We start from the raw sequence: 68,689 nt of genomic DNA on the forward strand, positions 1-68,689 counted from the left end.
GAGCTTTATTCATTCCAGGTCAGCTCAGTGGGATTTACATCCACAGAAGAAGAAACTACACACAAGCAGAGTGTTGTCTCCAGCAGCAGAGGGCAGCAGTGTGAAGGTTTCACTGCTGACAGCCGAGAAGGCTCACAGGCTGAACTGAAGGCCGCCTCTGTGAGCCCCAGGGGCTGATGGGAGGTTGGAGGAGGCGTTAGAAACCACGTGACCCCGGTCTGATCTCACAGCTCGTCCTTGTTTGGCCTCAGCTGCATCAGAGCTCCACTTGTCCTCAGGTTCCCCAGAGGAAACACCGCTGCACAAAATGCTTCTCCTCCCAGCTGCTGCTCTGTGCTGTCTGTGTTCAGGTGAGTGATTCCAGCCAATCAGGAGCCTCCACCTGTGACCCACACGCTCACACTGACCTTCATCTACCTGTCCGTCTCTCTGCAGCCATGGTTGCCACGGCAGCAGAGGAGCTGATTCAGGACCAGTTATCATTGACCAGGAGAGTTGGTCAGTCAGCCTCTTTCACCTGTGAACAAACTCAGAGGTGTGACACTGATTATGTTCGCTGGTACCAGAAGAAAGAAACATTCACTCTGATTCTGCGTATTAGAAGGAGTAGTGGTGCTGTAGAAAAAGGTTATGGTCATCCTCAGAAAGATGATTTCTCAGCTGTTAATATCCAGAACGGCTGTGAGTTGAAGATCGACAAAGTTAAACTCTCTCATTCAGCCTCCTACTACTGCATCTGTGAGAAGTATGATCCCCACAGTGAGAAAAGATCCCTGCAGCCTGAACAAAAACCTTCAGATGAACTGATGTCAAACAGTGTTAGTGACAGGAAGACAGCAGGAAACCACAGCCCAGGGTCACAGATTTCACCTCCAGCTCAGACTCTTGTTCTGGACTCTTCTCTGATATTGATTCATATTTGGATGAGATATTTCAGCAGCTTTCCTGTTGGTCCACACAGTGAGGACGAAGAAGACACACAGGAGCACAATAAGAAAACAAGAGGAGGAACTGAATGAATCAAATCCTGATGAAGAGACCTGACAGACCTGCTCCACCAGAGTCACAATGTGGTCCAGGAGGAAGGACCAAAGAAGAAGAGACAGTGATGTTGATGTGGACATCAGCTGAAATATGATCCTGGTTCATAATGTGGACTCGTTCAGCTCAGCTGACACATTCAACAGCAGACAGGTTTTTGTATCAGTCTCTGTCACTGTGGGAGGATACTGGCGCTTCATCTTTGGCTCTGGAACTAAACTGTATGTAACAGGTAAGACAAACATTTCTTTTCCTTCAGCTGTTTTATTGAAGAAGTAGAAAATGTGTTTGAAGTCAGTTTGTGCTGCTTCAGACTTCACACGTTAGTTTGTTCATAGTTGGTACAAAGTTCCTGCTGCAGCCGTTCTTCTCTGACAAAGTTCAGTCATTTGTGAAAAGATGAATTCTTTATTTGTGCTGCTGCAGATCAAAAGTTTGTGAAGAGTCCAAAAAGTCTGATCTAGATAGAAAAAGTCTGAATTGTGGATTCTCATCAGCTGCTGCTTCATGAATCATCAGACTGCTTTTCAAATCAATTCACCTGGACATGAAGGATTGAGGAGGATTTTCCTGCTCAGCTGACTTTTTCTACAAAATCTTCACTTCACCAAAGTGAATTTCTCTCATTCGGTCTCAAACCATATTTGCGTGTAAATAAAATGCAGGATGATACATATAGATCCGGACTTCAACCATTTATGAGATTCACATTTGTGTCATTTTAAATGTGTCTGTGAATCCGGAAGAAATATATTCTGTAAAATATACTAAATGGTCTAATTGTATAATAATAAAAACAATAAATAGAATTCATTTTTATATTCCAATGAAATTTTAAATTTAGCTGAATGTCTGAAATCTGATTTAATAAATATTGTATTTCCCAAAAAAACTCATTGAATTTAAAATCAGATAAAAATGACATTTTAGTTCTGATACAAATATTGTAGTTCCACTAACACACACATATATTCTGATATATTCTGAGCTAAATACGGATTTAAAGGATTTAAATTGTGTTTCCGTCTTTGACTTTCTTGGTGTTTAAACGGCGATAATAAATATTTGAAACGATGAAATAATTCAGTCTGAAGTAGAATATATGTGATCGCTGTCATCAAATCCAAAATGAATAAATGATATTTGAATATATGGAGAATCCAAAATGTCACGGTAAACCTGGGTAAGTGTGAGAAAATGTAAAAATACTGGGAATATATGATGGAAAACATCTGTGGATAAAAGCAGCTGATGTTTCTATCATGAAATGTGTTGGATAGTAAATAGTGAACAGCATCTGATCTGAAGTGTGTTTGATTTTGTGGGACTGATCCATTATTCTAATCAGATGTATATTCAGTGTTGTCTGATGTGTGTGAAGCTGAATCCAGTATCTGTATTGATGAGTCCATGTAGTTTCCAGGATCAGACTGAATGCAGTGCAGTGCTGGAAGCTGCTGTTGACTGTGTCAATGTGTGTCTGTGTCAAACTTCAGATGAGCCGGTAGTGAAGCCCGTGGTGAGCGTGTACCCGGCAGCATCCAGAGCCCACCTGGAGGGGAAGAGCTCCCTGCTGTGTCTGGCCTCAGCCATGTCTCCTCCTCTGGTCCAGTTCTCCTGGAAAAGACAGAAGGAGGACGGTCCTCTGGAGGAGCTGCCCCCTGCCGAGGGAGAGCAGCTGCAGCTCACACAGTTGGGACGGGGACGCTCCGCCGCCATCTTGACCGTCCGTCAGCCAGAGAGCGCCACGTATAAATACATCTGCTCCGTCAGGCACGAGGGCGGCACAGCGGAGGGCCCGACACAACAAGGTGACCGATTCAGGCTGACTGATTCAGCTCCACGTGGAGACGCTGACTGATCTCTGATTCCTTTTCAGTTGCAGTGCTTCCCCTGGATCCTCTCCAGCCTCAGAGCAGGGTGAAGCTGCTCTGTCTGCTCTACACAGTGCTGATAGTGAAGAGTCTGGTGTACTGCTGTGGACTCTCTCTGCTGATGAGCCTCAGAGACGACGGACCGTCCACCAACTACACTGACTGACTTCATCTCAGTCATCACAATTTTCCCTCCCATGTATGTTGTTCTTCACAGCTTAGATAGAATCAGCTGCTTCTCACACGTTTCCTTCTTCTTTGTGTTTTTCTCCTCCTGTGTGTCGTGTTAGTGCAGATTCAGCTGAGAGACACTTTCAATAAAACCAGATCAGATCTCGCTCTGTCACTTTCTGCAGGTTTTTTATTGAAAACTTTCTGCAGTTTCATGAAAACACGACGGTGTGATTCATATATATGTTAGACAGTTTCAACTCTGAACTTTACTTTTGTTTTCATGCTGAAAATCCAACTTGAATAAAAAGACGTGAATCAATCTTCATTTCTGGTCTTTTTGTCTCCATCACAGAATGATCACATCAGATTATTTCATTGTCAGCAGGAAAACAATCAACACATTTTGTGATGTACAGTTGTGAACAGCCGTGTTAGCAAACGGAGCCCCGACGTGGTCGTGTATGAAACTGTGACCTACGAAGACGGCTTCTCTTCTCCCGTCGGTCCAAATCATTCAGCTTTTTCTCATTTTGTCGGTCAGTCTCAGGCCACTCTGAAAACACAGCAGCTGATTCAGAGAGAGGAAGGAGCCCACAAAGTGTTCACAGCATCAATCAGACAGAAGCTGATGGTGTTTTCTTTGTCAGGAAAGTTTGATGACGATGGACATGTTGACAGTCTGAACTGGAACAACAGTGATGGTGTCCATGTGGGTCTGCCAAATGGATCAGTGTTGTGTTTTTTTATCATCAGTCTTTGACAACAGTGTGTGTGAGCTGATTCACCATCCAAACCTCTTTTAAACACTGAAATTGACTTCACAATCTAATCAAGTGGACAAATGGGGCCTCATCTTTGTGTAGATGTTTTCTCTTTTGTCTAAACGTAACACAACAGCGTGACACGTTGAGTTTTCATCAGTGTCACTCTGACCTCCATCAGAAATCTTCTGTATGTTGCTCCTGGAGCTTGTTGTCAGGAATCATGTGTGTCTGGGCTCCGTTGACTCAGGCTCAGTGGAAAAAGTGCAGAGAGCGGGGGGCTGATGAGTGTGTAGAGCTGCAGATATGAATCTGCTCTCAGTGGTTATTAGGACTCAGAAAAAAGTGTTGACAGCGAATCAACACTTCCTTCCTGTGTGGGTTTCTGCTCTGCAGCCTCCACACCGTTACCTGTGGCTTTACCATCCACCCTGGGCAAAGAGCCAGCCCAGGAAGGATCTGTGAGACAAACAGCTCAGAGCTGGAGGAAATAAAAAGACGTTAAACCTCCTTCAATCTGATGGGCTGACACTCATTCTAACAGTGTTCACAGCAGACAAACCACAAAGAAAACTGACGTGCTGCTGGATGTCATTATTATTACAATAAATAATAAGTCAGCTAAATGTTGGAAAGAGAAATAATCCTTCATATCTTACTGTGTGTTTGAGGAAGAGATACAAATCTCCTTCTGATTATGTTCTATGTATCTCATTCATTATTAACTGCAGACTAAAAATGGACTTTTCTGATCGATCTGTTTGGATCCATTTGTTGTTGTTGATAAAAGCTGATTAACAGCTCAGTGTACATGAAGTTGTATATTGTGTGTGTCTATGTTGTCATCGTCCTGTATGTTTATTGTAACCCAGGTTAGATACACAGTGTGGTGCCGCTCCACGGTGGTATGAACAGAGCTATCTAATGGTTCTGCTAATATGTGTGGGACACAAGGACTGAGTTCATATCAGAAATCTGAGACAAACAGTTTGACTTGTTTATTTCTTCACCCCGGTAATATTTATGTTTTATGTACATTTTATTTTCCTGCTTTGCTGCACAACCTTTCATGAAAAGGAAGATTTCTTGACTTCCAAAAGGAGAAATTGTGTCAGTGTCGATTGTGGTGCATTGTTTGGTTCATCCAGGCTCCGCAGTCCATCCTAGTAATTTCTGTTTTTCCTTCTCCATTTTAAACATCATAACCGGTATATTTTCAGCAGTCATCAATATATTTTGTGCTCCGAAGAAATAAAGGTTACGTTATTCTGAATAAACAGTCAACTGACTGCAGCTGTTAATGAACAAAGTCAATATAATCTATTCTGTTTCTGATAATTTCATCTGAAGTCAAATACAAATGAATAAAATAAAAACCTGCAGAAAGTGACAGAGTGAGATCTGATCTGGTTTTATTGAAAGTGTCTGTCAGCTGAATCTGCACTAACACGACACACAGGAGGAGAAAAACACAAAGAAGAAGGAAACGTGTGAGAAGCAGCTGATTCTATCTAAGCTGTGAAGAACAACATACATGGGAGGGAAAATTGTGATGACTGAGATGAAGTCAGTCAGTGTAGTTGGTGGACGGTCCGTCGTCTCTGAGGCTCATCAGCAGAGAGAGTCCACAGCAGTACACCAGACTCTTCACTATCAGCACTGTGTAGAGCAGACAGAGCAGCTTCACCCTGCTCTGAGGCTGGAGAGGATCCAGGGGAAGCACTGCAACAGAAAAGGAATCACAGAGTCTGTCCACTGTCTCTGACCTTTGACCTCAGACTCTAAGATCCAGTGAGGAGCAGGTGATCTTACAGTCAGCTTGCTGCTGAGCTGCCAGGACTGCTGGCTCTGTCTCTGGAGGACAGGAGGCTGCTGGAGCTGGAACCTCTGAAACACAAAAGGAGTCCAATGTTTGGAGCTGCAGTGAGAAATGTCAGCGTCTCCACGTGGAGCTGAATCAGTCAGCCTGAATCGGTCACCTTGTTGTGTCGGGCCCTCCGCTGTGCCGCCCTCGTGCCTGACGGAGCAGATGTATTTATACGTGGCGTTCTCTGGCTGACGGACGGTCAAGATGGCGGCGGAGCGTCCCCGTCCCAACTGTGTGAGCTGCAGCTGCTCTCCCTCGGCAGGGGGCAGCTCCTCCAGAGGACCGTCCTCCTTCTGTCTTTTCCAGGAGAACTGGACCAGAGGAGGAGACATGGCTGAGGCCAGACACAGCAGGGAGCTCTTCCCCTCCAGGTGGGCTCTGGATGCTGCCGGGTACACGCTCACCACGGGCTTCACTACCGGCTCATCTGAAGTTTGACACAGACACACATTGACACAGTCAACAGCAGCTTCCAGCACTGCACTGCATTCAGTCTGATCCTGGAAACTACATGGACTCATCAATACAGATACTGGATTCAGCTTCACACACATCAGACAACACTGAATATACATCTGATTAGAATAATGGATCAGTCCCACAAAATCAAACACACTTCAGATCAGATGCTGTTCACTATTTACTATCCAACACATTTCATGATAGAAACATCAGCAGCTTTTATCCACAGATGTTTTCCATCATATATTCCCAGTATTTTTACATTTTCTCACACTTACCCAGGTTTACCGTGACATTTTGGATTCTCCATATATTCAAATATCATTTATTCATTTTGGATTTGATGACAGCGATCACATATATTCTACTTCAGACTGAATTATTTAGTCGTTTCAAATATTTATTATCTCCGTATAAACACCAAGAAAGTCAAAGACGGAAACACAATTTAAATCCTTTAAATCCGTATTTAGCTCAGAATATATCAGAATATATGTGTGTGTTAGTGGAACTACAATATTTGTATCAGAACTAAAATGTCATTTTTATCTGATTTTAAATTCAATGAGTTGTTTTGGGAAATACAATATTTATTAAATCAGATTTCAGACATTCAGCTAAATTTAAAATTTTGTTAGAATGAAAAAATTCTATTTATTGTTTTTATTTATTGTTTTTATTATTATACAATTAGACCATTTAGTATATTTTACAGAATATATTTCTTCCGGATTCACAGACACATTTAAAATGACACAAATGTGAATCTCATAAATGGTTGAAGTCCGGATCTATATGTATCATCCTGCATTTTATTTACACGCAAATATGGTTTGAGACCGAATGAGAGAAATTCACTTTGGTGAAGTGAAGATTTTGTAGAAAAAGTCAGCTGAGCAGGAAAATCCTCCTCAATCCTTCATGTCCAGGTGAATTGATTTGAAAAGCAGTCTGATGATTCATGAAGCAGCAGCTGATGAGAATCCACAATTCAGACTTTTTCTATCTAGATCAGACTTTTTGGACTCTTCACAAACTTTTGATCTGCAGCAGCACAAATAAAGAATTCATCTTTTCACAAATGACTGAACTTTGTCAGAGAAGAACGGCTGCAGCAGGAACTTTGTACCAACTATGAACAAACTAACATGTGAAGTCTGAAGCAGCACAAACTGACTTCAAACACATTTTCTACTTCTTCAATAAAACAGCTGAAGGAAAAGAAATGTTTGTCTTACCTGTTACATACAGTTTGGTTCCAGAGCCAAAGATCCTCCCACAGTGACAGAGACTGATACAAAAACCTGTCTGCTGTTGAATGTGTCAGCTGAGCTGAACGAGTCCACATTATGAACCAGGATCATATTTCAGCTGATGTCCACATCAACATCACTGTCTCTTCTTCTTTGGTCCTTCCTCCTGGACCACATTGTGACTCTGGTGGAGCAGGTCTGTCAGGTCTCTTCATCAGGATTTGATTCATTCAGTTCCTCCTCTTGTTTTCTTATTGTGCTCCTGTGTGTCTTCTTCGTCCTCACTGTGTGGACCAACAGGAAAGCTGCTGAAATATCTCATCCAAATATGAATCAATATCAGAGAAGAGTCCAGAACAAGAGTCTGAGCTGGAGGTGAAATCTGTGACCCTGGGCTGTGGTTTCCTGCTGTCTTCCTGTCACTAACACTGTTTGACATCAGTTCATCTGAAGGTTTTTGTTCAGGCTGCAGGGATCTTTTCTCACTGTGGGGACCAGACTTCAGACAGCTGCAGTAGTAGGAGGCTGAATGAGAGAGTTTAACTTTGTCGATCTTCAACTCACAGCCGTTCTGGATATTAACAGCTGAGAAATCATCTTTCTGAGGATGACCATAACCTTTATCTACAGCACCATTACTCCTTCTAATATACATAATCAGAGTGAATGTTTCTTTCTTCTGGTACCAGAAAACAAAGTCATAGTCACACCTCTGAGTTTGTTCACAGGTGAAAGAGGCTGACTGACCAACTCTCCTGGTCAATGATAACTGGTCCTGAATCAGCTCCTCTGCTGCCGTGGCAACCATGGCTGCAGAGAGACGGACAGGTAGATGAAGGTCAGTGTGAGCGTGTGGGTCACAGGTGGAGGCTCCTGATTGGCTGGAATCACTCACCTGAACACAGACAGCACAGAGCAGCAGCTGGGAGGAGAAGCATTTTGTGCAGCGGTGTTTCCTCTGGGGAACCTGAGGACAAGTGGAGCTCTGATGCAGCTGAGGCCAAACAAGGACGAGCTGTGAGATCAGACCGGGGTCACATGGTTTCTAACGCCTCCTCCAACCTCCCATCAGCCCCTGGGGCTCACAGAGGCGGCCTTCAGTTCAGCCTGTGAGCCTTCTCGGCTGTCAGCAGTGAAACCTTCACACTGCTGCCCTCTGCTGCTGGAGACAACACTCTGCTTGTGTGTAGTTTCTTCTTCTGTGGATGTAAATCCCACTGAGCTGACCTGGAATGAAATGTGCTGCTGAATAAAGCTCAGACTCTGCTGCAGAGACACACACTGCTCCACAACAGGCCAACTGTCACACTGGGCCAGTTGTTCAAAGGTCATCTGATTGGATTTGGATCAAATCTTGAAAATGGCTTGTTCAAAAGGGGAAGAATGATTCTGAAATCCGATTAGATCGTGTCATCCAATCCTTGTTTTAATCTGGATAACTTTGATCCAAAAAAACAGGATTATCCTGATCCCAACAGGAGGTAGGACTTCAACGTGGATTTCAGGAAGAAAATGTAGCAAAATCCTAAAGTTGGTCAAATAATCCATTTGTAGAATTTTTATTTATATTTTGCACTTGATTTGTTCAACTGTTACAGTGTTGAAGTAGATAAAGTAGACAGAGGCTACCAATGAAGCCTTTCAGTATAGTAAAGTAAAAATAAAATACAAATAAAAATGATCTTGTACCCATGAAATAAACCCCCAAACAGAGTTGAATGAGAAACAAAAATGATATATTCAATATTTCTGTCCTTCATCACTGTGTTTAAATGAAAAAACAAAAAACAATCATCAGAGATGAACCTGTCAAAAATCATTTCTAACAGTTCCATCCCTTACTAACGTCCAGTCAGTCCCTCATCCTGACAGAACACCAGAGGTTGGTCTGGTTCTTCAGCAGGCTCAGGTTCATCATCATCAGAGGGACATTCTGCCAGGTAGCAGTGCTGTGCAGGACGATACATTCAAGGATGATGCTGCATGCTCTCTGTGATACCTTTACTCTGTCTCCAGATGACTGTGTTATTCATTGTGGAGACAGAGTTAGGAATCTTGGTGTGGTCTTTGATAACGTGCTTTCTTTTAATCTCCATATTAAAGAGATTCCAAGAGTTGCTTTCTTCCACTTAAGAAACATTGCTAGGATCAGACCTGCTTTATCATTTAAGGACACTGAGGTTCTGATCCATGCATTTGTGACATCACGGTTGGACTATAGTAACGCCCCTTTTGTCTGGCTTACCCAAAAAAAAGCACTCATGGTCTTCAAATGGTGCAAAATGCTGCAGCTCGTATCCTGACTGGAGTCGGCAGATTGGATCACATTACCTCAGTGCTGGCCTCCTTACACTGGCTTCCAGTTCAGGTGCGAGCAGACTTCAAAGTGTTACTTCTCACCTATAAAATTGTAAACGGTACCTCACCTTTGTATCTTTCCAATCTGGTGAAACAATATGTGCACACTTATTGTGCTTCCAGGAGTCTGACCTTCTGTGTTCATCCTAATGAACCAACAATGTATTTCTGTATCCAAAACAAACATCTGTCCTTCCTATCTTCTGTATCTTCAGTTATTACCATCATTTCAATCACACAAAAGCACACAGACAGCAACATCAGCAGCTGTCAGACTTCACAACCAGCAGACCACACACAAAACTCTCTGAACTGACCGTACTGTCCACACTTTTAGATCTGACTTATTTTTATTATCTAAACTGTACATTGTTATTTATTGTATAATTCTATTTATTTATTTTTTTTACTGGTGCCCTCTTTTGCTGCTGTAATACTGTAAATGTCCCCACTGTGGGACAAATAAAGGAACATCTTATCTTATTGTTCCTGCAGCGCCCCCTGTTCTCAATAAGGGCTCACATACGACACACTTCTGTATTGTGAGTCTTTGTACAACATATTGCATTTTCCACTCTGACAGTCAGCTGACAGCACATTCAGCCCACTGAATGAAATAAATGAGGATAACAGGCTGCTGGAGTAGCAGTGATGTGAACAGGTAGACACTAGGTGGTGCTGTAGCAGCTGACAGCTCTGTGCTGATCTGCAGCAGGCCATCTACCTGTTTTATCCACCTGTTTTTTATCTCACTGTTATCAGAAGGCAGCCGGCAGTTCAACATGCAGCACAAAGTGTCCTTATTTTTCACTGAGCAGAGACACAGTTAACCCGTTTGGTTTTCAGACCAGGTTCTGTCCACAGGTTCAGATCTGCATGTTGGTGACTGTGTGCTGGAACAACAGCTCTGACAGCCGACAGAGTCCAGACTGGATGTGTGGCGCTCCGGTTCTTTGCCTCAGGTGAGTTAGTCCAGTCTTTTTTTATTTATTCATTTATTTGTCACCTTCTTGTGATGTCTTCTAATCCCATATGGAATGATTCACAGGAAATGAAATGAAATGAATGAAAAGGTGAAGTGAAGGAAAGGAGAGTAAGAAGAGAATAAGGAAGGGTGAAGAAAAGCATTTAAGGAGAAGAGAAAAGAGACAAGGAGAGGGAAGAAGAGCAGAGGAGAAGATGGCTCTTTCAAAGAAGAGCAAATGCCGTTTTACTGAAGAAATCCAGCATGAATTTCCGTTTATACGCCTTGTCGCTCAGGCCAAGATGACACAATACTCCACTGCACCCTTTGCCAGTCTTCGTTTTCCATTACAAGTGGGGGGAGATGTGCTGTGGTGGAGCATCAGCTGACAAAAAACCATGAAAAAGGTCTGACTGCCAATGCTGTTACGCCCTCCATCACCACATCCTATAAGAAGACAGAGCCTTCCCAAAAGGAGTATGAGTTAGCTGTGCAGGAGGGCATCCTGGCATACCACACTGTGAAACACAATCATAGGACTGCAACGCACAACTGACAAAGAAGCTTCATGAGCCAACGTTTTCATGTGCTCGGACCAAAGGTGAAGCCATAGTGAAGAATGTGTTTGCACCATGGGCAGCCAATCTGGTAACACAGGACCGAGACCAGGTTGAATTTGTGTCCCTGTCCGTTGATTCATCCAACCATGGACATGTGAAGCTGCTGCCAATAATGGTCAGGTATTGCAAAGCAAATGATGGCAGCATGTCCATAGAAACAATACTGCTTGATTTTGTTGAGCTCAAAGGAGAAAAGGCGGAGGAACTTGCAGCTGAGATCGTGATGGTGAAAAATTCTCACTTGAAAATAAAGTAGTGCCATTCTGTAGACAACACAAACCAACTTTGGTGGGCTGAAAAGGGTGGGGAGAGTCAATGTCCACACCAAAGTGAAGAATGCCCTGCAGCGGAGGTGATTGGTGGGAGTTTTCCTGCCCACATCATCCACAATGCAACCAGAGCAGCCATGGATACCCTTCCTATCGATGTAGAGTACCTGCTCACAAAGATATTCAGGTATTTTCATGTTTATACTGTTAGAGTGGAACAATTGAAGAGCTTTTGTGAATTTGTCGGCCAAGAGTATCACAACATCTTGGGACACAGCAATGTTCACTGGCTGTCCATGCTCCCTGCTCTAGTGCTTAAAATGTTTGCACCACTGAAAGCCTTTTTTGAAAGGGGTGAGGTTTGGACCCAAAAACAGCACCAACAAGGCCAGGGAGATTTGTAATGAGCTTTATTGTCAGCAGAAGCAGGTAAATAAGCACAGTTCAGTTCCAAGGGGAAAAGGCAGTCCTTTAAGGGGCTTGAGGGGGGAAATCCCAGGGCCCAGAATAAACTGTGGATGAGGCAGCAGTACCAGGCAGAGGGCAGGTCGGAATCAGACGAGTATGAGGGACAACAGTGATGTCAAGTCAAAGTCAAAGTCATCTTTGACACCCTGTCAGCAAGCCTTCCATGACGGGGTGGACATGAGCTTAGTTTAGGCCACATGCTGCTAATGTGAAACGATTACACACATTTTATATCAGTACATGCTATACATAGTAAGAATGGACAATATGGACAATTTCTTTAGCGATATCGGTATCAGCAAGCCTAGTTCACCGGGACTGCCAATTAAAATGTGTCAGGGAACATTTTGAATAGTCTTCTTCAAGGAATGAGATCAAAAGGAGCCGAGATAGCAAGGAGATATCGGGAACGTCGTGATGCTGATGACAGAAGAAGAAAGTACCTTGAGAAAGAAAGGGACTGTCACACCGTGGTGAGGTTGTCTCGTCTGGGCTTTATTGTGTCTTGTCATTTCCTGTTTTATTTTGAAATGCCTAACTCTCCTCTCGTTTCAGAACACTTGCCCTTCCTCATGTATCCTGTGTGTCTTCATGATTACCGATTGTCTCCACCTGTTCCCCCCACAGCTCAAATAGTCTGTCTTCTCCTTGTCTTGTCTTTTTATAGCCTTTTTATAGCCTTAGTATTTCCTCTGTATGAGTGATTTTTTTTTTTTTTGTGTGTGTGTGTGTTTGTAGATTAATGTTTATAGCTTTTGTGTTTTTCCTCCATTCGAGTGATTTTGAGTTTCCATAATGTTATATCGATTTACCTTTGATCCTCCGCTTAGAAGCGTGAGACTAGTCAGGGTTTTTCTCCTTACGGAGTATTTTCTGTCTTCCCCTTGTCTTGTGCCAGTGTATCGTCGTTTCTTGTCCCACACCAGCGTTACGTCCTTGCCATAACCCTCGATTCCTTTGTGTAAGTCTTTGGTCCTCGAAAGAGTGAATTTAAGTTGTAACTTTAATATCCTAGTTTAGCCTTTTTATAGCCTTTTATAGAGTCCAGCCACCTCGTCGCCGCGTGCCCCGCCAAAGGGACCAAACAGGTGAGTTTACCCGCAGTTCAGGGCCGTGCTTCACGTGTCCTCACAGCAGCGAGGGTCTCACCACGACACAACCACGAGCCTTAAAGGGGGCCAATGAGAGTCTGATGGACTGGGGGGTTGGCAGCGAGATTGGGGCTCAATCCCGGGGCCATTGGCCAGGCCCATTAGTGCTCGTGCTCTCAATGGCAATGAACTGTTTACGATAACCCGCATCACTGAAACCCTTAAACTACACATTCACGGACATCAAGAGCACATACAGTTTTTGTTTGGGTTTTTTTTTTTCTTCTTCTCCTCTGTCACTCTCCATCACAGACACTGCTCCTTGGCCATCCCTGGTTGTGCACCCATAATCCCCGCATTAACTGGAAGAACACACTGAGTACATCCGGAACCCTGAAGATGATATGTCAAACATTATCCATGTTTCTCTCCATGCCACCACAGACTCAGAATTAGACCTAACATCCGTCCCTTCCTGTTACCACCACTTCCGGGAGGTGTTCAGCAAATCCAAGGCCTTGTCGATGCCTCCTCATAGACCCTACAACTGAGCCATCGACCTGATCCCCGGTTCCAGTATCCCCAAGGGCCGTCTATACTCGGTCTCCAGACCAGAGAAGGCGGCCATGAAGGAGTACATCGAGACTTCACTGAAGGCGGGGCTGATCCGCCCCTCTTCGTCAGCTGCTGGAGCTGGGTTCTTCTTCGTGGCTAAAAAGGATGGGTCCCTAAGACCATGCATTGATTACAGCCCCTTCAATGACATCACAATAAAAAAACCGTTATCCTTTGCCCCTCATGTCCTCCGTTTTCGACCAACTCAAACAGGCCAAAATATCCACGAAATTAGATCTCTGTAATGCTTATCATCTTGTAAGACTCAGGGAGGGGGACGAATGGAAAACTGGGCTCAACACCCCGGGAGCTGTTAGCAGTCAAGGTGGCTCTGGAGGAGTAGAGACACTGGTTGGAGGGAGCTGAACATCCATTCATTGTCTGGACGGATCACAAAAACCTGGAATATATACGCAAGGCCAAGAGACTCAATTCCCGTCAGGCCAGGTGGGCGCTCTTCTTTCACCGTTTCTCCTTCTCCATCTCTTACATTAAACCTGACGCCCTGTCACGTCTCTACGACCCTGAGCCTGCTGCCAAGGAACCAGAACCTATCCTTCAACTGACCTGTGTGGTTGGTGCGGTGACTTGGCAGATAGAAAATGAGGTTAAGCAAGCTAATGTTGAGGCTCCGGCACCTAGTGGGTGCCCCGAGAATCAATTGTTCGTCCCTGTCAATCTGCGCCCACAAGTGATTCATTGGGCCCACTCCTCGCTGCTTTCCTGTCATCCAGGAGTCTCTGGTGGCCATCCATGGAATCGGAGGTCCGGGAGTATGTCGAGGCGTGTCCGGTCTGTGCCAGGAATAAGATGTCCTCCAGGTCATGAATGGGACTGCTGCAGCCTCTGCCCATTCCTTCCAGACCATGGTCGGATATATCTGTGGATTTCATCACAGGGCTCCCGGTCTCACAAGGTTACACCACCATCCTCACGGTGGTTCATAGATTTTCTAAAATGACCAGATTCATTGCTTTGCCGAAGCTGCCTTCAGCCAAGGAGACGGCTGAAATAATGATTAACCAAGTGTTCAAGATTCATGGCTTTCCCAAGGACATTGTTTCAGACTGGGGTCCCCAGTTCGTGTCACATTTCTGGAAGGAATTTTGCCGGCTCATCGGAGCCAAAGCCAGACTGACCTCAGGCTATCACCCGGAGGCCAATGGCCAGACCGAACGCCTCAACCAACAGCTGGAAACCGGCCTCCGTTGCCGAGTGTCCCAGAACCCCTCTACATGGAGCAACCACCTGGTCTGGGTCGAGTACGCCCACAACTCCTTATCCACCTCTGCCACAGGGTTCTCCCCTTTCAAGTGTGTTTATGGGTGGTTTTCTGTTTTCCCCGTTAGGTCCCTTTAGTGTAGCCTTATTATCCTCCTTCGGGGGCGTTTTTTTTTTTTTTTTTTACTTAGAATCTAGTGACTTCCCTGTAAATGTTAGATTGATAGCACAGTTTGTTTCTTCACTCGGTTCTAAGATCATTGCTCACACAAATAAAGATCTGTGCCTCACTACCTCTGCATCCGATTCCTTTCTGGGTCCCGCCTGACAGGGACAAATGGAAAAAAGGCAGAGAGACTGGAAAGAAGAAGGGTGTCAATGAGCTCAGTGAGAGAGAGAAGAGGGCAAAAAGAAAGAAACGGAGAGAGGAAAAAAGTCAAGCCAGAAAGAGGCCAGCAGACCGGATTGTAGCCCATGAAGGGGACATTCCTGATGCCCAGAGCTATAACAAGCTGAAAAGCCTGGACACATCTGTCGAGCTGTTCTTCATCCCACAGAGGGATATTGAATCAAAGCCTGAGGTTCCTGCAATAGCTGCCATAAACGGCACGATGAGAATCCACCAAGCTGTCAGTCTGACACCCGGCCAAATGAAATACAGACACATCTCATGTCTGTGTAAAAGGGAGGAAGGTGTTTTGGACCGCCCCTGCTTTCACCTTCAACAGCTCACTCTAGCTAATGTTCCTGTTTCAGCATGTGGAAAGACACCAGATAATCCTTGGAGAGCAGAAATGATTGAGGTAAAGCACATTGCAGAGTGGTGCGTCGTTAAGTATGACCATGAAGCAGACCCAGGTGTCATCATGGATGCAGAAGGGCACAGTGTGAAAGTTAAGTGTATGCACCGCCATGGCATAAACACGTTCCATCGGCCAAGTCTTCGGGACGACATCTGTTGGTACCGTGACTGGCAGGTACTTTGCCTAATACCAGAAGCACAGGCTCTGAACAAGCGCTCTGCATGGAAGTATGTGGAACAGCAACTGCAGAACTGAGCCATGTCTCTGCAGAAAGGGAGAGACTGTTTGGAGATGAGTCCAAGTGATCTTTCTGTAATATTCTGTTTTTTCAAATCAACTGTTCTCCACTTAACCCTCCTATTACCCTCCAATATGAACACATTTCACCCTCGGGGTCAGTCTGACCTCAGGGATATGTGCCCCCACAAAATGATTTACAGAAAGTTGTTGACCAAGTTTTTGTGTCAGGCACTTTGTTTATTTGTTCAATACATAAATAACCTCTTGATAATGAAACCTTGACCTCTCCTCTAGCGCCACCATCAGGCTAAACTTTGAAATTAGAAATAATTTATCTTTCATCCAAATCTTTTCTAATTTGGGGTGCACATTCATGATTCTCACAGAATGAACCGTAGTGATTCATCCCCCACCCCCACCCCTCTCACTCACCCCTCCTCTTTTGTTATCCAGGTTTGGGACTGGCAGCGGCAGAGTTAAAGTTGTTTTGTGTTTTCTTGTGTTTGTGAGGAGGTTTACATGTTTGAAACAGAAAAATGAGAACATGGAACAGCTCTTTAGGCCCACAGTCAGGCTTCCAGTCTGCACTGCTTTACACAGGATGTGCAGAGAGTGTGTGTAACAAACAGGTCATGCTGGTCTCACAATCATTTCAGGTGGGACAAACCTGCCACCTGCCACGTTTCTCGCCTGCGGTTTGTACCATTGGAGGAGTTGGGGTGTTTGTCTCTTTCTGTCTGTCCTTCACAATAGCTGCAGCAGCTGTTGATGCTCTTGGAAGGCACCGTCTTCTCTCAGTCTGAGGTTTCACCAGCACATTACCAAGCTGCTCCAGGAAAATCCTCCTTCCACTCAGTTCTCCCGTTCCAGTCCTTGTTTATTTCACTGCATGCACTCACATCAGTGATGTGGAAGAAGATGACAAGGGGCCAACGGGCAGTCATGCGTGGACAGCTGTATGTAGCTGTGACCTGTCCAGGTGGTCCACCCCTCCCTTTGTCCCATTGTAGTCCAGCACCATTTGTGTTTTGTTGTGTTCTCTGCTGCTCAGGGCAGCATCTTTGTGCATGGCGCTGAGCAGCAGGACATTTTTCCCTTTCTTGGGGCAATAGGAGACCACAGTTGCTTTATCAGTGAAGATGTTACCTTCCTGTTCTTGACAGCAAGAAGTTCAGAGTGAAGCTCTGGTTTATTCTTTCTCACTGTCCCCAACGTCGTAACCTTCCTTCTGAGCAGTTCCTCACCCACAGCGTGAGATGTGAAATAATGATCACATGTAATATTTTGCCCATGCAGGTTTACAGCGCCCACGAAACGCAACCAAGCACTCATCAACAGTCACGTGGAGGCCTGGATTGTAAAGCAGGAGTAAATGTTGCACCCACCGGCCCACACGTGCCTTATTGCCACGTTCTCACCGGCCCCGCCTTGTTTGTTTGTCATCAAAGCGTATGACACGGGACAAAACTTGGAATGTCTTCAAAGACATGCTGGCTCTTCCCAAGTGTCCCCATACATACGCTTCCCCTCTAAATGTGTCATCCCAAGAACAATATTTTTGACTGATGGTGTTAAGAGCTCAAATGATGACTTGATGTCTTCAACACGGCTGACTGCATATCTGGTTGGGCCTGGAACCATCTTGATAATATTAGCAGCACTAAGTCTACCTACTGTTGAAGTGAAGAAAGGGACCATATTATCTTTCCATTTTTGGAAGGGGTCATGTCTGCTGGTGGTTGAGTGACAACAGGAGGGTCAGCACTCTGATTCTCATCAGATGAGAATGCCTCCAAATCAGGGTCCTCCTCAACACAATCCTCTGCCTCAGACACTTTAACTGTCAAAGAGCTGTTCCAGAACATCACTGACAAAACCTAACCTTTTCCCACAGCCCATTTTCAAGGGCGAGAGAGAGAGAGAGAGAGAGGGAGAGGGGGAGGGAGGGAGGGAGGGAGGGAGAGAGAGAGAGAGGGAGAGGGGGAGGGGGGAGAGGGAGAGAGAGAGAGAGAGAGGGAGACTGATAGAGATTTAGATTTTTAAACCAACTTTAATTGCCGCTCTTAAATCAAGCTGGTATTAAAAAATAAATATATACATATACGTACACATAGTTGAAATAAGCACATGGCCTACACACACAGACCAGAAATCATGTACATACATACATACATATATACACAAACTCATCTATACAAAGTACACACTATACGTTCAGCGCATTCCCAAACAACAGGTCATCATCTTCCACATGACAAAGGACGCTTTGGTGACTCCACACATTTAAATCTCCTGTCATCTTATAAAAACTAAAATCTAACCTGATCCTGGACCTGATGAGCTCCACACACATCAGAACAGAGATGGTCTCCCCCCCCTCCACCTTCCTCTTCCTGCTTACATACACTGCCATCTTAGCCTGGCCGAGTACAAAGTTCAAAAGCTGGCTCTTCTCCTTCTTTTGCCGAGTGTAATTAAAACCACAAATAAAAACCCCTTTTGTAAAAACCTCTGTAAAAGCAGTAAAGACACGTTGGAGGAACAGGAACAGTGCAGACTATCGGTGCCATCCAGTGAAACAGTGAAACACAGTCTCTCTCTGTGAGCAGAATGGACATCTTCATTCAGCACAGAGATAAAAGAGTTCAGTGCCACCACTCCGTGGAGGATCCTGCACTGTAGGTCTCCATGTCTTTTTGTCAGTGGAGGTTTATATAGTGACCTCCAGGCTGGTCTCCACCCCCCCAGGTCAAGATGACTCCTCCAGGGGGGTATCGATGCGTCCTCTCAACTTGTTCCTGTTCAGTGTCTTTACCATCAAACGGTAGAAGGTTTTTCCTGAGGCCTCCTGCAAAGAGGCCTGAGGGCAGGGGTCCAGGTAAGGACCTGCACAGTCCTTCAGGTCCAAAGTCAGCAGGATAAGGGAGAAGGGGTCCTGTGTGTTTTCAGTGATTTCACCAGAGGAGAAACTTTCCAACATCCGGAGCTCGTGTCCACTCAGTTTTCCTTTCCAGTGGTCCAGGAATTTTTTGGTGACTCTGACGGACCTCAGACCCAATTTGGAACCAAGCGAATCCTGCAGCTGGGGCCCAGCCAACTCCACCACCTGGCCCAGAGTAGTGAGCCCTGCAGTCTGTAATAGAGAAGACAGAGAAGGGCCCACCCAGGCCGGACAGTCCAGGATTGTCCCGTGGAGGACTGGATCTTTCAGCAACCAGTGCAGAGAATCCGCCTGTTTCTGTCTTATCTTTTCCAGCAAAGTCCAAACGATAAAAACACTTTTATAAAAACTAGAAAGAGATGATGACCTGTTAATCTGAGTGCTGTCCATTAAAAACAAATTAAAATCCAAACCCAGGCTATTAAAATGAAAATAAATAAATAAAAATTCTACAAATGGATTATTTGACCAACTTTAGGATTTTGCTACATTTTCTTCCTGAAATCCACGTTGAAGTCCTACCTCCTGTTGGGATCAGGATAATCCTGTTTTTTTGGATCAAAGTTATCCAGATTAAAACAAGGATTGGATGACACGATCTAATCGGATTTCAGAATCATTCTTCCCCTTTTGAACAAGCCATTTTCAAGATTTGATCCAAATCCAATCAGATGACCTTTGAACAACTGGCCCAGTGTGACAGTTGGCCTGTTGTGGAGCAGTGTGTGTCTCTGCAGCAGTCTGAGCTTTATTCAGCAGCACATTTCATTCCAGGTCAGCTCAGTGGGATTTACATCCACAGAAGAAGAAACTACACACAAGCAGAGTGTTGTCTCCAGCAGCAGAGGGCAGCAGTGTGAAGGTTTCACTGCTGACAGCCGAGAAGGCTCACAGGCTGAACTGAAGGCCGCCTCTGTGAGCCCCAGGGGCTGATGGGAGGTTGGAGGAGGCGTTAGAAACCACGTGACCCCGGTCTGATCTCACAGCTCGTCCTTGTTTGGCCTCAGCTGCATCAGAGCTCCACTTCTCCTCAGGTTCCCCAGAGGAAACACCGCTGCACAAAATGCTTCTCCTCCCAGCTGCTGCTCTGTGCTGTCTGTGTTCAGGTGAGTGATTCCAGCCAATCAGGAGCCTCCACCTGTGACCCACACGCTCACACTGACCTTCATCTACCTGTCCGTCTCTCTGCAGCCATGGTTGCCACGGCAGCAGAGGAGCTGATTCAGGACCAGTTATCATTGACCAGGAGAGTTGTTCAGTCAGCCTCTTTCACCTGTGAACAAACTCAGCGGTGTGACTATGATGAAGTTTTCTGGTACCAGAAGAAAGAAACATTCACTCTGATTATGTATATTGATCGGAGTGATGGTGCTGTAGAAAAAGGTTATGGTCATCCTCAGAAAGATGATTTCTCAGCTGTTAATATCCAGAACGGCTGTGAGTTGAAGATCGACAAAGTTAAACTCTCTCATTCAGCCTCCTACTACTGCAGCTGTCTGAAGCTTGATCCCCACAGTGAGAAAAGATCCCTGCAGCCTGAACAAAAACCTTCAGATGAACTGATGTCAAACAGTGTTAGTGACAGGAAGACAGCAGGAAACCACAGCCCAGGGTCACAGATTTCACCTCCAGCTCAGACTCTTGTTCTGGACTCTTCTCTGATATTGATTCATATTTGGATGAGATATTTCAGCAGCTTTCCTGTTGGTCCACACAGTGAGGACGAAGAAGACACACAGGAGCACAATAAGAAAACAAGAGGAGGAACTGAATGAATCAAATCCTGATGAAGAGACCTGACAGACCTGCTCCACCAGAGTCACAATGTGGTCCAGGAGGAAGGACCAAAGAAGAAGAGACAGTGATGTTGATGTGGACATCAGCTGAAATATGATCCTGGTTCATAATGTGGACTCGTTCAGCTCAGCTGACACATTCAACAGCAGACAGGTTTTTGTATCAGTCTCTGTCACTGTGGGAGGATGGTACCACCTCATCTTTGGCTCTGGAACTAAACTGTATGTAACAGGTAAGACAAACATTTCTTTTCCTTCAGCTGTTTTATTGAAGAAGTAGAAAATGTGTTTGAAGTCAGTTTGTGCTGCTTCAGACTTCACACGTTAGTTAGTTTTTGGAAATATATTCTGTAAAATATACTAAATGGTCTAATCGTATAATAATAAAAACAATAAATAAAAACAATAAATAGAATTTTTTCATTCTAACAAAATTTTAAATTTAGCTGAATGTCTGAAATCTGATTTAATAAATATTGTATTTCCCAAAAAAACTCATTGAATTTAAAATCAGATAAAAATGACATTTTAGTTCTGATACAAATATTGTAGTTCCACTAACACACACATATATTCTGATATATTCTGAGCTAAATACGGATTTAAAGGATTTAAATTGTCTTTCCGTCTTTGACTTTCTTGGTGTTTAAACGGCGATAATAAATATTTGAAACGACGAAATAATTCAGTCTGAAGTAGAATATATGTGATCGCTGTCATCAAATCCAAAATGAATAAATGATATTTGAATATATGGAGAATCCAAAATGTCACGGTGAACCTGGGTAAGTGTGAGAAAATGTAAAAATACTGGGAATATATGATGGAAAACATCTGTGGATAAAAGCTGCTGATGTTTCTATCATGAAATGTGTTGGATAGTAAATAGTGAACAGCATCTGATCTGAAGTGTGTTTGATTTTGTGGGACTGATCCATTATTCTAATCAGATGTATATTCAGTGTTGTCTGATGTGTGTGAAGCTGAATCCAGTATCTGTATTGATGAGTCCATGTAGTTTCCAGGATCAGACTGAATGCAGTGCAGTGCTGGAAGCTGCTGTTGACTGTGTCAATGTGTGTCTGTGTCAAACTTCAGATGAGCCGGTAGTGAAGCCCGTGGTGAGCGTGTACCCGGCAGCATCCAGAGCCCACCTGGAGGGGAAGAGCTCCCTGCTGTGTCTGGCCTCAGCCATGTCTCCTCCTCTGGTCCAGTTCTCCTGGAAAAGACAGAAGGAGGACGGTCCTCTGGAGGAGCTGCCCCCTGCCGAGGGAGAGCAGCTGCAGCTCACACAGTTGGGACGGGGACGCTCCGCCGCCATCTTGACCATCCGTCAGCCAGAGAACGCCACGTATAAATACATCTGCTCCGTCAGGCACGAGGGCGGCACAGCGGAGGGCCCGACACAACAAGGTGACCGATTCAGGCTGACTGATTCAGCTCCACGTGGAGACGCTGACATTTCTCACTGCAGCTCCAAACATTGGACTCCTTTTGTGTTTCAGAGGTTCCAGCTCCAGCAGCCTCCTGTCCTCCAGAGACAGAGCCAGCAGTCCTGGCAGCTCAGCAGCAAGCTGACTGTAAGATCACCTGCTCCTCACTGGATCTTAGAGTCTGAGGTCAAAGGTCAGAGACAGTGGACAGACTCTGTGATTCCTTTTCTGTTGCAGTGCTTCCCCTGGATCCTCTCCAGCCTCAGAGCAGGGTGAAGCTGCTCTGTCTGCTCTACACAGTGCTGATAGTGAAGAGTCTGGTGTACTGCTGTGGACTCTCTCTGCTGATGAGCCTCAGAGACGACGGACCGTCCACCAACTACACTGACTGACTTCATCTCAGTCATCACAATTTTCCCTCCCATGTATGTTGTTCTTCCCAGCTTAGATAGAATCAGCTGCTTCTCACAGGTTTCCTTCTTCTTTGTGTTTTTCTCCTCCTGTGTGTCGTGTTAGTGCAGATTCAGCTGACAGACACTTTCAATAAAACCAGATCAGATCTCACTCTGTCACTTTCTGCAGGTTTTTATTTTATTCATTTGTATTTGACTTCAGATGAAATCATCAGAAACAGAATAGATTATATTGACTTTGTTCATTAACAGCTGCAGTCAGTTGACTGTTTATTCAGAATAACGTAACCTTTATTTCTTCGGAGCACAAAATATATTGATGACTGCTGAAAATATACCGGTTATGATGTTTAAAATGGAGAAGGAAAAACAGAAATTACTAGGATGGACTGCGGAGCCTGGATGAACCAAACAATGCACCACAATCGACACTGACACAATTTCTCCTTTTGGAAGTCAAGAAATCTTCCTTTTCATGAAAGGTTGTGCAGCAAAGCAGGAAAATAAAATGTACATAAAACATAAATATTACCGGGGTGAAGAAATAAACAAGTGAAACTGTTTGTCTCAGATTTCTGATATGAACTCAGTCCTTGTGTCCCACACATATTAGCAGAACCATTAGATAGCTCTGTTCATACCACCGTGGAGCGGCACCACACCGTGTATCTAACCTGGGTTACAATAAACATACAGGACGATGACAACATAGACACACACAATATACAACTTCATGTACACTCAGCTGTTAATCAGCTTTTATCAACAACAACAAATGGATCCAAACAGATCGATCAGAAAAGTCCATTTTTAGTCTGCAGTTAATAATGAATGAGATACATAGAACATAATCAGAAGGAGATTTGTATCTCTTCCTCAAACACACAGTAAGATATGAAGGATTATTTCTCTTTCCAACATTTAGCTGACTTATTATTTATTGTAATAATAATGACATCCAGCAGCACGTCAGTTTTCTTTGTGGTTTGTCTGCTGTGAACACTGTTAGAATGAGTGTCAGCCCATCAGATTGAAGGAGGTTTAACGTCTTTTTATTTCCTCCAGCTCTGAGCTGTTTGTCTCACAGATCCTTCCTGGGCTGGCTCTTTGCCCAGGGTGGATGGTAAAGCCACAGGTAACGGTGTGGAGGCTGCAGAGCAGAAACCCACACAGGAAGGAAGTGTTGATTCGCTGTCAACACTTTTTTCTGAGTCCTAATAACCACTGAGAGCAGATTCATATCTGCAGCTCTACACACTCATCAGCCCCCCGCTCTCTGCACTTTTTCCACTGAGCCGGAGTCAACGGAGCCCAGACACACATGATTCCTGACAACAAGCTCCAGGAGCAACATACAGAAGATTTCTGATGGAGGTCAGAGTGACACTGATGAAAACTCAACGTGTCACGCTGTTGTGTTACGTTTAGACAAAAGAGAAAACATCTACACAAAGATGAGGCCCCATTTGTCCACTTGATTAGATTGCGAAGTCAATTTCAGTGTTTAAAAGAGGTTTGGATGGTGAATCAGCTCACACACACTGTTGTCAAAGACTGATGATAAAAACACACAACACTGATCCATTTGGCAGACCCACATGGACACCATCACTGTTGTTCCAGTTCAGACTGTCAACATGTCCATCGTCATCAAACTTTCCTGACAAAGAAAACACCATCAGCTTCTGTCTGATTGATGCTGTGAACACTTTGTGGGCTCCTTCCTCTCTCTGAATCAGCTGCTGTGTTTTCAGAGTGGCCTGAGACTGACCGACAAAATGAGAAAAAGCTGAATGATTTGGACCGACGGGAGAAGAGAAGCCGTCTTCGTAGGTCACAGTTTCATACACGACCACGTCGGGGCTCCGTTTGCTAACACGGCTGTTCACAACTGTACATCACAAAATGTGTTGATTGTTTTCCTGCTGACAATGAAATAATCTGATGTGATCATTCTGTGATGGAGACAAAAAGACCAGAAATGAAGATTGATTCACGTCTTTTTATTCAAGTTGGATTTTCAGCATGAAAACAAAAGTAAAGTTCAGAGTTGAAACTGTCTAACATATATATGAATCACACCGTCATGTTTTCATGAAACTGCAGAAAGTTTTCAATAAAAAACCAGCAGAAAGTGACAGAGAGAGATCTGATCTGGTTTTATTGAGTGTCTGTCAGCTGAATCTGCACTAACACGACACACAGGAGGAGAAAAACACAAAGAAGAAGGAAACGTGAGAAGCAGCTGATTCTATCTAAGCTGGGAAGAACAACATACATGGGAGGGAAAATTGTGATGACTGAGATGAAGTCAGTCAGTGTAGTTGGTGGACGGTCCGTCGTCTCTGAGGCTCATCAGCAGAGAGAGTCCACAGCAGTACACCAGACTCTTCACTATCAGCACTGTGTAGAGCAGACAGAGCAGCTTCACCCTGCTCTGAGGCTGGAGAGGATCCAGGGGAAGCACTGCAACTGAAAAGGAATCAGAGATCAGTCAGCGTCTCCACGTGGAGCTGAATCAGTCAGCCTGAATCGGTCACCTTGTTGTGTCGGGCCCTCCGCTGTGCCGCCCTCGTGCCTGACGGAGCAGATGTATTTATACGTGGCGTTCTCTGGCTGACGGACGGTCAAGATGGCGGCGGAGCGTCCCCGTCCCAACTGTGTGAGCTGCAGCTGCTCTCCCTCGGCAGGGGGCAGCTCCTCCAGAGGACCGTCCTCCTTCTGTCTTTTCCAGGAGAACTGGACCAGAGGAGGAGACATGGCTGAGGCCAGACACAGCAGGGAGCTCTTCCCCTCCAGGTGGGCTCTGGATGCTGCCGGGTACACGCTCACCACGGGCTTCACTACCGGCTCATCTGAAGTTTGACACAGACACACATTGACACAGTCAACAGCAGCTTCCAGCACTGCACTGCATTCAGTCTGATCCTGGAAACTACATGGACTCATCAATACAGATACTGGATTCAGCTTCACACACATCAGACAACACTGAATATACATCTGATTAGAATAATGGATCAGTCCCACAAAATCAAACACACTTCAGATCAGATGCTGTTCACTATTTACTATCCAACACATTTCATGATAGAAACATCAGCAGCTTTTATCCACAGATGTTTTCCATCATATATTCCCAGTATTTTTACATTTTCTCACACTTACCCAGGTTTACCGTGACATTTTGGATTCTCCATATATTCAAATATCATTTATTCATTTTGGATTTGATGACAGCGATCACATATATTCTACTTCAGACTGAATTATTTCGTCGTTTCAAATATTTATTATCGCCGTTTAAACACCAAGAAAGTCAAAGATGGAAACACAATTTAAATCCTTTAAATCCGTATTTAGCTCAGAATATATCAGAATATATGTGTGTGTTAGTGGAACTACAACATTTGTATCAGAATTAAAATGTCATTTTTAATCTGATTTTAAATTCAATGAGTTTTTGGGAAATACAATATTTATTAAATCAGATTTCAGACATTCAGCTAAATTTTAAATTTCATTGGAACATAAAAATGAATTCTATTTATTGTTTTTATTTATTGTTTTTATTATTATACAATTAGACCATTTAGTATATTTTACAGAACATATTTCTTCCGGATTCACAGACACATTTAAAATGACACAAATGTGAATCTCATAAATGGTTGAAGTCCGGATCTATATGTATCATCCTGCATTTTATTTACACGCAAATATGGTTTGAGACCGAATGAGAGAAATTCACTTTGGTGAAGTGAAGATTTTGTAGAAAAAGTCAGCTGAGCAGGAAAATCCTCCTCAATCCTTCATGTCCAGGTGAATTGATTTGAAAAGCAGTCTGATGATTCATGAAGCAGCAGCTGATGAGAATCCACAATTCAGACTTTTTCTATCTAGATCAGACTTTTTGGACTCTTCACAAACTTTTGATCTGCAGCAGCACAAATAAAGAATTCATCTTTTCACAAATGACTGAACTTTGTCAGAGAAGAACGGCTGCAGCAGGAACTTTGTACCAACTATGAACAAACTAACATGTGAAGTCTGAAGCAGCACAAACTGACTTCAAACACATTTTCTACTTCTTCAATAAAACAGCTGAAGGAAAAGAAATGTTTGTCTTACCTGTTACATACAGTTTAGTTCCAGAGCCAAAGATGAGGTACCCGTTTCCTCCCACAGTGACAGAGACTGATACAAAAACCTGTCTGCTGTTGAATGTGTCAGCTGAGCTGAACGAGTCCACATTATGAACCAGGATCATATTTCAGCTGATGTCCACATCAACATCACTGTCTCTTCTTCTTTGGTCCTTCCTCCTGGACCACATTGTGACTCTGGTGGAGCAGGTCTGTCAGGTCTCTTCATCAGGATTTGATTCATTCAGTTCCTCCTCTTGTTTTCTTATTGTGCTCCTGTGTGTCTTCTTCGTCCTCACTGTGTGGACCAACAGGAAAGCTGCTGAAATATCTCATCCAAATATGAATCAATATCAGAGAAGAGTCCAGAACAAGAGTCTGAGCTGGAGGTGAAATCTGTGACCCTGGGCTGTGGTTTCCTGCTGTCTTCCTGTCACTAACACTGTTTGACATCAGTTCATCTGAAGGTTTTTGTTCAGGCTGCAGGGATCTTTTCTCACTGTGGGGACCAGACTTCCGACAGCTGCAGTAGTAGGAGGCTGAATGAGAGAGTTTAACTTTGTCGATCTTCAACTCACAGCTGTTCTGGATATTAACAGCTGAGAAATCATCTTCCTGAGGATGATCAAAAACTTTACCTACAGCACCACCACTCGTTGTAATAAAAAGAATCGGAGTGAATGTTTCTTTCTTCTGGTACCAGAAAACAAAGTCACTGTCACACCGCTGAGTTTGTTCACAGGTGAAAGAGGCTGACTGACCAACTCTCCTGGTCAATGATAAGTGGTCCTGAATCAGCTCCTCTGCTGCCGTGGCAACCATGGCTGCAGAGAGACGGACAGGTAGATGAAGGTCAGTGTGAGCGTGTGGGTCACAGGTGGAGGCTCCTGATTGGCTGGAATCACTCACCTGAACACAGACAGCACAGAGCAGCAGCTGGGAGGAGAAGCATTTTGTGCAGCGGTGTTTCCTCTGGGGAACCTGAGGAGAAGTGGAGCTCTGATGCAGCTGAGGCCAAACAAGGACGAGCTGTGAGATCAGACCGGGGTCACGTGGTTTCTAACGCCTCCTCCAACCTCCCATCAGCCCCTGGGGCTCACAGAGGCGGCCTTCAGTTCAGCCTGTGAGCCTTCTCGGCTGTCAGCAGTGAAACCTTCACACTGCTGCCCTCTGCTGCTGGAGACAACACTCTGCTTGTGTGTAGTTTCTTCTTCTGTGGATGTAAATCCCACTGAGCTGACCTGGAATGAAATGTGCTGCTGAATAAAGCTCAGACTCTGCTGCAGAGACACACACTGCTCCACAACAGGCCAACTGTCACACTGGGCCAGTTGTTCAAAGGTCATCTGATTGGATTTGGATCAAATCTTGAAAATGGCTTGTTCAAAAGGGGAAGAATGATTCTGAAATCCGATTAGATCGTGTCATCCAATCCTTGTTTTAATCTGGATAACTTTGATCCAAAAAAACAGGATTATCCTGATCCCAACAGGAGGTAGGACTTCAACGTGGATTTCAGGAAGAAAATGTAGCAAAATCCTAAAGTTGGTCAAATAATCCATTTGTAGAATTTTTATTTATATTTTGCACTTGATTTGTAATAATAATGATAATAATGCCAACGTCACACTGACTTTGGTTATGAAATAAAGTTGTTTCCATCTTTTTTCCTCACAGATTGTATGTAAATGTATGACAGGTTGGATGGACTGTGACCTTTGTGGAGGACAGTATTTTAGTGAGTGGGGGTATCAGCTCACTGTGAGGGTCTCCTCTCTGCTGTTGTGTTACAGACGTGGAGCTGCCTCCTCCACCAGGGTGTGATGTGACCCCTCAGTATTTTAAAGGACCCCCCTCCTTTATGGGGAACATACATTAACCTCTCTGGTGTGGAGGACGGTTCATATTATCATCCCGCTGCAGGTTTTTTCCCAGCATGCTTTGCTGCAGCTGTGTCACTCTCTGCTGATATTTCCTGGATGTCACACTTTGCTCCTCCGTGGTGAAACAAAAGGACAAAAGATGGCGGCAGGTGCTGTGGTACCGCCCTCCCTAAACCTTTCTGGGGAGTTTCTTATGAAACTAAGGCAAAGTTAACATCCTGGCAGCTAATGTCGGACAAAATCAGATCCCAAGAGCTGTCACAGGCAGGGACGAGCATCCCTGAGTGTCACAAGCCAGACCGCAACAGGTGGAGGATCCACCGGGAGGTTTGTCACCTTTTGTTACAAGTGTAGGTGTGTGAATAACGCACGGAGTCGAGCCGTGTCTATGAACAACGTGTATTCTCTGGCTGTGCACATAACAGGACTGTTACTGACTGCAGGTACTCATGCACGCCCCCCAGGGGCAGCTGTCTGCTGCTGCACCACCCCAGAACATCTCCCTTTCTTTAGCGGGATACAACCCCAACAACAAACTCAGAATAATGCAGCGAAAACTGCATCACCAAGAGATCAACATTCAACATTCACCATAGCTTTCTCAGAACAATAAAAAACAGAATAATAGCATCAAGGAGCCGCAACCCACTGAAGTGAACACTGTCCAGTGTGTGTGTGTGTGTGTGTCAGTCCCAGCTCCATGTATGACCTCGAGGTCAGGTCTGTCTGGATGCTGAATATGCCTCCCACTCTGGGAGAATGCCGGCCCTGTAACTCACGGCATGGCGTGGTCACAGCCTGTGGGGAAGATGGTGGCGACCTCAAAGACGTCGCAGGGCCGCTCACGACTTCCTCCGCGCCGCCCCCGCTTACGAGGCTGCTCAGGTGGCCGTTCTGTGTGGGCTGAGGGCCGTGGAGGTGCGACCTCTGCAGGTCGGAGGTCAACTCTGTTGTGACGGTAGGTGGATCCATCCATGTGGCCCCACCTGCTGCAGGCGTGCACCTCTCCTCCATCGGCCCGTCCTGGTGGGCTGGCCTATGTTCAGCTTTGACGCCTGATGCTTCATTCTCAGCTTGTCAGTGGCCCCAGCAATGACCTGAGGCTCCTCCAGTAGCTGGTCAGCCACAGGAAGAAGACTTCTCAGCCTCCGCGACATCAGCCGTTGTGCCTGGCTGCAGTGCGTGCCCTCAGTGGGCGTGTCCTCCAGTGAAGAGAAGCTTTCCAGGGGTCCTTGCCGCCACGGTCTGCTTCCCTGCATGGGCCCTTCACAATCTTCACCGCAGACTCTGCTTTGCCGTCGCCTTTGGGAGCCTTGGGCAGGATGTGACATTTTCACAGTCCTGTGTGCTTATTTCATCTGTGATGGCTCTAAAATGCACTAAAATGGTTGAGTTCTACTGATCATACGACTTCATTTGGTTTTTTCATCATTTATTGGGGCTGCAGCGGCTGACTTTGAGTGTTTAACTCGCCGTCATGCCATCAAGCTGGTGCCGTGTGGAGGAGGCCGGCCTGGCTGTGGGTGAAGTGGTGGGCTTTGAGTCGGTGAAGTCGGCCTCCAGAATGAACGGGGCCATTGTTATGTTCCTGGATGCTACGGCTAAGGTGAGCGAGGTGGTGGAGAAAGGTGTGGTGATCCAGGACACCTTCACTCCTGTGTTTCCTCTGGTGAACCACCAAAGCGATTATTTCTAACGTCCCACCGTTCATTAAAAACGAGAGCCTGGTTTGTCCCGGTTTGGCCAGATTGTGTCCCAGGTAAAGATGGTGTCAGCCAAAGTGAAGCATGTTGTGTGTCATCGAAGGCAGGTACACATGATCCTAAAAGACCCCACCTGGGACCTGAACCGGTCCTCCTCTTTTAAAGTGGATGGATATACTTACATGGTCTTTGATCGGAAACGATGAAATGTTTTGGCTGTGAAGCGGAGGGACATTTGATCCGCTCCTGTCTGGAGAAGGGTGACGGGAAGAGGACGTTTGCCGCTGGGCAGCAGCCACCGCCGGTTACTTGGTCCGGAGATGCTGGCGGTGGGGGTCCGTCACAGCCCCCTCGGTCCGAGGCTGCCGCTGATGTGGCTTTACCAGCTGAGGATCTGGAACCTCTGTGGCCGCGGGAGGTGAGGGACCCCCTCTAGTGTCCGGAGGAGGAAGTGAATGTGACAGTTCAGAACCATGGTGATGGGGATGAAGCTGGGGTGTCAGGCCATAACGGACTAAATGAAAACCAGCAGCCAGTGAGTTTTTAGAGGAAGACATGCTGAGTGATGATGATGATTTAAAAATCTCACAGAAGAGGAAAAACAAAGAGTCAGGAGGAAACAGTACCACAAAAGTGTGTAGAACCAGCAGAGGAGCAAAGCTCGCCAGGATGGGGACAGTGACTCTGTCTTCTCACAGGAGTCATACAATCTGAACCCTGCAGCTGAAATCAAACGCTTCCTGGAACAGACCAACGGGCAGAGACTCGTTTCAGTGGAAGATTTTTTTCCCTGATTTGAAACGTTTTGTGTGGTCTGCTAAACCTCTAACCAGGAAGACTGGGATGTGGAGGATGTGCTGTCGGACCAAGAAGTCTACAGACTGAAGAAGCACATTGTCAGGGTCAAAGGTCATATCAGCAGTCACGATGATGAGTTTGATTGATGCGTGTGATTTTAGTCTCAGCACGTTAAATCTTAATGGAGCCAGGGCTGATTTTAAGAGGGCCGCTCTTTTTAAGCTCATGGAGATAAAGAGGATCGACGTCATGTTTGTACAGGAAACCCGCAGTACAACAGATAACGAATGTGAATGGAGGCAGGCTTTTAATGGGGAAGTCATTTTAAGCCACCGGTCCAGTTGTAGCGGAGGGGTGGGAATTTTATTTTCAAGGACGTAGAGGAAATTATTCCAGGTGTTTTAATCAAAGTGAGAGCAGTCTTTGAAAATATGTTTGTGTTTTTAAATGTCTACGCACCAACACATGGGTTGGATAGGATGGCATTTTTAAGCACTTTGAATGAGTTTTTGTTTTAGGAGGTGATTTTAACTGTACAGAGACACCTCTGCTAGACAGGAACCATTCAGAGCCCCACCCTGCATCTTCCAGGCAGCTCACACAGATAATACAAACAAACCAGCTGTCTGATGTGTGGAGGGTTTTTAACAGCAGGAGCCATTCAAGAGAGAACTTTGTGTCATTAGCTCGACTGGACCGTTTTTATTGTTTTAGCCATCATTTGAATATTTTTAAAAGATGCCACATTCAGCCTGCGGGTTTTAGCGATCACTCTCTGGTCTCCTGTTCAGTTTTTATTAAGAATGTTCGTTTAAAGAGCGCCTATTGGCATTTTAACACCGCTCTTTTAAGCAACCAGGCTTTTAGAAATGCTTTTAAGTTTTTTTGGGAGAGCCATAGGGAGGGCAGGCCTGCCTTCACCAGCATTCAGCAGTGGTGGGACTTTGGGAAGACTCAGATTCAACAGTTATGCCAACAGTTCTCTCGCCATGTCACTGGAGATTTGACCCGATCTTTGAAAAATCTGGAGTTTGAGGCAGAAGAACTGCAGTCCTTAGCAGAGTCCTCTGGAAATCGAGGGCATTTAGACTCCCTCAAACACAAAAAGCCGGCCATAGACAACCTGCTAGGTGTGTCAGCACAGGGAGCTCTAGTCAGGTCTAGGTTTTTAAATGTGGCTCAGATGGATGCACCATCTCGATTTTTCTTTGGCCTGGAGCAAAAAAACGGACAAAGGAAGATCATTCACTGTTTACGTACGGACAGTGGGGCTGATATCTCAGATCCATCTGAGATTAGAAGGTTTGCTGTCGGTTTCTATGGAAACCTTTTTAAGAGTGAACGGTCAGATAATCCAGATGTGCACAGCAGCTTCCTAGCAGGTCTCCCACAGGTAAACTCAAAAGCAAACTCAGAGCTGGGGGCAGCTCTAACGCTGCCGGAGTTACACGAGAGTGTCAGAGCACCAGGGATAGACGGCCTCCCTGTCGACTTCTACAAGTCCTTCTGGTCCATAGTTGGACCTGATTTTCTTGAAGTAGTGTCGGACAGCTTCCAGAACGGACGCCTTCCTCTGAGCTGTCGGAGAGCTGTCATTACCCTGCTACCGAAGAAGGGAGACCTGCAGCTAATAAAGAACTGGAGGCCAGTTTCTCTGCCGTGCACGGATTATAAAATCCTGTCCAAAGCTCTGGCCCTCAGGATGACAGAGGTGATCCATCATACATCCTGATCAGACCTACTGTGTACCTGGCAGGCTAATAAGTGACAATGTCCACCTGACTCGGGATGTTTTGGCGTTTTCCAGTGAATTGGGCATCGAAACTGGTCTGATTTCAATAGACCAGGAAAAAGCATTTGACCCGGTTGAACACCAATAGCTTTGGCGGACTTTAACCGGGTTTGGGTTCAACCCTGGGTTCATCGCCATGATCAGGGAGCTCTACGGTGACGCTGCGACTGTTCTGAAAATTAATGGCGGGCTGAGTGCACCCTTTAATATTGAGAGGGGGGTGAGGCGGGGCTGCCCTCTCTCTGGAATATTGTACTCTGTAGCCATCGAGCCTCTGCTTCACCAGCTGAGACAGAAGCTAACAGGTGTGTTTTTCCCCAGTTGTTCTTTGTCTTTTAAAATGTCTGTGTATGCTGATGATCTTATCCTACTTGTAAATTCTCAAAAGGATATTGATGTTTTAACTGACACTGTTCATTTATTTGGTCTTATTTCTTCTGCAAAGGTGAACTGATGGTGGGGGAGAGGCTGGGGGTTCAGCTCACCCTGCCTGCTGGACTCACCTGGAAAAGAGGTGGGTTGAGGTACCTGGGGGTCTTCCTGGGGGATGAGACCAATGTAAAGAAGAACTGGGACAACGTTCTTGAAACAGTGAAAGGCCGACTCAACAAGTGGAGCTGGCTACTCCCTAAAATGTCTTATAGAGGCAGGGTCCTGGTCTCATCCTCCCTGTGGCACAGGCCGGCCTGCATGGACCCCCCAGCCTCTCTCCTTTCTCAGGTACAACGCATTTTAGTTGATTTTATTTGGGATCAGATGCATTGGGTCCCACAGAGTGTCCTTTTCCTTCCAAAAGAGGGGGGGGGGGGGGCAGGGCCTGGTTCATTTAGCCAGCAGGGGTGCTGCTTTTCGATTACAGTTTATCCAAAGATTGTTGACTGGACCAAAGGACACTGTGTGGAGGGCTCTAGCTTGCTGCATCCTGAAGCATTTTAATAGCCTGGGTTTGGATTTTAATTTGTTTTTAATGGACAGCACTCAGATTAACAGGTCATCATCTCTTTCTAGTTTTTATAAAAGTGTTTTTATCGTTTGGACTTTGCTGGAAAAGATAAGACAGAAACAGGCGGATTCTCTGCACTGGTTGCTAAAAGAACCAGTCCTCCACGGGACAATCCTGGACTGTCCGGGCTGGGTGGGCCCTTCTCTGTCTTCTCCATTACAGACTGCAGGGCTCACTACTCTGGGCCAGGTGGTGGAGTTGGCTTGGCCCCAGCTGCAGGATTTGCTTGCTTCCAAATTGGGTCTGAGGTCCGGCAGAGTCACCAAAAAATTCCTGGACCACTGGAAATGAAAACTGAGTGGACACGAGCTCCGGATGTTGGAAAGTTTCTCCTCTGGTGAAATCACTGAAAACACACAGGACCACTTCTCCCTTATCCTGCTGACTTTGGACCTGAAGGACTGTGCAGGTCCTTACCTGGACCCCTGCCCTCAGGCCTCTTTGCAGGAGGCCTCAGGAAAAACCTTCTACCGTTTGATGGTAAAGACACTGAACAGGAACAAGTTGAGTGGACGCATTGATACCCCCCTGGAGGAGTCATCTTGACCTGGGGGGGTGGAGACCAGCCTGGAGGTCACTATATAAACCTCCACTGACAAAAAGACATGGAGACCTACAGTGCAGGATCCTCCACGGAGTGGTGGCAGTGAACTCTTTTATCTCTGTGCTGAATGAAGATGTCCATTCTGCTCACAGAGAGAGACTGTGTTTCACTGTTTCACTGGATGGCACCGATAGTCTGCACTGTTCCTGTTCCTCCAACGTGTCTTTACTGCTTTTACAGAGGTTTTTATAAAAGGGGTTTTTATTTGTGGTTTTAATTACACTCGGCAAAAGAAGGAGAAGAGCCAGCTTTTGAACTTTGTACTCGGCCAGGCTAAGATGGCAGTGTATGTAAGCAGGAAGAGGAAGGTGGAGGGGGGGGAGACCATCTCTCCTGTTCTGATGTGTGTGGAGCTCATCAGGTCCAGGATCAGGTTAGATTTTAGTTTTTATAAGATGACAGGAGATTTGGGCTCTTCTGAAAATGTGTGGAGTCACCAAAGCGTCCTTTGTCATGTGGAAGATGATGACCTGTTGTTTGGGAATGTGCTGAACGTGTAGTGTGTACTTTGTATAGATGTGTTTGTGTATATATGTATGTATGTACATGATTTCTGGTCTGTGTGTGTAGGCCATGTGCTTATTTCAACTATGTGTACGTATATGTATATATTTATTTTTTAATACCAGCTTGATTTAAGAGCGGCAATTAAAGTTGGTTTAAAAATCAAAATCTCTATCAGTCTCCCTCTCTCTCTCTCTCTCTCTCCCTCCCTCTCTCTCTCTCTCTCTCGCCCTTGAAAATGGGCTCTGGGAAAAGGTTAGGTTTTGTCAGTGATGTTCTGGAACAGCTCTTTGACAGTGAAAGTGTCTGAGGCAGAGGATTGTGTTGAGGAGGACCCTGATTTGGAGGCATTCTCATCTGATGAGAATCAGAGTGCTGACCCTCCTGTTGTCACTCAACCACCAGCAGACATGACCCCTTCCAAAAATGGAAAGATAATATGGTCCCTTTCTTCACTTCAACAGCAGGTAGACTTAGTGCTGCTAATATTATCAAGATGGTTCCAGGCCCAACCAGATATGCAGTCAGCCGTGTTGAAGACATCAAGTCATCATTTGAGCTCTTAACACCATCAGTCAAAAATATTGTTCTTGGGATGACACATTTAGAGGGGAAGCGTATGTATGGGGACACTTGGGAAGAGCCAGCATGTCTCTGAAGACATTCCAAGTTTTGTCCCGTGTCATACGCTTTGATGACAAACAAACAAGGCAGGGCCGATGAGAACGTGGCAATAAGGCACGTGTGGGCCGGTAGGTGCAACATTTACTCCTGCTTTACAATCCAGGCCTCCACGTGACTGTTGATGAGTGCTTGGTTGCGTTTCGTGGGCGCTGTAAACCTGCATGGGCAAAATATTACATGTGATCATTATTTCACATCTCACGCTGTGGGTGAGGAACTGCTCAGAAGGAAGGTTACGACGTTGGGGACAGTGAGAAAGAATAAACCAGAGCTTCACTCTGAACTTCTTGCTGTCAAGAACAGGAAGGTAACATCTTCACTGATAAAGCAACTGTGGTCTCCTATTGCCCCAAGAAAGGGAAAAATGTCCTGCTGCTCAGCGCCATGCACAAAGATGCTGCCCTGAGCAGCAGAGAACACAACAAAACACAAATGGTGCTGGACTACAATGAGACAAAGGGACGGGTGGACCACCTGGACAGGTCACAGCTACATACAGCTGTCCACGCATGACTGCCCGTTGGCCCCTTGTCATCTTCTTCCACATCACTGATGTGAGTGCATGCAGTGAAATAAACAAGGACTGGAACGGGAGAACTGAGTGGAAGGAGGATTTTCCTGGAGCAGCTTGGTAATGTGCTGGTGAAACCTCAGACTGAGAGAAGACGGTGCCTTCCAAGAGCATCAACAGCTGCTGCAGCTATTGTGAAGGACAGACAGAAAGAGACAAACACCCCAACTCCTCCAATGGCACAAACCGCAGGCGAGAAACGTGGCAGGTGTCAGGTTTGTCCCACCTGAAATGATTGTGAGACCAGCATGACCTGTTTGTTACACACACTCTCTGCACATCCTGTGTAAAGCAGTGCAGACTGGAAGCCTGACTGTGGGCCTAAAGAGCTGTTCCATGTTCTCATTTTTCTGTTTCAAACATGTAAACCCCCTCACAAACACAAGAAAACACAAAACAACTTTAACTCTGCCGCTGCCAGTCCCAAACCTGGATAACAAAAGAGGAGGGGTGAGTGAGAGGGGTGGGGGTGGGGGATGAATCACTACGGTTCATTCTGTGAGAATCATGAATGTGCACCCCAAATTAGAAAAGATTTGGATGAAAGATAAATTATTTCTAATTTCAAAGTTTAGCCTGATGGTGGCGCTAGAGGAGAGGTCAAGGTTTCATTATCAAGAGGTTATTTATGTATTGAACAAATAAACAAAGTGCCTGACACAAAAACTTGGTCAACAACTTTCTGTAAATCATTTTGTGGGGGCACATATCCCTGAGGTCAGACTGACCCCGAGGGTGAAATGTGTTCATATTGGAGGGTTATAGGAGGGTTAAGTGGAGAACAGTTGATTTGAAAAAACTGAATATTACAGAAAGATCACTTGGACTCATCTCCAAACAGTCTCTCCCTTTCTGCAGAGACATGGCTCAGTTCTGCAGTTGCTGTTCCACATACTTCCATGCAGAGCGCTTGTTCAGAGCCTGTGCTTCTGGTATTAGGCAAAGTACCTGCCAGTCACGGTACCAACAGATGTCGTCCCGAAGACTTGGCCGATGGAACGTGTTTATGCCATGGCGGTGCATACACTTAACTTTCACACTGTGCCCTTCTGCATCCATGATGACACCTGGGTCTGCTTCATGGTCATACTTAACGACGCACCACTCTGCAATGTGCTTTACCTCAATCATTTCTGCTCTCCAAGGATTATCTGGTGTCTTTCCACATGCTGAAACAGGAACATTAGCTAGAGTGAGCTGTTGAAGGTGAAAGCAGGGGCGGTCCAAAACACCTTCCTCCCTTTTACACAGACATGAGATGTGTCTGTATTTCATTTGGCCGGGTGTCAGACTGATAGCTTGGTGGATTCTCATCGTGCCGTTTATGGCAGCTATTGCAGGAACCTCAGGCTTTGATTCAATATCCCTCTGTGGGATGAAGAACAGCTCGACAGATGTGTCCAGGCTTTTCAGCTTGTTATAGCTCTGGGCATCAGGAATGTCCCCTTCATGGGCTACAATCCGGTCTGCTGGCCTCTTTCTGGCTTGACTTTTTGATTCTAAGTAAAAAAAAAAAAAAAACGCCCCCGAAGGAGGATAATAAGGCTACACTAAAGGGACCAGTCTGGCCATTGGCCTCCGGGTGATAGCCTGAGGTCAGTCTGGCTTTGGCTCCGATGAGCCGGCAACATTCCTTCCAGAAATGTGACACGAACTGGGGACCCCGGTCTGAAACAATGTCCTTGGGAAAGCCATGAATCTTGAACACTTGGTTAATCATTATTTCAGCCGTCTCTTTGGCTGAAGGCAGCTTCGGCAAAGCAATGAATCTGGTCATTTTAGAAAATCTATGAACCACTGTGAGGACGGTGGTGTAACCTTGTGAGACCGGGAGCCCTGTGATGAAATCCATAGATATATCCGACCATGGTCTGGAAGGAATGGGCAGAGGCTGCAGCAGTCCCATTCATGACCTGGAGGACATCTTATTCCTGGCACAGACCGGACAAGCCTCGACGTACTCCCGGACCTCCGATTCCATGGATGGCCACCAGAGACTCCCGGATGACAGGAAAGCAGCGAGGAGTGGGCCCAATGAATCACTTGTGGGCGCAGATTGACGGGGACGAACAATCGATTCTCGGGGCACCCACTAGGTGCCGGAGCCTCAACATTAGCTTGCTTAACCTCATTTTCTATCTGCCAAGTCACCGCACCAACCACACAGGTCAGTGGAAGGATAGGTTCTGGTTCCTTGGCAGCAGGCTCAGGGTCGTAGAGACGTGGCCGGGGCGTCGGGTTTAATGTAAGAGATGGAGAAGGAGAAACGGTTAAAGAAGAGCGCCCACCTGGCCTGACGGGAATTGAGTCTCTTGGCCTTGCGTATATATTCCAGGTTTTTGTGATCCGTCCAGACAATGAATGGATGTTCAGCTCCCTCCAACCAGTGTCTCCACTCCTCCAGAGCCACCTTGACTGCTAACAGCTCCCGGGGTGTTGAGCCCAGTTTTCCATTCGTCCCCCTCCCTGATTCTTACAAGATGATAAGCATTACAGAGATCTAATTTCGTGGATATTTTGGCCTGTTGGAGTTGGTCGAAAACGGAGGACATGAGGGGCAAAGGATAACGGTTTTTTATTGTGATGTCATTGAGGGGGCTGTAATCAATGCATGGTCTTAGGGACCCATCCTTTTTAGCCACAAAGAAGAACCCAGCTCCAGCAGCTGACCAAGAGGGGCGGATCAGCCCCGCCTTCAGTGAAGTCTCGATGTACTCCTTCATGGCCGCCTTCTCTGGCTCGGAGACCGAGTATAGACGGCCCTTGGGGATGCTGGAACCAGGGATCAGGTCAATGGCTCAGTTGTAGGGTCTATGAGGAGGCATCAAAAAGGCCTTGGATTTGCTGAACACCTCCCGGAGGTGGTGGTAACAGGAAGGGACGGATGTTAGGTCTAATTCTGAGTCTGTGGTGGCATGGAGAGAAACATGGATAATGTTTGACACATCATCTTCAGGGTTCTGGATGTACTCAGTGTGTTCCGCACATTCCTCCCCCCACCCTATGACCTCTCCAGTCTTCCAGTTAATGTGGGGGTTATGGGTGCACAACCAGGGATGGCCAAGGATTAGTGTCTGTGATGGAGAGTGACAGAGGAGAAGAAGAAAAAAACAAAAACAAAAACTGTATGTGCTCTTGATGTCCGTGAATGTGTAGTTTAAGGGTTTCAGTGATGTGGGTTATCGTGAACAGTTCATTGCCATTGAGAGCACGAGCATTAATGGGTCTGGCCAATGACTCGGGATTGAGCCCTAATCTGGCTGCCAACCCCCCAGTCCATCAGACTCTCATCGGCCCCCTTTAAGGCTCGTGGTTGTGTCGTGGTAAGGCCCTCGCTGCTGTGAGGACACGTGAAGCACGGCCCTGAACTGCGGGTAAACTCACCTGTTTGGTCCCTTTGGCGGGGCACGCGGCGACGAGGTGGCTGGACTCCCCGCAGTAGAAGCATCTGCCCTCCTGCTGCCGTCGTTGCTGCTCCTTGGATGTCCTGCCAAGTTGCATGGGTTCAGACTCCCCAGCCAGAATTCCATCCGCTCTCCGCTGCTAGGGTGCAAAAGCGGATGGCGTAGTCACAAACCGACCCACCAGCCTGTGTCAGCCCGCTTAGCTCCCTGGCCTTTTCTCGGTCTGTGGTTACCGGGTCAAACGTTCTCTGGAGAGCCGCTTGAAAATCCCGGAGTGAGTGACAAAGTGGGGAGTCACGGCCCCATTCCGCAGTGGCCCATGCCCTTGCTCTTGCGGTCAGATGGGACACCATAAACGCAATCGCTCGGTCATTGGAAAAGGCGTGGGGGGAATGCTCAAAGTGGATGGAGCAGTCTATCAAAAACTGCCTTGCAAAGTCCGGGCTCCCCGGAGAATCACTCTGGGGGCGCCAGTCTAATGGCAGTCCAGCGGCAGGCTCAGCCTGAACGGAAACCGCGGTCGGAGCCGGTGGCTCCGGTTTGATGGGTGGTTTGGCGGTTTGCTGCAGGTGTCCGACCAGGACCTGCACTTGGGCTGACAGCTGGTCCAGCTGTGCCACCATCACCCCCTGGAACTCCTCCTGGCGGGTGAGTCGTGCTTCTTTGGTACGTAGTGCGGCCGTCAGCTGGGCCGCCTCTGCTGAGTCCATACTGGCCAGTGTGTACTGTCAGGCCGGGACCCAGAAAGGATTCAGATGCGGAGGTAGCGAGAGTCAGATCTTTATTTGTGTGAGCAATGATCTTAGGAGGATAATAAGGCTACGCTAAAGGGACCTAACGGGGAAAACGGAAAATACTCCGTAAGGAGAAAAACCCTGACTAGTCAAAACAAAAACTCTCACGCTTCTAAGCGGAGGATCAAAGGTAAATCGATATGTTATGGAAACTCAAAATCACTCAAATGGAGGAAAAACACAAAGGCTATAAACATTAATCTACAAACACACACACAAAAAAAATCACTCATACAGAGGAAATACTAAGGCTATAAAAAGGCTATAAAAAGACAAGACAAGGAGAAGACAGATTATTTGAGCTGTGGGGGGAAATGGGGAACAGGTGGAGACAATCGGTAATCATGAAGACACACAGGATACATGAGGAAGGGCAAGTGTTCTGAAACGAGAGGAGAGTTAGGCATTTCAAAATAAAACAGGAAATGACAAGACACAATAAAGCCCAGACGAGACAACCTCACCACGGTGTGACAGTCCCTTTCTTTCTCAAGGTACTTTCTTCTTCTGTCATCAGCATCACAACGTTCCCGATATCTCCTTGCTATCTCGGCTCCTTTTGATCTCATTCCTTGAAGAAGACTATTCAAAATGTTCCCTGACACATTTTAATTGGCAGTCCCGGTAAACTAGGCTTGCTGATACCGATATCGCTAAAGAAATTGTCCATATTGTCCATTCTTACTATGTATAGCATGTACTGATATAAAATGTGTGTAATCGTTTCACATTAGCAGCATGTGGCCTAAACTAAGCTCATGTCCACCCCGTCATGGAAGGCTTGCTGACAGGGTGTCAAAGATGACTTTGACTTTGACTTGACATCACTGTTGTCCCTCATACTCGTCTGGTTCCGACCTGCCCTCTGCCTGGTACTGCTGCCTCATCCACAGTTTATTCTGGGCCCTGGGATTTCCCCCCTCAAGCCCCTTAAAGGACTGCCTTTTCCCCTTGGAACTGAACTGTGCTTATTTACCTGCTTCTGCTGACAATAAAGCTCATTACAAATCTCCCTGGCCTTGTTGGTGCTGCTTTTGGGTCCAAACCTCACCCCTTTCAAAAAAGGCTTTCAGTGGTGCAAACATTTTGAGCACTAGAGCAGGGAGCATGGACAGCCAGTGAACATTGCTGTGTCCCAAGATGTTGTGATACTCTTGGCCGACAAATTCACAAAAGCTCTTCAATCTTTCCACTCTAACAGTATAAACATGAAAATACCTGAATATCTTTGTGAGCAGGTACTCTACATCGATAGGAAGGGTATCCATGGCTGCTCTGGTTGCATTGTGGATGATGTGGGCAGGACAACTCCCACCAATCACCTCCGCTGCAGGGCATTCTTCACTTTGGTGTGGACATTGACTCTCCCCACCCTTTTCAGCCCACCAAAGTTGGTTTGTGTTGTCTACAGAATGGCACTACTTTATTTTCAAGTGAGAATTTTTCACCATCACGATCTCAGCTGCAAGTTCCTCCGCCTTTTCTCCTTTGAGCTCAACAAAATCAAGCAGTATTGTTTCTATGGACATGCTGCCATCATTTGCTTTGCAATACCTGACCATTATTGGCAGCAGCTTCACATGTCCATGGTTGGATGAATCAACGGACAGGGACACAAATTCAACCTGGTCTCGGTCCTGTGTTACCAGATTGGCTGCCCATGGTGCAAACACATTCTTCACTATGGCTTCACCTTTGGTCCGAGCACATGAAAACGTTGGCTCATGAAGCTTCTTTGTCAGTTGTGCGTTGCAGTCCTATGATTGTGTTTCACAGTGTGGTATGCCAGGATGCCCTCCTGCACAGCTAACTCATACTCCTTTTGGGAAGGCTCTGTCTTCTTATAGGATGTGGTGATGGAGGGCGTAACAGCATTGGCAGTCAGACCTTTTTCATGGTTTTTTGTCAGCTGATGCTCCACCACAGCACATCTCCCCCCACTTGTAATGGAAAACGAAGACTGGCAAAGGGTGCAGTGGAGTATTGTGCCATCTTGGCCTGAGCGACAAGGCGTATAAACGGAAATTCATGCTGGATTTCTTCAGTAAAACGGCATTTGCTCTTCTTTGAAAGAGCCATCTTCTCCTCTGCTCTTCTTCCCTCTCCTTGTCTCTTTTCTCTTCTCCTTAAATGCTTTTCTTCACCCTTCCTTATTCTCTTCTTACTCTCCTTTCCTTCACTTCACCTTTTCATTCATTTCATTTCATTTCCTGTGAATCATTCCATATGGGATTAGAAGACATCACAAGAAGGTGACAAATAAATGAATAAATGAAAAAAAGACTGGACTAACTCACCTGAGGCAAAGAACCGGAGCGCCACACATCCAGTCTGGACTCTGTCGGCTGTCAGAGCTGTTGTTCCAGCACACAGTCACCAACATGCAGATCTGAACCTGTGGACAGAACCTGGTCTGAAAACCAAACGGGTTAACTGTGTCTCTGCTCTGTGGAACTGCCGGCTGCCTTCTGATAACAGTGAGATAAAAAACAGGTGGATAAAACAGGTAGATGGCCTGCTGCAGATCAGCACAGAGCTGTCAGCTGCTACAGCACCACCTAGTGTCTACCTGTTCACATCACTGCTACTCCAGCAGCCTGTTATCCTCATTTATTTCATTCAGTGGGCCGAATGTGCTGTCAGCTGACTGTCAGAGTGGAAAATGCAATATGTTGTACAAACACTCACAATACAGAAGTGTGTTGTATGTGAGCCCTTGTTGAGAACAGGGGGCGCTGCAGGAACAATAAGATAAGATGTTCCTTTATTTGTCCCACAGTGGGGACATTTACAGTATTACAGCAGCAAAAGAGGGCACCAGTAAAAAAAATAAATAAATAAAATTATACAATAAATAACAATGTACAGTTTAGATAATAAAAATAAGTCAGATCTAAAAGTGTGGACAGTACGGTCAGTTCAGAGAGTTTTGTGTGTGGTCTGCTGGTTGTGAAGTCTGACAGCTGCTGATGTTGCTGTCTGTGTGCTTTTCTGTGATTGAAATGATGGTAATAACTGAAGATACAGAAGATAGGAAGGACAGATGTTTGTTTTGGATACAGAAATACATTGTTGGTTCATTAGGATGAACACAGAAGGTCAGACTCCTGGAAGCACAATAAGTGTGCACATACTGTTTCACCAGATTGGAAAGATACAAAGGTGAGGTACCGTTTACAATTTTATAGTTGAGAAGTAACACTTTGAAGTCTGCTCGCACCTGAACTGGAAGCCAGTGTAAGGAGGCCAGCACTGAGGTAATGTGATCCAATCTGCCGACTCCAGTCAGGATACGAGCTGCAGCATTTTGAACCATTTGAAGACCATGAGTGCTTTTTTTGGGGTAAGCCAGACAAAAGGGGCGTTACTATAGTCCAACCGTGATGTCACAAATGCATGGATCAGAACCTCAGTGTCCTTAAATGATAAAGCAGGTCTGATCCTAGCAATGTTTCTTAAATGGAAGAAAGCAACTCTTGTAATCTCTTTAATATGGAGATTAAAAGAAAGCGTGTTATCAAAGACCACACCAAGATTCCTAACTCTGTCTCCACAATGAATAACACAGTCATCTGGAGACAGAGTAAAGGTATCCTGTAGGTGGCTCCACTTTGATGGTCTAATAAGGAGCATCTCTGTCTTAGCTGAGTTCAGTAGCAGGAAATTTCCTGATAACCAAATCGATATTAAAAGAACAAAGAAGCTGACCCAGTGGTACCAGATACAGGGAAAAAAGCAGAGGGCCCAGAACGGAACCCTGTGGAACTCCATACCTTACTGTACAGGACTCAGAGCGGGTGTTGTTGAACACAACACTTTGTGATCTCTCCAGCAGGTAAGACTTCAACCACAGGAGGACCTGACCTGAGATACCAAAAATGTTCTCAAACCTGTCCAACAATATCTGATGATCCAGGGTGTCAAAAGCAGAGCTCAAATGTAGCAGTAATAAAATCGAGGGGGAGTCTGAGTCCAATGAAAAAAGTAAATCATTTACTGCTTTTGTAGTGGCTGTTCCGGTGGAATGATTTGATCTGAAGGCCGACTGTAATGACTCAAATAGGTTGTTAGTTGACAAGTACTGTATGAGCTGATTTGAGACCACTTTCTCAAAGGTTTTTGATAAAAAGGCAGGTTGGAGACAGGTCTATAACTTGTCAGAGAGTCAACAGCTAAGCCAGGCTTCTTCAGTAATGGTTTAACCACTGCAACTTTAAAACAATCTGGGAAAACCCCTGAAGAGAGTGACATGTGCAATAGATATAAAACATAAGGTCCTAATGTTGACCATAACTCTTTTACCACCCAGGATGGCAGAGGATCCAGTGAGCAGGTTGTACCACCAGCTGACATAACAGCCTTAGTAAGAGTTCAAATTCATTCACCCATGGAAGAATCAGTGATCTTGTCTCTGATGTCTTCAACCTTTTCATTAAAAACATTAAGAAGTCATGTGCAGACAGCCTGTTTATGCTGTGTAAGCCCAGAGAAAGTGTCAAATAGCAGTTTGGAATTATGCTTGTTATTCGTAATCAGGTTAGAATAATAGGCTGTTTTCACTGTTGACATTGACGTCTGATATGAAGTCAAACTGTCTTTCCACGCTTGATGAAAGACCTCAAGCCTGGAATGACGCCGCTGACGTTCAGGTTTTCTGCAGTTTTTCCTCAGGGTTAACAATTCCTCATTTAGCCAGGGAGTGTGGCTCTGTTTGGGCCCCTTACGCTGTTTTTCAGGAGCCACTGAGTCACGTAAACCTGTAAGTGCACTATTACATTTCTCAGTGAGACAGCTCACCGAGAGTGTCTGACTAAAAACAGGGTTTATAACTTTGATGTTAAACTTCTGATGCACTGGGGCTAATGCTATTTTACCCAAAGTTAGCAAATTGGGAATTCAAATCTCAAATAAAATTGATGAGTGATGTAGAACTGGCAATGGGCGGACATCAGTCACTGTAACAGACAGCACGTAGCCCAAGACAAGGTCCAAAGTATGGACACCTTGATGTGTTGGGCCAGACACAGATTGTACGAGGTTAAAAGACTGTAAAAGATTTAAAAGGTCTTTAACAGGAGGCTTATCGTCACAGCAAAGGTGAATATTAAAATCCCCAACAATCACAATCCTCTCATAATGCAGAATAAAGGTCGAGAAAAAGTCTGCAAACTCAGAAATGAAGTGTTCGTTGTACTTGGATGGACGATAGATCACAACAATCCCACAGCAGGCTTGTTGATGGTGAACAGCAGCAGTTTGAAAGTTGTGAAAGCAGAGTCCCATCTGATGACACTTAAAAGGGTCTTTAAGTATGAATATCAGAACCACGGTCGATGATCCTCAGCCATGTCCTGGTCCGGATTCAGGCACACTTCAACACTGCTCATGCAGCGTTTAAATGGAGTTCTGAAGAGACGCTTTGCTCGCCTTGACTACTTGCGAGTGGAACCACAGAGAGCATGCAGCATCATCCTTGCATGTATCGTCCTGCACAGCACTGCTACCTGGCAGAATGTCCCTCTGATGATGTTGATGATGAACCTGAGCCTGCTGAAGAACCAGACCAACCTCTGGTGTTCTGTCAGGATGAGGGACTGACTGGACGTTAGTAAGGGATGGAACTGTTAGAAATGATTTTTGACAGGTTCATCTCTGATGATTGTTTTTTGTTTTTTCATTTAAACACAGTGATGAAGGACAGAAATATTGAATATATCATTTTTGTTTCTCATTCAACTCTGTTTGGAGGTTTATTTCATGGGTACAAGATCATTTTTATTTGTATTTTATTTTTACTTTACTATACTGAAAGGCTTCATTGGTAGCCTCTGTCTACTTTATCTACTTCATCACTGTAACAGTTGAACAAATCAAGTGCAAAATATAAATAAAAATTCTACAAATGGATTATTTGACCAACTTTAGGATTTTGCTACATTTTCTTCCTGAAATCCACGTTGAAGTCCTACCTCCTGTTGGGATCAGGATAATCCTGTTTTTTTGGATCAAAGTTATCCAGATTAAAACAAGGATTGGATGACACGATCTAATCGGATTTCAGAATCATTCTTCCCCTTTTGAACAAGCCATTTTCAAGATTTGATCCAAATCCAATCAGATGACCTTTGAACAACTGGCCCAGTGTGACAGTTGGCCTGTTGTGGAGCAGTGTGTGTCTCTGCAGCAGAGTCTGAGCTTTATTCAGCAGCACATTTCATTCCAGGTCAGCTCAGTGGGATTTACATCCACAGAAGAAGAAACTACACACAAGCAGAGTGTTGTCTCCAGCAGCAGAGGGCAGCAGTGTGAAGGTTTCACTGCTGACAGCCGAGAAGGCTCACAGGCTGAACTGAAGGCCGCCTCTGTGAGCCCCAGGGGCTGATGGGAGGTTGGAGGAGGCGTTAGAAACCACGTGACCCCGGTCTGATCTCACAGCTCGTCCTTGTTTGGCCTCAGCTGCATCAGAGCTCCACTTCTCCTCAGGTTCCCCAGAGGAAACACCGCTGCACAAAATGCTTCTCCTCCCAGCTGCTGCTCTGTGCTGTCTGTGTTCAGGTGAGTGATTCCAGCCAATCAGGAGCCTCCACCTGTGACCCACACGCTCACACTGACCTTCATCTACCTGTCCGTCTCTCTGCAGCCATGGTTGCCACGGCAGCAGAGGAGCTGATTCAGGACCAGTTATCATTGACCAGGAGAGTTGGTCAGTCAGCCTCTTTCCCCTGTGAAAATACTCAGGGGTGTTACAATGATTATGTTTACTGGTACCAGAAGAAAGAAACATTCACTCTGATTCTGCTTTTTGATACGAGTACTGGTGCTGTATATAAAGGTTATAATCATCCTCAGGAAGATGATTTCTCAGCTGTTAATATCCAGAACGGCTGTGAGTTGAAGATCGACAAAGTTAAACTCTCTCATTCAGCCTCCTACTACTGCAGCTGTCTGAAGCGTGATCCCCACAGTGAGAAAAGATCCCTGCAGCCTGAACAAAAACCTTCAGATGAACTGATGTCAAACAGTGTTAGTGACAGGAAGACAGCAGGAAACCACAGCCCAGGGTCACAGATTTCACCTCCAGCTCAGACTCTTGTTCTGGACTCTTCTCTGATATTGATTCATATTTGGATGAGATATTTCAGCAGCTTTCCTGTTGGTCCACACAGTGAGGACGAAGAAGACACACAGGAGCACAATAAGAAAACAAGAGGAGGAACTGAATGAATCAAATCCTGATGAAGAGACCTGACAGACCTGCTCCACCAGAGTCACAATGTGGTCCAGGAGGAAGGACCAAAGAAGAAGAGACAGTGATGTTGATGTGGACATCAGCTGAAATATGATCCTGGTTCATAATGTGGACTCGTTCAGCTCAGCTGACACATTCAACAGCAGACAGGTTTTTGTATCAGTCTCTGTCACTGTGGGAGGAAACTGGTACCTCATCTTTGGCTCTGGAACTAAACTGTATGTAACAGGTAAGACAAACATTTCTTTTCCTTCAGCTGTTTTATTGAAGAAGTAGAAAATGTGTTTGAAGTCAGTTTGTGCTGCTTCAGACTTCACACGTTAGTTTGTTCATAGTTGGTACAAAGTTCCTGCTGCAGCCGTTCTTCTCTGACAAAGTTCAGTCATTTGTGAAAAGATGAATTCTTTATTTGTGCTGCTGCAGATCAAAAGTTTGTGAAGAGTCCAAAAAGTCTGATCTAGATAGAAAAAGTCTGAATTGTGGATTCTCATCAGCTGCTGCTTCATGAATCATCAGACTGCTTTTCAAATCAATTCACCTGGACATGAAGGATTGAGGAGGATTTTCCTGCTCAGCTGACTTTTTCTACAAAATCTTCACTTCACCAAAGTGAATTTCTCTAATTCGGTCTCAAACCATATTTGCGTGTAAATAAAATGCAGGATGATACATATAGATCCGGACTTCAACCATTTATGAGATTCACATTTGTGTCATTTTAAATGTGTCTGTGAATCCGGAAGAAATATGTTCTGTAAAATATACTAAATGGACTAATTGTATAATAATAAAAACAATAAATAGAAAAATAAACAGAATTTTTTCATTCCAACAAAATTTAAAATTTAGCTGAATGTCTGAAATCTGATTTAATAAATATTGTATTTCCCAAAAAAACTAATTGAATTAAAAATCAGATAAAAATGACATTTTAGTTCTGATACAAATATTGTAGTTCCACTAACACACACATATATTCTGATATATTCTGAGCTAAATACGGATTTAAAGGATTTAAATTGTGTTTCCGTCTTTGACTTTCTTGGTGTTTATACGGCGATAATAAATATTTGAAACGACTAAATAATTCAGTCTGAAGTAGAATATATGTGATCGCTGTCATCAAATCCAAAATGAATAAATGATATTTGAATATATGGAGAATCCAAAATGTCACGGTAAACCTGGGTAAGTGTGAGAAAATGTAAAAATACTGGGAATATATGATGGAAAACATCTGTGGATAAAAGCTGCTGATGTTTCTATCATGAAATGTGTTGGATAGTAAATAGTGAACAGCATCTGATCTGAAGTGTGTTTGATTTTGTGGGACTGATCCATTATTCTAATCAGATGTATATTCAGTGTTGTCTGATGTGTGTGAAGCTGAATCCAGTATCTGTATTGATGAGTCCATGTAGTTTCCAGGATCAGACTGAATGCAGTGCAGTGCTGGAAGCTGCTGTTGACTGTGTCAATGTGTGTCTGTGTCAAACTTCAGATGAGCCGGTAGTGAAGCCCGTGGTGAGCGTGTACCCGGCAGCATCCAGAGCCCACCTGGAGGGGAAGAGCTCCCTGCTGTGTCTGGCCTCAGCCATGTCTCCTCCTCTGGTCCAGTTCTCCTGGAAAAGACAGAAGGAGGACGGTCCTCTGGAGGAGCTGCCCCCTGCCGAGGGAGAGCAGCTGCAGCTCACACAGTTGGGACGGGGACGCTCCGCCGCCATCTTGACCGTCCGTCAGCCAGAGAGCGCCACGTATAAATACATCTGCTCCGTCAGGCACGAGGGCGGCACAGCGGAGGGCCCGACACAACAAGGTGACCGATTCAGGCTGACTGATTCAGCTCCACGTGGAGACGCTGACATTTCTCACTGCAGCTCCAAACATTGGACTCCTTTTGTGTTTCAGAGGTTCCAGCTCCAGCAGCCTCCTGTCCTCCAGAGACAGAGCCAGCAGTCCTGGCAGCTCAGCAGCAAGCTGACTGTAAGATCACCTGCTCCTCACTGGATCTTAGAGTCTGAGGTCAAAGGTCAGAGACAGTGGACAGACTCTGTGATTCCTTTTCTGTTGCAGTGCTTCCCCTGGATCCTCTCCAGCCTCAGAGCAGGGTGAAGCTGCTCTGTCTGCTCTACACAGTGCTGATAGTGAAGAGTCTGGTGTACTGCTGTGGACTCTCTCTGCTGATGAGCCTCAGAGACGACGGACCGTCCACCAACTACACTGACTGACTTCATCTCAGTCATCACAATTTTCCCTCCCATGTATGTTGTTCTTCACAGCTTAGATAGAATCAGCTGCTTCTCACACGTTTCCTTCTTCTTTGTGTTTTTCTCCTCCTGTGTGTCGTGTTAGTGCAGATTCAGCTGACAGACACTTTCAATAAAACCAGATCAGATCTCACTCTGTCACTTTCTGCAGGTTTTTTATTGAAAACTTTCTGCAGTTTCATGAAAACACGACGGTGTGATTCATATATATGTTAGACAGTTTCAACTCTGAACTTTACTTTTGTTTTCATGCTGAAAATCCAACTTGAATAAAAAGATGTGAATCAATCTCCATTTCTGGTCTTTTTGTCTCCATCACAGAATGATCACATCAGATTATTTCATTGTCAGCAGGAAAACAATCAACACATTTTGTGATGTACAGTTGTGAACAGCCGTGTTAGCAAACGGAGCCCCGACGTGGTCGTGTATGAAACTGTGACCTACGAAGACGGCTTCTCTTCTCCCGTCGGTCCAAATCATTCAGCTTTTTCTCATTTTGTCGGTCAGTCTCAGGCCACTCTGAAAACACAGCAGCTGATTCAGAGAGAGGAAGGAGCCCACAAAGTGTTCACAGCATCAATCAGACAGAAGCTGATGGTGTTTTCTTTGTCAGGAAAGTTTGATGACGATGGACATGTTGACAGTCTGAACTGGAACAACAGTGATGGTGTCCATGTGGGTCTGCCAAATGGATCAGTGTTGTGTGTTTTTATCATCAGTCTTTGACAACAGTGTGTGTGAGCTGATTCACCATCCAAACCTCTTTTAAACACTGAAATTGACTTCACAATCTAATCAAGTGGACAAATGGGGCCTCATCTTTGTGTAGATGTTTTCTCTTTTGTCTAAACGTAACACAACAGCGTGACACGTTGAGTTTTCATCAGTGTCACTCTGACCTCCATCAGAAATCTTCTGTATGTTGCTCCTGGAGCTTGTTGTCAGGAATCATGTGTGTCTGGGCTCCGTTGACTCAGGCTCAGTGGAAAAAGTGCAGAGAGCGGGGGGCTGATGAGTGTGTAGAGCTGCAGATATGAATCTGCTCTCAGTGGTTATTAGGACTCAGAAAAAAGTGTTGACAGCGAATCAACACTTCCTTCCTGTGTGGGTTTCTGCTCTGCAGCCTCCACACCGTTACCTGTGGCTTTACCATCCACCCTGGGCAAAGAGCCAGCCCAGGAAGGATCTGTGAGACAAACAGCTCAGAGCTGGAGGAAATAAAAAGACGTTAAACCTCCTTCAATCTGATGGGCTGACACTCATTCTAACAGTGTTCACAGCAGACAAACCACAAAGAAAACTGACGTGCTGCTGGATGTCATTATTATTACAATAAATAATAAGTCAGCTAAATGTTGGAAAGAGAAATAATCCTTCATATCTTACTGTGTGTTTGAGGAAGAGATACAAATCTCCTTCTGATTATGTTCTATGTATCTCATTCATTATTAACTGCAGACTAAAAGTGGACTTTTCTGATCGATCTGTTTGGATCCATTTGTTGTTGTTGATAAAAGCTGATTAACACCTGAGTGTACATGAAGTTGTATATTGTGTGTGTCTATGTTGTCATCGTCCTGTATGTTTATTGTAACCCAGGTTAGATACACAGTGTGGTGCCGCTCCACGGTGGTATGAACAGAGCTATCTAATGGTTCTGCTAATATGTGTGGGACACAAGGACTGAGTTCATATCAGAAATCTGAGAGAAACAGTTTGACTTGTTTATTTCTTCACCCCGGTAATATTTATGTTTTATGTACATTTTATTTTCCTGCTTTGCTGCACAACCTTTCATGAAAAGGAAGATTTCTTGACTTCCAAAAGGAGAAATTGTGTCAGTGTCGATTGTGGTGCATTGTTTGGTTCATCCAGGCTCCGCAGTCCATCCTAGTAATTTCTGTTTTTCCTTCTCCATTTTAAACATCATAACCGGTATATTTTCAGCAGTCATCAATATATTTTGTGCTCCGAAGAAATAAAGGTTACGTTATTCTGAATAAACAGTCAACTGACTGCAGCTGTTAATGAACAAAGTCAATATAATCTATTCTGTTTCTGATGATTTCATCTGAAGTCAAATACAAATGAATAAAATAAAAACCTGCAGAAAGTGACAGAGTGAGATCTGATCTGGTTTTATTGAAAGTGTCTGTCAGCTGAATCTGCACTAACACGACACACAGGAGGAGAAAAACACAAAGAAGAAGGAAACGTGTGAGAAGCAGCTGATTCTATCTAAGCTGTGAAGAACAACATACATGGGAGGGAAAATTGTGATGACTGAGATGAAGTCAGTCAGTGTAGTTGGTGGACGGTCCGTCGTCTCTGAGGCTCATCAGCAGAGAGAGTCCACAGCAGTACACCAGACTCTTCACTATCAGCACTGTGTAGAGCAGACAGAGCAGCTTCACCCTGCTCTGAGGCTGGAGAGGATCCAGGGGAAGCACTGCAACAGAAAAGGAATCACAGAGTCTGTCCACTGTCTCTGACCTTTGACCTCAGACTCTAAGATCCAGTGAGGAGCAGGTGATCTTACAGTCAGCTTGCTGCTGAGCTGCCAGGACTGCTGGCTCTGTCTCTGGAGGACAGGAGGCTGCTGGAGCTGGAACCTCTGAAACACAAAAGGAGTCCAATGTTTGGAGCTGCAGTGAGAAATGTCAGCGTCTCCACGTGGAGCTGAATCAGTCAGCCTGAATCGGTCACCTTGTTGTGTCGGGCCCTCCGCTGTGCCGCCCTCGTGCCTGACGGAGCAGATGTATTTATACGTGGCGTTCTCTGGCTGACGGACGGTCAAGATGGCGGCGGAGCGTCCCCGTCCCAACTGTGTGAGCTGCAGCTGCTCTCCCTCGGCAGGGGGCAGCTCCTCCAGAGGACCGTCCTCCTTCTGTCTTTTCCAGGAGAACTGGACCAGAGGAGGAGACATGGCTGAGGCCAGACACAGCAGGGAGCTCTTCCCCTCCAGGTGGGCTCTGGATGCTGCCGGGTACACGCTCACCACGGGCTTCACTACCGGCTCATCTGAAGTTTGACACAGACACACATTGACACAGTCAACAGCAGCTTCCAGCACTGCACTGCATTCAGTCTGATCCTGGAAACTACATGGACTCATCAATACAGATACTGGATTCAGCTTCACACACATCAGACAACACTGAATATACATCTGATTAGAATAATGGATCAGTCCCACAAAATCAAACACACTTCAGATCAGATGCTGTTCACTATTTACTATCCAACACATTTCATGATAGAAACATCAGCAGCTTTTATCCACAGATGTTTTCCATCATATATTCCCAGTATTTTCACATTTTCTCACACTTACCCAGGTTTACCGTGACATTTTGGATTCTCCATATATTCAAATATCATTTATTCATTTTGGATTTGATGACAGCGATCACATATATTCTACTTCAGACTGAATTATTTTGTCGCTTCAAATATTTATTATCGCAGTTTAAACACCAAGAAAGTCAAAGACGGAAACACAATTTAAATCCTTTAAATCCGTATTTAGCTCAGAATATATCAGAATATATGTGTGTGTTAGTGGAACTACAATATTTGTATCAGAACTAAAATGTCATTTTTATTGGATTTTAAATTCAATTAGTTTTTTTGGGAAATACAATATTTATTAAATCAGATGTCAGACATTCAGCTAAATTTTTAATTTTGTTGGAATATAAACATTTATTCTATTTATTGTTTTTATCATTATACAATTAGACCATTTAGTATATTTTACAGAACATATTTCTTCCGGATTCACAGACACATTTAAAATGACACAAATGTGAATCTCATAAATGGTTGAAGTCCGGATCTATATGTATCATCCTGCATTTTATTTACACGCAAATATGGTTTGAGACCGAATGAGAGAAATTCACTTTGGTGAAGTGAAGATTTTGTAGAAAAAGTCAGCTGAGCAGGAAAATCCTCCTCAATCCTTCATGTCCAGGTGAATTGATTTGAAAAGCAGTCTGATGATTCATGAAGCAGCAGCTGATGAGAATCCACAATTCAGACTTTTTCTATCTAGATCAGACTTTTTGGACTCTTCACAAACTTTTGATCTGCAGCAGCACAAATAAAGAATTCATCTTTTCACAAATGACTGAACTTTGTCAGAGAAGAACGGCTGCAGCAGGAACTTTGTACCAACTATGAACAAACTAACATGTGAAGTCTGAAGCAGCACAAACTGACTTCAAACACATTTTCTACTTCTTCAATAAAACAGCTGAAGGAAAAGAAATGTTTGTCTTACCTGTTACATACAGTTTAGTTCCAGAGCCAAAGATGAGGTACCCGTTTCCTCCCACAGTGACAGAGACTGATACAAAAACCTGTCTGCTGTTGAATGTGTCAGCTGAGCTGAACGAGTCCACATTATGAACCAGGATCATATTTCAGCTGATGTCCACATCAACATCACTGTCTCTTCTTCTTTGGTCCTTCCTCCTGGACCACATTGTGACTCTGGTGGAGCAGGTCTGTCAGGTCTCTTCATCAGGATTTGATTCATTCAGTTCCTCCTCTTGTTTTCTTATTGTGCTCCTGTGTGTCTTCTTCGTCCTCACTGTGTGGACCAACAGGAAAGCTGCTGAAATATCTCATCCAAATATGAATCAATATCAGAGAAGAGTCCAGAACAAGAGTCTGAGCTGGAGGTGAAATCTGTGACCCTGGGCTGTGGTTTCCTGCTGTCTTCCTGTCACTAACACTGTTTGACATCAGTTCATCTGAAGGTTTTTGTTCAGGCTGCAGGGATCTTTTCTCACTGTGGGGATCATCCTTCTCACAGATGCAGTAGTAGGAGGCTGAATGAGAGAGTTTAACTTTGTCGATCTTCAACTCACAGCCGTTCTGGATATTAACAGCTGAGAAATCATCTTCCTGAGGATGATTATAACGTTTACCTACAGCACCATCACTCCTTTTAATACGGAGAATCAGAGTGAATGTTTCTTTCTTCTGGTACCAGAAAACATAATCATTGTAACACCCCTGAGTATTTTCACAGGTGAAAGAGGCTGACTGACCAACTCTCCTGGTCAATGATAACTGGTCCTGAATCAGCTCCTCTGCTGCCGTGGCAACCATGGCTGCAGAGAGACGGACAGGTAGATGAAGGTCAGTGTGAGCGTGTGGGTCACAGGTGGAGGCTCCTGATTGGCTGGAATCACTCACCTGAACACAGACAGCACAGAGCAGCAGCTGGGAGGAGAAGCATTTTGTGCAGCGGTGTTTCCTCTGGGGAACCTGAGGAGAAGTGGAGCTCTGATGCAGCTGAGGCCAAACAAGGACGAGCTGTGAGATCAGACCGGGGTCACGTGGTTTCTAACGCCTCCTCCAACCTCCCATCAGCCCCTGGGGCTCACAGAGGCGGCCTTCAGTTCAGCCTGTGAGCCTTCTCGGCTGTCAGCAGTGAAACCTTCACACTGCTGCCCTCTGCTGCTGGAGACAACACTCTGCTTGTGTGTAGTTTCTTCTTCTGTGGATGTAAATCCCACTGAGCTGACCTGGAATGAAATGTGCTGCTGAATAAAGCTCAGACTCTGCTGCAGAGACACACACTGCTCCACAACAGGCCAACTGTCACACTGGGCCAGTTGTTCAAAGGTCATCTGATTGGATTTGGATCAAATCTTGAAAATGGCTTGTTCAAAAGGGGAAGAATGATTCTGAAATCCGATTAGATCGTGTCATCCAATCCTTGTTTTAATCTGGATAACTTTGATCCAAAAAAACAGGATTATCCTGATCCCAACAGGAGGTAGGACTTCAACGTGGATTTCAGGAAGAAAATGTAGCAAAATCCTAAAGTTGGTCAAATAATCCATTTGTAGAATTTTTATTTATATTTTGCACTTGATTTGTAATAATAATGATAATAATGCCAACGTCACACTGACTTTGGTTATGAAATAAAGTTGTTTCCATCTTTTTTCCTCACAGATTGTATGTAAATGTATGACAGGTTGGATGGACTGTGACCTTTGTGGAGGACAGTATTTTAGTGAGTGGGGGTATCAGCTCACTGTGAGGGTCTCCTCTCTGCTGTTGTGTTACAGACGTGGAGCTGCCTCCTCCACCAGGGTGTGATGTGACCCCTCAGTATTTTAAAGGACCCCCCTCCTTTATGGGGAACATACATTAACCTCTCCGGTGTGGAGGACGGTTCATATTATCATCCCGCTGCAGGTTTTTTCCCAGCATGCTTTGCTGCAGCTGTGTCACTCTCTGCTGATATTTCCTGGATGTCACACTTTGCTCCTCCGTGGTGAAACAAAAGGACAAAAGATGGCGGCAGGTGCTGTGGTACCGCCCTCCCTAAACCTTTCTGGGGAGTTTCTTATGAAACTAAGGCAAAGTTAACATCCTGGCTGCTAATGTCGGACAAAATCAGATCCCAAGAGCTGTCACAGGCAGTAATCCTGATGTTACACGTTTTGTCTGAGGGGACATCCAGGTAAACATCCAGCGGTGACGGGCTGCCGAATCAACCTTTGAATTCATGGAGTCCATTCACCGTATATTCTACCATTCTGAATAATGGACGAGCATCCCTGAGTGTCACAAGCCAGACCGCAACAGGTGGAGGATCCACCGGGAGGTTTGTCACCTTTTGTTACAGGTGTAGGTGTGTGAATAACGCACGGAGTCGAGCCGTGTCTATGAACAACGTGTATTCTCTGGCTGTGCACATAACAGGACTGTTACTGACTGCAGGTACTCATGCACGCCCCCCAGGGGCAGCTGTCTGCTGCTGCACCACCCCAGAACATCTCCCTTTCTTTAGCGGGATACAACCCCAACAACAACCTCCGCAGGTCGGAGGTCAACTCTGTTGTGACGGTAGGTGGATCCATCCATGTGGCCCCACCTGCTGCAGGCGTGCACCTCTCCTCCATCGGCCCGTCCTGGTGGGCTGGCCTATGTTCAGCTTTGACGCCTGATGCTTCATTCTCAGCTTGTCAGTGACCCCAGCAATGACCTGAGGCTCCTCCAGTAGCTGGTCAGCCACAGGAAGAAGACTTCTCAGCCTCCGCGACATCAGCCGTTGTGCCTGGCTGCAGTGCGTGCCCTCAGTGGGCGTGTCCTCCAGTGAAGAGAAGCTTTCCAGGGGTCCTCGCCGCCACGGTCTGCTTCCCTGCATGGGCCCTTCACAATCTTCACCGCAGACTCTGCTTTGCCGTCGCCTTTGGGAGCCTTGGGCAGGATGTGACATTTTCACAGTCCTGTGTGCTTATTTCATCTGTGATGGCTCTAAAATGCACTAAAATGGTTGAGTTCTACTGATCATACGACTTCATTTGGTTTTTTCATCATTTATTGGGGCTGCAGCAGCTGACTTTGAGTGTTTAACTCGCCGTCATGCCATCAAGCTGGTGCCGTGTGGAGGAGGCCGGCCTGGCTGTGGGTGAAGTGGTGGGCTTTGAGTCGGTGAAGTCGGCCTCCAGAATAAACGGGGCCATTGTTATGTTCCTGGATGCTACGGCTAAGGTGAGCGAGGTGGTGGAGAAAGGTGTGGTGATCCAGGACACCTTCACTCCTGTGTTTCCTCTGGTGAACCACCAAAGCGATTATTTCTAACGTCCCACCGTTCATTAAAAACGAGAGCCTGGTTTGTCCCGGTTTGGCCAGATTGTGTCCCAGGTAAAGATGGTGTCAGCCAAAGTGAAGCATGTTGTGTGTCATCGAAGGCAGGTACACATGATCCTAAAAGACCCCACCTGGGACCTGAACCGGTCCTCCTCTTTTAAAGTGGATGGATATACTTACATGGTCTTTGATCGGAAACGATGAAATGTTTTGGCTGTGAAGCGGAGGGACATTTGACATTTGTGAAAGCAGTCTTTGAAAATATGTTTGTGTTTTTAAATGTCTACGCACCAACACATGGGTTGGATAGGATGGCATTTTTAAGCACTTTGAATGAGTTTTTGTTTTAGGAGGTGATTTTAACTGTACAGAGACACCTCTGCTAGACAGGAACCATTCAGAGCCCCACCCTGCATCTTCCAGGCAGCTCACACAGATAATACAAACAAACCAGCTGTCTGATGTGTGGAGGGTTTTTAACAGCAGGAGCCATTCAAGAGAGAACTTTGTGTCATTAGCTCGACTGGACCGTTTTTATTGTTTTAGCCATCATTTGAATATTTTTAAAAGATGCCACATTCAGCCTGCGGGTTTTAGCGATCACTCTCTGGTCTCCTGTTCAGTTTTTATTAAGAATGTTCGTTTAAAGAGCGCCTATTGGCATTTTAACACCGCTCTTTTAAGCAACCAGGCTTTTAGAAATGCTTTTAAGTTTTTTTGGGAGAGCCATAGGGAGGGCAGGCCTGCCTTCACCAGCATTCAGCAGTGGTGGGACTTTGGGAAGACTCAGATTCAACAGTTATGCCAACAGTTCTCTCGCCATGTCACTGGAGATTTGACCCGATCTTTGAAAAATCTGGAGTTTGAGGCAGAAGAACTGCAGTCCTTAGCAGAGTCCTCTGGAAATCGAGGGCATTTAGACTCCCTCAAACACAAAAAGCCGGCCATAGACAACCTGCTAGGTGTGTCAGCACAGGGAGCTCTAGTCAGGTCTAGGTTTTTAAATGTGGCTCAGATGGATGCACCATCTCGGTTTTTCTTTGGCCTGGAGCAAAAAAACGGACAAAGGAAGATCATTCACTGTTTACGTACGGACAGTGGGGCTGATATCTCAGGTTCATCTGAGATTAGAAGGTTTGCTGTCGGTTTCTATGGAAACCTTTTTAAGAGTGAACGGTCAGATAATCCAGATGTGCACAGCAGCTTCCTAGCAGGTCTCCCACAGGTAAACTCAAAAGCAAACTCAGAGCTGGGGGCAGCTCTAACGCTGCCGGAGTTACACGAGAGTGTCAGAGCACCAGGGATAGACGGCCTCCCTGTCGACTTCTACAAGTCCTTCTGGTCCATAGTTGGACCTGATTTTCTTGAAGTACTGTCGGACAGCTTCCAGAACGGACGCCTTCCTCTGAGCTGTCGGAGAGCTGTCATTACCCTGCTACCGAAGAAGGGAGACCTGCAGCTAATAAAGAACTGGAGGCCAGTTTCTCTGCCGTACACGGATTATAAAATCCTGTCCAAAGCTCTGGCCCTCAGGATGACAGAGGTGATGTCATCCATCATACATCCTGATCAGACCTACTGTGTACCTGGCAGGCTAATAAGTGACAATGTCCACCTGATTCGGGATGTTTTGGCGTTTTCCAGTGAATTGGGCATCGAAACTGGTCTGATTTCAATAGACCAGGAAAAAGCCTTTGACCCGGTTGAACACCAATAGCTTTGGCGGACTTTAGCCGAGTTTGGGTTCAACCCTGGGTTCATCGCCATGATCAGGGAGCTCTATGGTGACGCTGCGACTGTTCTGAAAATTAATGGCGGGCTGAGTGCACCCTTTAATATTGAGAGGGGGGTGAGGCGGGGCTGCCCTCTCTCTGGAATATTGTACTCTGTAGCCATCGAGCCTCTGCTTCACCAGCTGAGACAGAAGCTAACAGGTGTGTTTTTCCCCAGTTGTTCTTTGTCTTTTAAAATGTCTGTGTATGCTGATGATCTTATCCTACTTGTAAATTCTCAAAAGGATATTGATGTTTTAACTGACACTGTTCATTTATTTGGTCTTATTTCTTCTGCAAAGGTGAACTGATGGTGGGGGAGAGGCTGGGGGTTCAGCTCACCCTGCCTGCTGGACTCACCTGGAAAAGAGGTGGGTTGAGGTACCTGGGGGTCTTCCTGGGGGATGAGACCAATGTAAAGAAGAACTGGGACAACGTTCTTGAAACAGTGAAAGGCCGACTCAACAAGTGGAGGTGGCTACTCCCTAAAATGTCTTATAGAGGCAGGGTCCTGGTCTCATCCTCCCTGTGGCACAGGCCGGCCTGCATGGACCCCCCAGCCTCTCTCCTTTCTCAGGTACAACGCATTTTAGTTGATTTTATTTGGGATCAGATGCATTGGGTCCCACAGAGTGTCCTTTTCCTTCCAAAAGAGGGGGGGGGGGGGGCAGGGCCTGGTTCATTTAGCCAGCAGGGGTGCTGCTTTTCGATTACAGTTTATCCAAAGATTGTTGACTGGACCAAAGGACACTGTGTGGAGGGCTCTAGCTTGCTGCATCCTGAAGCATTTTAACAGCCTGGGTTTGGATTTTAATTTGTTTTTAATGGACAGCACTCAGATTAACAGGTCATCATCTCTTTCTAGTTTTTATAAAAGTGTTTTTATCGTTTGGACTTTGCTGGAAAAGATAAGACAGAAACAGGCGGATTCTCTGCACTGGTTGCTAAAAGAACCAGTCCTCCACGGGACAATCCTGGACTGTCTGGGCTGGGTGGGCCCTTCTCTGTCTTTTCTATTACAGACTGCAGGGCTCACTACTCTGGGCCAGGTGGTGGAGTTGGCTGGGCCCCAGCTGCAGGATTCGCTAGGTTCCAAATTGGGTCTGAGGTCCGGCAGAGTCACTGCAAACACACAGGACCCCTTCTCCCTTATCCTGCTGACTTTGGACCTGAAGGACTGTGCAGGTCCTTACCTGGACCCCTGCCCTCAGGCCTCTTTGCAGGAGGCCTCAGGAAAAACCTTCTACCATTTGATGGTAAAGACACTGAACAGGAACAAGTTGAGAGGACGCATTGATACCCCCCTGGAGGAGTCATCTTGACCTGGGGGGGTGGAGACCAGCCTGGAGGTCACTATATAAACCTCCACTGACAAAAAGACATGGAGACCTACGGTGCAGGATCCTCCACGGAGTGGTGGCAGTGAACTCTTTTATCTCTGTGCTGAATGAAGATGTCCATTCTGCTCACAGAGAGAGACTGTGTTTCACTGTTTCACTGGATGGCACCGATAGTCTGCACTGTTCCTGTTCCTCCAACGTGTCTTTACTGCTTTTACAGAGGTTTTTACAAAAGGGGTTTTTATTTGTGGTTTTAATTACACTCGGCAAAAGAAGGAGAAGAGCCAGCTTTTGAACTTTGTACTCGGCCAGGCTAAGATGGCAGTGTATGTAAGCAGGAAGAGGAAGGTGGAGGGGGGGGAGACCATCTCTCCTGTTCTGATGTGTGTGGAGCTCATCAGGTCCAGGATCAGGTTAGATTTTAGTTTTTATAAGATGACAGGAGATTTGGGCTCTTCTGAAAATGTGTGGAGTCACCAAAGCGTCCTTTGTCATGTGGAAGATGATGACCTGTTGTTTGGGAATGTGCTGAACGTGTAGTGTGTACTTTGTATAGATGTGTTTGTGTATATATGTATGTATGTACATGATTTCTGGTCTGTGTGTGTAGGCCATGTGCTTATTTCAACTATGTGTACGTATATGTATATATTTATTTTTTAATACCAGCTTGATTTAAGAGCGGCAATTAAAGTTGGTTTAAAAATCAAAATCTCTATCAGTCTCCCTCTCTCTCTCTCTCTCTCTCCCTCCCTCTCTCTCTCTCTCTCTCTCTCCCTCCCTCCCCCTCTCCCTCTCTCTCTCTCTCTCTCGCCCTTGAAAATGGGCTCTGGGAAAAGGTTAGCTCTTTGACACAGTGAAAGTGTCTGAGGCAGAGGATTGTGTTGAGGAGGACCCTGATTTGGAGGCATTCTCATCTGATGAGAATCAGAGTGTTGACCCTCCTGTTGTCACTCAACCACCAGCAGACATGACCCCTTCCAAAAATGGAAAGATAATATGGTCCCTTTCTTCACTTCAACAGCAGGTAGACTTAGTGCTGCTAATATTATCAAGATGGTTCCAGGCCCAACCAGATATGCAGTCAGCCGTGTTGAAGACATCAAGTCATCATTTGAGCTCTTAACACCATCAGTCAAAAATATTGTTCTTGGGATGACACATTTAGGGGGGAAGCGTATGTATGGGGACACTTGGGAAGAGCCAGCATGTCTCTGAAGACATTCCAAGTTTTGTCCCGTGTCATACGCTTTGATGACAAACAAACAAGGTGGGGCCGGTGAGAACGTGGCAATAAGGCACGTGTGGGCCGGTAGGTGCAACATTTACTCCTGCTTTACAATCCAGGCCTCCACGTGACTGTTGATGAGTGCTTGGTTGCGTTTCGTGGGCGCTGTAAACCTGCATGGGCAAAATATTACATGTGATCATTATTTCACATCTCACGCTGTGGGTGAGGAACTGCTCAGAAGGAAGGTTACGACGTTGGGGACAGTGAGAAAGAATAAACCAGAGCTTCACTCTGAACTTCTTGCTGTCAAGAACAGGAAGGTAACATCTTCACTGATAAAGCAACTGTGGTCTCCTATTGCCCCAAGAAAGGGAAAAATGTCCTGCTGCTCAGCGCCATGCACAAAGATGCTGCTGAGCAGCAGAGAACACAACAAAACACAAATGGTGCTGGACTACAATGGGACAAAGGGACGGGTGGACCACCTGGACAGGTCACAGCTACATACAGCTGTCCACGCATGACTGCCCGTTGGCCCCTTGTCATCTTCTTCCACATCATTGATGTGAGTGCATGCAGTGAAATAAACAAGGACTGGAACGGGAGAACTGAGTGGAAGGAGGATTTTCCTGGAGCAGCTTGGTAATGTGCTGGTGAAACCTCAGACTGAGAGAAGACGGTGCCTTCCAAGAGCATCAACAGCTGCTGCAGCTATTGTGAAGGACAGACAGAAAGAGACAAACACCCCAACTCCTCCAATGGCACAAACCGCAGGCGAGAAACGTGGGGGTGGGGGTGGGGGTGGGGGATGAATCACTACGGTTCATTCTGTGGGAATCATGAATGTGCACCCCAAATTAAAAAAGATTTGGATGAAAGATTTCCAAGATAAATTATTTCTCATTTCAAAGTTTAGCCTGATGGTGGCGCTAGAGGAGAGGTCAAGGTTTCATTATCAAGAGGTTATTTATGTATTGAACAAATAAACAAAGTGCCTGACACAAAAACTTGGTCAACAACTTTCTGTAAATCATTTTGTGGGGGCACATATCCCTGAGGTCAGACTGACCCCGAGGGTGAAATGTGTTCATATTGGAGGGTAATAGGAGGGTTAAGTGGAGAACAGTTGATCTGAAAAAACAGAATATTACAGAAAGATCACTTGGACTCATCTCCAAACAGTCTCTCCCTTTCTGCAGAGACATGGCTCAGTTCTGCAGTTGCTGTTCCACATACTTCCATGCAGAGCGCTTGTTCAGAGCCTGTGCTTCTGGTATTAGGCAAAGTACCTGCCAGTCACGGTACCAACAGATGTCGTCCCGAAGACTTGGCCGATGGAACGTGTTTATGCCATGGCGGTGCATACACTTAACTTTCACACTGTGCCCTTCTGCATCCATGATGACACCTGGGTCTGCTTCATGGTCATACTTAACGACGCACCACTCTGCAATGTGCTTTACCTCAATCATTTCTGCTCTCCAAGGATTATCTGGTGTCTTTCCACATGCTGAAACAGGAACATTAGCTAGAGTGAGCTGTTGAAGGTGAAAGCAGGGGCGGTCCAAAACACCTTCCTCCCTTTTACACAGACATGAGATGTGTCTGTATTTCATTTGGCCGGGTGTCAGACTGATAGCTTGGTGGATTCTCATCGTGCCGTTTATGGCAGCTATTGCAGGAACCTCAGGCTTTGATTCAATATCCCTCTGTGGGATGAAGAACAGCTCGACAGATGTGTCCAGGCTTTTCAGCTTGTTATAGCTCTGGGCATCAGGAATGTCCCCTTCATGGGCTACAATCCGGTCTGCTGGCCTCTTTCTGGCTTGACTTTTTGCCTCTCTCCGTTTCTTTCTTTTTGCCCTCTTCTCTCTCTCACTGAGCTCATTGACACCCTTCTTCTTTCCAGTCTCTCTGCCTTTTTTCCATTTGTCCCTGTCAGGCGGGACCCAGAAAGGAATCGGATGCAGAGGTAGTGAGGCACAGATCTTTATTTGTGTGAGCAATGATCTTAGAACCGAGTGAAGAAACAAACTGTGCTATCAAACTAACATTTACAGGGAAGTCACTAGATTCTAAGTAAAAAAAAAAAAAAAAACGCCCCCGAAGGAGGATAATAAGGCTACACTAAAGGGACCTAACGGGGAAAACAGAAAACCACCCATAGACACCCTGTGGCAGAGGTGGATAAGGAGTTGTGGGCGTACTCGACCCAGACCAGGTGGTTGCTCCATGTAGAGGGGTTCTGGGACACTAGGCAACGGAGGCCGGTTTCCAGCTGTTGGTTGAGGCGTTCGGTCTGGCCATTGGCCTCCGGGTGATAGCCTGAGGTCAGGCTGGCTTTGGCTCCGATGAGCCGGCAAAATTCCTTTCAGAAATGTGACACGAACTGGGGACCCCGGCCTGAAACAATGTCCTTGGGAAAGCCATGAATCTTGAACACTTGGTTAATCATTATTTCAGCTGTCTCCTTGGCTGAAGGCAGCTTCGGCAAAGCAATGAATCTGGTCATTTTAGAAAATCTATGAACCACCGTGAGGACGGTGGTGTAACCTTGTGAGACCGGGAGCCCTGTGATGAAATCCATAGATATATCCGACCATGGTCTGGAAGGAATGGGCAGAGGCTGCAGCAGTCCCATTCATGACCTGGAGGACATCTTATTCCTGGCACAGACCGGACACGCCTCGACATACTCCCGGACCTCCGATTCCATGGATGGCCGCCAGAGACTCCCGGATGACAGGAAAGCAGCGAGGAGTGGGCCCAATGAATCACTTGTGGGCGCAGATTGACGGGGACGAACAATTGATTCTCGGGGCACCCACTAGGTGCCGGAGCCTCAACATTAGCTTGCTTAACCTCATTTTCTATCTGCCAAGTCACCGTGCCAACCACACAGGTCAGTGGAAGGATAGGTTCTGGTTCCTTGGCAGCAGGCTCAGGGTCGTAGAGACGTGACAGGGCGTCGGGTTTAATGTAAGAGATGGAGAAGGAGAAACGGTTAAAGAAGAGCGCCCACCTGGCCTGACGGGAATTGAGTCTCTTGGCCTTGCGTATATATTCCAGGTTTTCGTGATCCGTCCAGACAATGAATGGATGTTCAGCTCCCTCCAACCAGTGTCTCCACTCCTCCAGAGCCACCTTGACTGCTAACAGCTCCCGGGGTGTTGAGCCCAGTTTTCCATTCGTCCCCCTCCCTGATTCATACAAGATGATAAGCGTTACGGAGATCTAATTTCGTGAATATTTTGGCCTGTTGGAGTTGGTCGAAAACGGAGGACATGAGGGGCAAAGGATAACGGTTTTTTATTGTGATGTCATTGAGGGGGCTGTAATCAATGCATGGTCTTAGGGACCCATCCTTTGAAGCCACAAAGAGGAACCCAGCTCCAGCAGCTGACGAAGAGGGGCGGATCAGCCCCGCCTTCAGTGAAGTCTCGATGTACTCCTTCATGGCCGCCTTCTCTGGCCCGGAGACCTCTACCATTGAGCTACAGTGGTACGGCCCTTGGGGATGCTGGAACCAGGGATCAGGTCGATGGCTCAGTTGTAGGGTCTATGAGGAGGCATCGACAAGGCCTTGGATTTGCTGAACACCTCCCGGAGGTGGTGGTAACAGGAAGGGACGGATGTTAGGTCTAATTCTGAGTCTGTGGTGGCATGGAGAGAAACATGGATAATGTTTGACACATCATCTTCAGGGTTCTGGATGTACTCAGTGTGTTCAGCACATTCCTCCCCCCACCCTATGACCTCTCCGGTCTTCCAGTTAATGTGGGGGTTATGGGTGCACAACTAGGGATGGCCAAGGAGTAGTGTCTGTGATGGAGAGTGACAGAGGAGAAGAAGAAAAAAAAAAACCAAACAAAAACTGTATGTGCTCTTGATGTCCGTGAATGTGTAGTTTTAGTGTTTCAGTGATGCGGGTTATCGTGAACAGTTCATTGCCATTGAGAGCACGAGCTCTAATGGGCCTGGCCAATGGCCCCGGGATTGAGCCCCAATCTGGCTGCCAACCCCCCAGTCCATCAGACTCTCATCGGCCCCCTTTAAGGCTCGTGGTTGTGTCGTGGTGAGACCCTCGCTGCTGTGAGGACACGTGAAGCACGGCCCTGAACTGCGGGTAAACTCACCTGTTTGGTCCCTTTGGCGGGGCACGCAGCGACGAGGTGGCTGGACTCCCCGCAGTAGAAGCATCTGCCCTCCTGCTGCCGTCGTTGCTGCTCCTTGGATGTCCTGCCAAGTTGCATGGGTTCAGACTCCCCAGCCAGAATTCCATCCACTCTCCGCCGCTAGGGTGCAAAAGCAGATGGCGTAGTCACAAACCGACCCACCAGCCTGTGTCAGCCCGCTTAGCTCCCTGGCCTTTTCTCAGTCTGTGGTTACCGGGTCAAACGTTCTCTGGAGAGCCGCTTGAAAATCCCGGAGTGAGTGACAAAGTGGGGAGTCACGGCCCCATTCCGCAGTGGCCCATGCCCTTGCTCTTGCGGTCAGATGGGACACCATAAACGCAATCGCTCGGTCATTGGAAAAGGCGTGGGGGGAATGCTCAAAGTGGATGGAGCAGTCTATCAAAAACTGCCTTGCAAAGTCCGGGCTCCCCGGAGAATCGCTCTGGGGGCGCCAGTCTAATGGCGAACCCAGCGGCAGGCTCAGCCTGAACGGAAACCGCGGTCGGAGCCGGTGGCTCCGGTTTGATGGGTGGTTTGGCGGTTTGCTGCAGGTGTCCGACCAGGACCTGCACTTGGGCTGGCTGCCGGCTGCCTTCTGATAACAGTGAGATAAAAAACAGGTGGATAAAACAGGTAGATGGCCTGCTGCAGATCAGCACAGAGCTGTCAGCTGCTACAGCACCACCTAGTGTCTACCTGTTCACATCACTGCTACTCCAGCAGCCTGTTATCCTCATTTATTTCATTCAGTGGGCCGAATGTGCTGTCAGCTGACTGTCAGAGTGGAAAATGCAATATGTTGTACAAAGACTCACAATACAGAAGTGTGTCGTATGTGAGCCCTTATTGAGAACAGGGGGCGCTGCAGGAACAATAAGATAAGATGTTCCTTTATTTGTCCCACAGTGGGGACATTTACAGTATTACAGCAGCAAAAGAGGGCACCAGTAAAAAAAATAAATAAATAGAACTATACAATAAATAACAATGTACAGTTTAGATAATAAAAATAAGTCAGATCTAAAAGTGTGGACAGTACGGTCAGTTCAGAGAGTTTTGTGTGTGGTCTGCTGGTTGTGAAGTCTGACAGCTGCTGATGTTGCTGTCTGTGTGCTTTTGTGTGATTGAAATGATGGTAATAACTGAAGATACAGAAGATAGGAAGGACAGATGTTTGTTTTGGATACAGAAATACATTGTTGGTTCATTAGGATGAACACAGAAGGTCAGACTCCTGGAAGCACAATAAGTGTGCACATACTGTTTCACCAGATTGGAAAGATACAAAGGTGAGGTACCGTTTACAATTTTATAGGTGAGAAGTAACACTTTGAAGTCTGCTCGCACCTGAACTGGAAGCCAGTGTAAGGAGGCCAGCACTGAGGTAATGTGATCCAATCTGCCGACTCCAGTCAGGATACGAGCTGCAGCATTTTGAACCATTTGAAGACCATGAGTGCTTTTTTTTGGGTAAGCCAGACAAAAGGGGCGTTACTATAGTCCAACCGTGATGTCACAAATGCATGGATCAGAACCTCAGTGTCCTTAAATGATAAAGCAGGTCTGATCCTAGCAATGTTTCTTAAGTGGAAGAAAGCAACTCTTGTAATCGCTTTAATATGGAGATTAAAAGAAAGCACGTTATCAAAGACCACACCAAGATTCCTAACTCTGTCTCCACAATGAATAACACAGTCATCTGGAGACAGAGTAAAGGTATCACAGAGAGCATGCAGCATCATCCTTGCATGTATCGTCCTGCACAGCACTGCTACCTGGCAGAATGTCCCTCTGATGATGTTGATGATGAACCTGAGCCTGCTGAAGAACCAGACCAACCTCTGGTGTTCTGTCAGGATGAGGGACTGACTGGACGTTAGTAAGGGATGGAACTGTTAGAAATGATTTTTGACAGGTTCATCTCTGATGATTGTTTTTTGTTTTTTCATTTAAACACAGTGATGAAGGACAGAAATATTGAATATATCATTTTTGTTTCTCATTCAACTCTGTTTGGGGGTTTATTTCATGGGGACAAGATCATTTTTATTTTTATTTTATTTTTACTTTACTATACTGAAAGGCTTCATTGGTAGCCTCTGTCTACTTTATCTACTTCATCACTGTAACAGTTGAACAAATCAAGTGCAAAATATAAATAAAAATTCTACAAATGGATTATTTGACCAACTTTAGGATTTTGCTACATTTTCTTCCTGAAATCCACGTTGAAGTCCTACCTCCTGTTGGGATCAGGATAATCCTGTTTTTTTGGATCAAAGTTATCCAGATTAAAACAAGGATTGGATGACACGATCTAATCGGATTTCAGAATCATTCTTCCCCTTTTGAACAAGCCATTTTCAAGATTTGATCCAAATCCAATCAGATGACCTTTGAACAACTGGCCCAGTGTGACAGTTGGCCTGTTGTGGAGCAGTGTGTGTCTCTGCAGCAGAGTCTGAGCTTTATTCAGCAGC

The 68,689-nt window shown here is 45.7% G+C and overlaps 7 protein-coding genes and 1 pseudogene across 7 annotated transcripts in view; 4 read left to right on the top strand and 4 right to left on the bottom strand.

The window, feature by feature from the left end:
• Positions 1-3,408, top strand: part of retreg1 (reticulophagy regulator 1) — a 17,396-nt gene extending 13,988 nt beyond the window's left edge. The window contains exons 10-11 of the mRNA XM_029524899.1: positions 2,571-2,852; positions 2,921-3,408. Coding sequence (XP_029380759.1) covers positions 2,571-2,852; positions 2,921-3,081 — 443 coding nt within the window. The 3' untranslated portion in view covers positions 3,082-3,408. The remainder of the gene's footprint in view (positions 1-2,570; positions 2,853-2,920) is intronic.
• On the top strand, positions 253-1,158 carry LOC115057914 (uncharacterized). Its single transcript, XM_029525166.1, has 2 exons — positions 253-350; positions 436-1,158. Exons 1-2 carry the CDS (start codon positions 308-310, stop codon positions 1,017-1,019), a joined length of 627 nt encoding a protein of 208 aa, XP_029381026.1. The 5' UTR covers positions 253-307; the 3' UTR covers positions 1,020-1,158.
• A 1,435-nt stretch (positions 3,409-4,843) lies between the features above and the next one.
• On the bottom strand, positions 4,844-8,425 carry LOC115057590 (immunoglobulin lambda-1 light chain-like). The gene is made up of 6 exons (XM_029524747.1): positions 8,328-8,425; positions 7,903-8,242; positions 7,418-7,452; positions 5,830-6,144; positions 5,663-5,737; positions 4,844-5,572 (listed from the first exon to the last, which is right to left on the bottom strand). The coding sequence occupies exons 1-6, from the start codon at positions 8,368-8,370 to the stop codon at positions 5,418-5,420; spliced, it is 963 nt and encodes a 320-aa protein (XP_029380607.1). The 5' UTR covers positions 8,371-8,425; the 3' UTR covers positions 4,844-5,417.
• An 11,513-nt stretch (positions 8,426-19,938) lies between these two features.
• Positions 19,939-50,359, top strand: LOC115057731 (immunoglobulin lambda-1 light chain-like). The gene is made up of 7 exons (XM_029524924.1): positions 19,939-20,128; positions 20,214-20,537; positions 20,986-21,051; positions 21,917-22,231; positions 22,324-22,398; positions 22,489-22,833; positions 50,217-50,359. The coding sequence occupies exons 1-6, from the start codon at positions 20,086-20,088 to the stop codon at positions 22,641-22,643; spliced, it is 978 nt and encodes a 325-aa protein (XP_029380784.1). The 5' UTR covers positions 19,939-20,085; the 3' UTR covers positions 22,644-22,833; positions 50,217-50,359.
• LOC115057733 (immunoglobulin lambda-1 light chain-like) lies at positions 24,671-27,908 on the bottom strand. Its single transcript, XM_029524926.1, has 5 exons — positions 27,719-27,908; positions 27,310-27,633; positions 26,796-26,861; positions 25,172-25,519; positions 24,671-25,136 (listed from the first exon to the last, which is right to left on the bottom strand). Exons 1-5 carry the CDS (start codon positions 27,759-27,761, stop codon positions 24,976-24,978), a joined length of 942 nt encoding a protein of 313 aa, XP_029380786.1. The 5' UTR covers positions 27,762-27,908; the 3' UTR covers positions 24,671-24,975.
• Positions 39,857-44,902, bottom strand: LOC115057714 (uncharacterized; annotated as a pseudogene).
• LOC115057727 (immunoglobulin lambda-1 light chain-like) lies at positions 46,914-50,357 on the top strand. The gene is made up of 6 exons (XM_029524921.1): positions 46,914-47,104; positions 47,190-47,513; positions 47,962-48,027; positions 49,300-49,614; positions 49,707-49,781; positions 49,872-50,357. The coding sequence occupies exons 1-6, from the start codon at positions 47,062-47,064 to the stop codon at positions 50,024-50,026; spliced, it is 978 nt and encodes a 325-aa protein (XP_029380781.1). The 5' UTR covers positions 46,914-47,061; the 3' UTR covers positions 50,027-50,357.
• Positions 50,360-51,782: 1,423 nt separating the features above from the next.
• On the bottom strand, positions 51,783-55,466 carry LOC115057728 (immunoglobulin lambda-1 light chain-like). The gene is made up of 6 exons (XM_029524922.1): positions 55,277-55,466; positions 54,868-55,191; positions 54,354-54,419; positions 52,775-53,089; positions 52,608-52,682; positions 51,783-52,517 (listed from the first exon to the last, which is right to left on the bottom strand). Exons 1-6 carry the CDS (start codon positions 55,317-55,319, stop codon positions 52,363-52,365), a joined length of 978 nt encoding a protein of 325 aa, XP_029380782.1. The 5' UTR covers positions 55,320-55,466; the 3' UTR covers positions 51,783-52,362.
• Positions 55,467-68,689: the final 13,223 nt, after the last annotated feature.

The sequence above is a fragment of the Echeneis naucrates genome, chromosome 17 (assembly GCF_900963305.1).
Source record: "Echeneis naucrates chromosome 17, fEcheNa1.1, whole genome shotgun sequence".
Lineage (NCBI taxonomy): Eukaryota > Metazoa > Chordata > Actinopteri > Carangiformes > Echeneidae > Echeneis > Echeneis naucrates.

What these genes read in the sequence shown, in the direction of transcription:
- LOC115057731 (XM_029524924.1), top strand. Translation starts at nt 20,086, where the DNA reads ATGCTTCTCCTCCCAGCTGCTGCTCTGTGCTGTCTGTGTTCAG. An exon ending in TCTGTGCTGTCTGTGTTCAG is followed by an intron (nt 20,129 to 20,213) that starts GTGAGTGATTCC and finishes GTCTCTCTGCAG; the next exon opens with CCATGGTTGCCACGGCAGCA. An exon ending in TCTGAAGCTTGATCCCCACA is followed by an intron (nt 20,538 to 20,985) that starts GTGAGAAAAGAT and finishes TTTTTGTATCAG; the next exon opens with TCTCTGTCACTGTGGGAGGA.
- LOC115057727 (XM_029524921.1), top strand. Translation starts at nt 47,062, where the DNA reads ATGCTTCTCCTCCCAGCTGCTGCTCTGTGCTGTCTGTGTTCAG. An exon ending in AACTAAACTGTATGTAACAG is followed by an intron (nt 48,028 to 49,299) that starts GTAAGACAAACA and finishes GTCAAACTTCAG; the next exon opens with ATGAGCCGGTAGTGAAGCCC. An exon ending in GGAGGGCCCGACACAACAAG is followed by an intron (nt 49,615 to 49,706) that starts GTGACCGATTCA and finishes TTTGTGTTTCAG; the next exon opens with AGGTTCCAGCTCCAGCAGCC.
- LOC115057914 (XM_029525166.1), top strand. Translation starts at nt 308, where the DNA reads ATGCTTCTCCTCCCAGCTGCTGCTCTGTGCTGTCTGTGTTCAG. An exon ending in TCTGTGCTGTCTGTGTTCAG is followed by an intron (nt 351 to 435) that starts GTGAGTGATTCC and finishes GTCTCTCTGCAG; the next exon opens with CCATGGTTGCCACGGCAGCA.
- LOC115057728 (XM_029524922.1), bottom strand. Translation starts at nt 55,319, where the DNA reads ATGCTTCTCCTCCCAGCTGCTGCTCTGTGCTGTCTGTGTTCAG. An exon ending in TGAGAAGGATGATCCCCACA is followed by an intron (nt 54,420 to 54,867) that starts GTGAGAAAAGAT and finishes TTTTTGTATCAG; the next exon opens with TCTCTGTCACTGTGGGAGGA. An exon ending in GGAGGGCCCGACACAACAAG is followed by an intron (nt 52,683 to 52,774) that starts GTGACCGATTCA and finishes TTTGTGTTTCAG; the next exon opens with AGGTTCCAGCTCCAGCAGCC.
- LOC115057733 (XM_029524926.1), bottom strand. Translation starts at nt 27,761, where the DNA reads ATGCTTCTCCTCCCAGCTGCTGCTCTGTGCTGTCTGTGTTCAG. An exon ending in TCTGTGCTGTCTGTGTTCAG is followed by an intron (nt 27,634 to 27,718) that starts GTGAGTGATTCC and finishes GTCTCTCTGCAG; the next exon opens with CCATGGTTGCCACGGCAGCA. An exon ending in TCGGAAGTCTGGTCCCCACA is followed by an intron (nt 26,862 to 27,309) that starts GTGAGAAAAGAT and finishes TTTTTGTATCAG; the next exon opens with TCTCTGTCACTGTGGGAGGA.
- LOC115057590 (XM_029524747.1), bottom strand. Translation starts at nt 8,370, where the DNA reads ATGCTTCTCCTCCCAGCTGCTGCTCTGTGCTGTCTGTGTTCAG. An exon ending in CACAGTGAGAAAAGATCCCT is followed by an intron (nt 7,453 to 7,902) that starts GCAGCCTGAACA and finishes TCACTGTGGGAG; the next exon opens with GATCTTTGGCTCTGGAACCA. An exon ending in AACCAAACTGTATGTAACAG is followed by an intron (nt 6,145 to 7,417) that starts GTAAGACAAACA and finishes GTCAAACTTCAG; the next exon opens with ATGAGCCGGTAGTGAAGCCC.